Source organism: Thamnophis elegans, chromosome 17 (assembly GCF_009769535.1).
Source record: "Thamnophis elegans isolate rThaEle1 chromosome 17, rThaEle1.pri, whole genome shotgun sequence".
Taxonomy (NCBI): Eukaryota; Metazoa; Chordata; class Lepidosauria; order Squamata; family Colubridae; genus Thamnophis; species Thamnophis elegans.
In genome coordinates this window covers 15491020-15561983 of record NC_045557.1, presented here as the reverse complement: position 1 = coordinate 15561983, position 70964 = coordinate 15491020, and the positions used below count along the sequence as shown (strand labels likewise).

Below are 70964 nucleotides of genomic sequence, written 5' to 3'. Positions count from 1 at the left end.
AGGATAGGTGTAGTGTGGGTGAATCTTGGTACACCCAGTATCGCTCGCGCGGCTGCATTCTGGACTAACTGTAGTCTCCGAACACTCTTCAGGGGCAGCCCCATGTAGAGCGCATTACAGTAGTCAAGTCTTGAGGTGATGAGGGCGTGAGCGACCGTTTGAAGTGCCTCCCGATCCAAATAGGGCCGCAACTGGTGCACCAGGCGAACCTGGGCTAAGGCCCCGCTGGTCACAGCCGACAGGTGATGTTCTAACGTCAGCTGCGGATCCAGGAGGACCCCTAAGTTGCGGACCCTCTCTGAGGGGAGCAAATTTTCTCCCCCTAGGCTTAGGGAGGGACCACCTGGGCTGTCCTTAGGGGGCAACATCCACGGCCACTCGGTCTTGTCGGGATTGAGTGCGAGTTTGTTCACTCCCATCCAGACCCTAACAGCTTCCAGGCACTGGCACATCACTTCCACCGCTACGCTGAGCTGGCATGGGGCGGAAAGATACAACTGTGTGTCGTCTGTGTACTGGTGGTATTTAATCCCGTGCCGACGAATGATCTCACCCAGTGGCTTCATGTAGGTATTAAATAGGAGGGGGGGGACAAGACCGACCCCTGCGGCACCCCATAATTTAAGGGGCCTAGGGGTCGACCTCTGCCCCCCAACCAACACCGACTGTGACCCGTTGGAGAGGTAAGAGGAAAACCACCGTAGAATGGTGTCTCCCACTCCCACCTCCTCCAGCCGTCGCAGAAGGATACCATGGTCGATGGTATCGAAGGCCGCTGACACGATTTTAATTTTAATTGGAGAATCCCTGAATGTCCACCTCCTAAAGTGTTTTAATGCAGGTATTAAACAACCTGATTTGGGCCGGAGGGGACTGACACGAGGTTAAATTCACGTTTCTCGAACGTGGCAATTTTAAAACTCGACTCCCCGGAGTCTCCCATACTGGCTGGGGAATTCTGGGAGTTGAAGTTCCTCCGCCTTAAACCTGCCAGGGCTGAGGACCCTGGGTTCAACAGGGGGCATCCCTCAAGTATCATTGCAACCCCAAACGGGTTCCGTCTGAAGGTCTCCCTCCCATTTTCAAAATGTAAACGAAGGTCAACTCTTGGCTTGTAGATTCTTCAAAAGAGTTGGACTCTTTTGCTCAAGGGCACGAATCGCTGGGAAGCAAGGCAGAAGTTAACCATGGTTAGTTAGTGGTCAACACCCCCCACAGGGAGAAGGTTAAGTGCAACAAATTTAAAGAGATTTCCCTGGAAGAGAGTTTCACAACCACACCAACTTTAAGATGGGGGGGGGAGACTGGCTGGGGAATTCTTGGGAGTTGAAGTCCCCCCCTCTTAAAGTTGGTGAAGTTGCCAAACGGTGGCCCAGAAGAAGGGGAAAAACTTTGTGATTTTTGATTCGTTTTTCAAAGAAAACTTTGGTATTCAAGCACACACACAGACGGATCCTGTCCTTTTGCAGGCTCCCCCTTACTAGAAGAAACATATGACAATTCTAGGACTTTTTTCCTTTTTGGCAGTAATAGATTCACCTCTTTGGCAGGTTTTAAACTTCCTTTTAAACCTTTGAGATAGAAAAAAGACCCCCCCCACCCCCTTAAAAAACCTGAAGCATCTTTAGCGTATTTATATAGAGATATATAGATATAGATATAGATATGTAATAAAGTATAAATTCTTGCATAGAAAATAACTTCTTTTAAAAATGGTTTCCTCTTTTTCTGAGCAGGTAAAGGACAGAGAGCTCCATAAAGCAGATTTGAGTGCATGTCGGGAACATCAGACGATTACATGATGCTGCAGTTTGAAGGACCCTAAGAGGGGAGAGAGAGAGAAGACTGACATAGGGTCAGAAGGGACCTCAGAGGTCATCTAGCCCAGCCCCCTCCCCAAGCAAGAGACCCTCTTCCATTCCACGCAATTTGCCCTCCGATCGTTACTTAAGAGCCTCCAGGGACGAAGCACGGAGGAATTGTTCTCGCAATCAGGACATTTCTCCCTCATTCTAGGCTCAGGGCCGATCCAGAACCGGGCCTCCCTCAAAATGCCAGCAAGGGAGTTGTGGGAGAGGCAGGCGTGGCTGCCAGCCCAAAAGGCTTATGGGGAGGGACACATGGACCTGCCTGCCCAGGGGAAGAACAGGCCCTTCCCCAGAGCTAAGGCTGCCTCTGTGTGACCAAACCTCCGGGGAGACAATCGCCGAGACCATTTTCCAAACGGCAAAGTTTTCTGCATAAAAAGTCTCCACACCTCCGGGGGGTCTTTGACAGCCTCCCCACCAGTGCAGCCACTGAGCAGCCCGCCACGCTTGTGCATGCGCTTCCAGCAGGCCAGCGGGTCTTCGGGTTCTGCCGTGAATGCGCAGAGGTGGGGGGGGAGGGCACATGCAGAAGGGGGGCACATGCGGGGGCCACATGTCATGTGCAGGAGATGTGGGCATGTATGCATGGGGCTACATATGCGCGGCGGCCACGCACACATTGCATTGGGGGAGTTGGGAGCACACAGGTGCCTCCTTGCGTTCGCATGGTTTGGGGACTCGGTCTGGAAGGGAGCTCAGAGGTCTTCTAGTCCAACCCCTGTTCAAGCCGGAGACCGAATTCCATGCCAGACAACGCATACGCTAAGCCTGGGCACAAAGCCAACTGGAGTTGACTGTTCTCGTGTGAACGTTGCAGCCTTTCAGGGTTTTCAGCCCACCCCACGCCTGCTGTTCAGTGGGGACCATCCCGGCCTTCCCCACATGCCCTGGCTGAGGAGCCCCGTGTGGCACAGAGGGTGCCAGGAAGCCCTGGGATGCCCACAGCCATCTCTCTGCCTCCCTGGAAGGACTGACAGTGCACAGTGATCGGTCTCAGGAGCTTTCCCGCAAGGGAAGGAAGGGGGGCACTCAGAATTGGAGGCCTCCCACCACAAAGCCCCCTCCTCCTCTGGCCCAGGATCACACATGCCCGCTGGGGCGCCCCCAGACTGACCTGCTGCTGTGGGGTGGAGCTGCCCAGGATGTAGGAGCGGGGCAGGAGGCTCTCCCCGAGGTTGGTGCCTCCACTGCGGTAGCTGCGCGTGATGGTCAAGCTGGAGGAGGAGGAGCCGGTAGACATGGTGCTGGTGCCCACATTCGTGCCCCCGGATGACTTCTCTGCCGGCTGCCCACATGTGCCACACAACACTGTGCGAGAACGCAGGTTGTACTCGCCCGGATCTCCGCTGGCACTGCAGTGGCTCTGGAGAAGGGAGGAAGAGGGGAAGAAGCAGAGCTTGGCGCCACCCGGACCGAGACCCCACCTGGGGCTGGAGATGCTGGATTCGGATCTGGGGGCTCCTTGGTGCCTTTTTAAAACACAGCCCAGTGTAGAATCCACGTTACATTTAACTATTCCAGAAATAAAAGATTACACTGGAATTGAGGCTAAACGCATTTCTCTTACTCGTTAGATTTACAAGCCTGTAAATGGAGCAGGTTAACCAGCTGAAGGCTAAATTTGCAACGTGGTCTGAAGTCTCCAATGGACACAAAGGCAAAACTTCCGTTCTTCCCATTTCAGGCTTTGATTAAGAGGCCTTTGTCTTGTATTTCCTTTCAGTAGCCGTGAATGCTGGGGAAGATTCCACCCTGGGATTCCCGAGATCTCCTCATTTCCACCCACTCCACACAGAGGGGAAGTTTGCCCAGAGTCTGAGACACGGACGGCCTGTCAGTTTAGTTCATGAAATGAACAATAAATAAGGACTGGCTTTACTCCATTTATTTGGCCCTTTTGTTTAAAAGAAGGAGAGGCAGGCAAGGATTTCAGGGATCCTTGGTGCTGCCGGAGCTTCCTTGAAACGCCTGCAAGAAAAAGGGCAAACTCGGGGAGCCCCCCAGGATCCCTCGTGTCAGCTCTGAGCTACAAAAGATTCTCCTTTCTTGGTATAAATATTTCAGTTTCTACACCTGAGAATAATGAAAACTATTGTTAAAACTGAGGCTGAGTTCGGCTGTCTGCTTGCCTTCACTGTCACTGGGGGCCTCTGAACGGACTCTTAATCTCCGTTGCAGACAAACAGACGGAAGAAATCCTGGGCAGAACACGGTCACACAAAACCCCAAAATTTCTCCCGGGGGAGTCCTGGCCCCACAGCCAGAGCCCTTTGCTTTTGGGAAACACCCCACCACTCCCCCCCCCCCCCGGATGGCTGCTGAGTTGTGCTTGTTCCCCATGGAAGCCAGCCCTCCGGGGCGGCCCTCCGCCTCCCCCCAAAACTCACGTGGTGGTGGTGGCCGTGGGCGCCATCCTCATCATCCTCATCATCGTCATCATTGACAACAACCGTGCGCACCAGCTTCCGCATGGCCACCTCCTGCAGGGAGGGAGGAATGAGGGGGCTGTTTCTGCTCCAGCCCATCTCAGCGGGATTTGGGAGGGAAAGAGCCAGGAAAACAGGGGGGGCAGAAGAGGGGCTCCCGCCTTCGACCCAGGACCCTCCACCATCAGCCAAGCCCTGAGCCACGCCAGGAGGGGAAAGCGCCTTCCGTCCTGGCACCCCCAAGAAAAGGGCCAGGATGCCTCTATTGGCACCCCACCCCCCCAACTCATTAACCCCTCATTAACCTCCTATGTGTCACACACACACACACACACACCACTGTAATTGTTTTTGCATGCTCGGAATTGTCTCCAAATTAAACGGGAATTGAGAGAGTCACCAAGGCTCCCTATCTGGATTTCCAGAATTGATTTAGGGGCATTTTTAGGCAACAAAATTAGAGGGGGGAGCCTGAATCCCCCTGATGAGGGAAAGAGGAAACCCAGAGGGGCAAAGAGGAGCGTAGCCCACCCACCCCCAGCCTTTTTACAGTTATGCAGCCAGAATAGTCCATTTTTTTTTGTTAATTATAACTCCTCCTATATTTCTCACTGTTTTTCTAGCTCCGTTTTTATTGTGTTTATAAGCCACCCAGAGTTACTCTGGACAGGGGGCGTTAATTCCGCAATCCAGAGTTAGGTTAATTGAATTAATTAATTCCATAATGCTCTGTCCCCTTTCCGGCACCAAGGTTGACCCCCTTTACCCACCCACACAACGAAGACGCCGTGGGGCTGTGCGCCCACCCAACCCCCGAATCCCAGCCGCCTTACCTCCCCGCTGGAGGTCAGCAGTGCTGTGCGTAAGCTGTCGCCGGACCCCCAGGAGCTTTGGTTCTTCCAGACCATGTCCGTGGGGGGGTTGTGGGACACCCCTGCGCCCGCAGCCCAGATCTTGCAGGGGAAGGAAGAGAAGAGTTTAATAGATTTAATAGATTTGTGATTTAATAGATTTGTATCCCGTAAGACAGTGGTTCCCAAACTTGGCAACTTTAAGACTTGTGGACTTCAACTCCCAGAATTCTCCAGCCAGCAGAGCAAGTCTTAAAGTTGCCAAGTTTGGGAACCACTGCGTTGACGACCCTTGCAGAGTACCTCCCCACGGCTGGCATGGGCACCAGAGGGACGGGGGGGGGCTCCCAACCATTCCTGCCCACCAAGCCCACCGTTGCTGCTCACCGTGACCAGCTGGCCGGCCTTCAAGGTGAACTTGGGAGGGAACCTGTAGCAAATGGGTGCGTCTTCTCCATTCTGGCGCTTGATCTGCCAATTTCCCAGCGACTGGTCCTAAGGGGGCATAAAGGGGGAGGCATGGCGGGCATCTCACGGGGCTTAGGTGGCCCAAGAGATGCCAGGCAGGCTGGGGGGGGGAGGAGGCGGCTGTGCCAACCAAAAGGAAGGCAGTTCTGAGGGTGGGAAAAGAAATAGAAGGCTGCAACCAGAGAGTGAGAGGCCAATTTACATTTGTCAAAGAAAATCAGAAGTTTAATATTTATTTTATCTTCTTTTTCTGCACTCCTGTCTTTCTCTTTTTCTTCTCTCCTTTTTCCTTCTCTCTCTACTCCAGTAGTTCTGGTTAGTTTTCATCTGGCTTCTTCAAAAGTTTAATGAAGTTATATATAAAAAGCTCCTCCATTCCTCCTGACCAGGAGCCAGAGAGAGACTCCGCTGGGGGGGTCACAAAGCAAGGCCGTCTGTCTCTGAAGCAGGGAAGGCCGCCTGGAATCTGCCTTCGGCTCCAGCCAAACTCCAACCGTCACAGGAGGTGACCATTGCAAACTCAAGGAGACTCTCCATGGGCTCAGAGGGAGGGAAGCCACCGCCTTTCCCAGCTCCCAGGGGGCTGCGGGGGGGGGGGGGGAAGGGGGACACTCAGCTCTAAAAAGTACCCATGAAGCCTCAACAAAACCTGCTTTGTGGGGTCCTGGGTGCCCTCTGAGCTTGGTGGTTTTCTTGCAGAGGTTTCACGACCCAACTAGGTGACCTCATCAGACCAAACACATCCCCTCTGGCAGGCAACGCCCAGATAAGCAGGGATTAACCCCAGACAAAGAAGCAGAAAACAATACTTCAATCAAGGAACCACCAAGGAGACAGACACCCCCTCCCCAGAATCCCTGGCAGGGCAGGCTGCTGTTCATGAACAGAGACCAAAGCCCACTTCCATCCAGCACTGATGATGTTACCTAGTTGAGTCAGGAGACGTCTGCAAGGAAACAGCTCAGCTCAGAGTTCAACTCTCAGCTGCAGGGATTCTCTGCTATTAAACACTAAATTCTTCCATTTATCTTGGGTGGGCTACACATTTAAATAAAAAAGCACCATCTTCAAACTAGATGAGAATTTGCTGTTCTCAGCTGTTACGTCGCCTCCCTTTTCCATCCCATCCGACTCTTAGGGGGCCCCCTGAAAAAGAGGGGGGGCTGAACGACAGGATCTTGGGGGGCCTCCGCCCTACAAAGACACGGCTGCCTCTTGCAGCTCAAAGGTCAACTGGGTGACTTTACGCCCCCCCTATGCCCCCCCCAGGAGCAGACGGCTTCCTCGGCCCTCCTTGCCCAGGACTTCTGGACCTCCGGCCACCAGCAACCACCTCGCTGGACTTGTTCCTCAGCCGGACAAACTTGCCCTCCAGGTCCACCTCCTCCACAGCCACGCGGCCGCTGGTGCGGGCATGCTGGGAGAAGCTGGTGCGGCTCTCGCCGTCCTCCAGCTTCCTTTTCTTGGTGGCGCTTTGTCCAGAGGAAGAGACCCGGATGCGGGAGCCGCTCTTCTGGGAGGAGGGGCTGGGGGAGAGGCGCAACCTGGGGGTGGGGGGAGAAAGAGAGGCTGGGGGCTGAGGCAGAGGCCGCTTCCCCAGGGATGCCCACAGCAGGCAGGAGGGCTGCAGTGCCCACCCTCGGTGCCAGGGGAAGCAGCGCTCGGGCCAAGCGGACCTTGCTGCCCGAAGGGTCTCTGCCCCACCCGTCCCAGAAGGGCCCCCAAACGCTCCCCCCGAAGGAGGGGCAGCCGGGCAAACCCCAGATCTGGACCCGAAGGCTTTCCGTCTCCTCAGTGAGGGGGGGCGACCTTTTCCCAGCAGACTCTCCAGGTCACCCCTGAAGGTCCCAGGCTGCCTGTGCTGGGGGGGGGGGCTGCCCAGCTTGGCCAAGCCCCCCCCCCCCGAGACCAAGGTGGTCTGCCTAGCTTGCAAAGGGTGCCCAGGCGCCCACCTCTCCTCCTCGCCCTCCAGGAGTTTGCGGTAGGCGTTGATCTCCATGTCCAGGGCCAGCTTGATGTCCAGCAGCTCCTGGTACTCGTCCAGCTGCTGCTGCATTCGGGCCCTCATCTCGGCCATCTCCCGCTCCTTCTCCGCCAGGATACGGCGGCTGGTATCCCGCTCCCGGGCCAGGGAATCCTCCAGGTCCCGCAGCTTCGCCTCCTTGGCTGCCAGCTGGGGGGGGAGGAAGGCAAGAGAGGGGTGGGGGCCTGGACAGGGGGGGGGGAAGCAGACCCCTGCCCCAGATCCCCAATCCCTTTCCATCCCAACCCAAAAGGGTGGAGGCCAAGCAGGGTCTCCTCCTGCGGCAGGGCTTGACCCCAAAGATTGCAAGGGGGGGCACTGGATGTCCTCCCCCAGGGAGGGAAGAGGGGAGGGGGGCCCGTAAGGTGGCCAACGGGATTCTGTTCCCCAGAGCCAGTCCTCCACATACGGTGCTTCTGCCCATCGGCTGATTTTTTTTATTATATATATTTGTATTCTTTTTCTTAAACACTGAACAAACGGTTGTAAGTCCAGGACCACCAGCACCCCCAAACCTCCAAAGGGGGGCCCAGAACCAGGTGCCACAAAGGGACGGCCCTTCCTGCGGTCGGAGCCAAAGCGGCTGGAGGCCGAGCGGCTGTGGGAGCAGCCCCCCTCCCCCCCCCCGCGGGGCCCTACCTGCTTCTGCAGCTGGCTGAGCTGGGCGGAGAGGCTGTCGATGCGAATCCGCGTCTGCTGAAGCTCCTCGTGAGCCGTCCCAGCCAGGCTGCTGTTCCTCTCGGCCGACTGCTTGGCGTTTTCCAGCTGCAAAGGTTGGAAAGAGGCTTATTGCAAAGGGGCTAGTCCTCAAGGCTGCTCAGGCTGCTCTGCAGGGCAGGAGTGGGGACCCCCCCTCCAAGGCTAAGAGCTTGGCCCCGTCCTGCCTCAGTGCCCCCACCCCCCATCCTCTCAAGGCTGCAGTGAGGGGGAGCTGGGGGGCCTTCTCTGGACTCCAGAGCACCTGAAAGGGAGGGGGCAGCGGGAGTCCTCCCCCCAGCCACCCCCGGGTGACCTACCTTGGCTGCATAGGTCTTCTCCAGCTCCTCCTTGTAGAGCCTGACCTGGGCCTCGTGCTGCCCACGGAGGTCCTGCAGCGCATCGGCCAGCTTGTTCTCGAACTCCCGCTGGCGCCCGTTGTCGATCTCCACCAGGCGCGTCTCGTGGCGGCGTTTGCTCTCACGGAGCTCCTGCCGAGGGCAGAGGGTGAGCAGGGCATCCCAGGACTGGCAGGGAGGCACAATCCCCCCCAACCGCAACCCCTTCCCCCCCCAGCCCCACCCTGCAGCCCCCAGGATCCCCAGCTCCTCTGTGGGGCCGTTCCAGGTGTGGGGAGAAGAGGCTGCAGGAGCCGGGCTGACTGCCTGGCCCAAGGCAGGGTGGCGAGTTCAAGTCTCCCATGGCCACCGTCATGCCGGGGAAGGACAGACCCACACCACATTTTTCAGGGCCGTTGTAACTTTGAGCCGTCACTAAACGACCTGCCGTAACTCCAGGACTTCCTGCATGGAAAGAGTTTGAAGTCTCCACTTTTTTCTCTCCGTCTCTCTCTCTCTTCCTTCTCTAACTTCTGTTTTTTCTCTGTTTTTATTTCATAAGGAAACTTAACAATAAGCTTCATTTTAGAATGGGTGGGTATTTTACGGAGGGAGACCCCAACTCAAAATAAGGGGGAATTCGTGGCTGCGAGAGCTGTGGAGCAGCAGGGTCCCCTTTCAAGCCGAAGCAACTTGAAGATGTCTGGCTGGGGAATTCTGGGAGTTGAAGTCCGGACATCTTCAAGTTGCCAAGGTTGAGAAACACTGTCCTAGACACTGAATTGTTTATACGTGAATGCTGGCTGGGGAATTCTGGGAGTTGAAGTCCAGACATCTTCAAGTTGCCAAGGTTGAGAAACACTGTCCTAGACACTGAATTGTTTATACGTGAATGCTGGCTGGGGAATTCTGGGAGTTGAAGTCCAGACATCTTCAAGTTGCCAAGGTTGAGAAACACTGTCCTAGACACTGAATTGTTTATACGCGAATGCTGGCTGGGGAATTCTGGGAGTTGAAGTCCGGACATCTTCAAGTTGCCAAGGTTGAGAAACACTGTCCTAGACACTGAATTGTTTATACGCGAATGCTGGCTGGGGAATTCTGGGAGTTGAAGTCCGGACATCTTCAAGTTGCCAAGGTTGTGAAACACTGTCCTAGACACTGAATTGTTTATACGCGAATGCTGGCTGGGGAATTCTGGGAGTTGAAGTCCGGACATCTTCAAGTTGCCAAGGTTGAGAAACACTGTCCTAGACACTGAATTGTTTATACGCGAATGTTGGCTGGGGAATTCTGGGAGTTGAAGTCCGGATATCTTCAAGTTGCCAAGGTTGAGAAACACTGTCCTAGACACTGAATTGTTTATACGCGAATGCTGGCTGGGGAATTCTGGGAGTTGAAGTCCGGACATCTTTAAGTTGCCAAGGTTGAGAAACACTGTCCTAGACACTGAACTGTTTATACGTGAACGCTGGCTGGGGAATTCTGGGAGTTGAAGTCCGGACATCTTCAAGTTACCAAGGTTGGGAAACACTGGGCTAGATGACCTCTAAGGAGCCCTTCAGGGTTGTGGGACTCACCTCGCTATAGATGTTTTTCTGGACGTCCAGCTCCTCCTTCAGGGTCTGCAGCCTGTTCTCCGCATCCACCCTCCGCAGCATTTCGTCCTGAAGCTGCTTCTTGATGTCGGCCAAGGATCCCTCCACCTGTTGGGGGACAAAGGAGGGACCCCCGTCACGCCTGGAAGGGAGACCCTGTGTGGCCTCAGCTGCTCCACAGGAGCCCCCACCCTCCTCTCCAGGTCCCCCTCCCCTAGTCAAGAGCTGGGAGTTTCAGCCAACCATCCCGATTCGGCTTCTCCCCCTCAAGGCCTCCTCAGGCCTCTCAGGAGTCTGCAGGGAGGGGAAAACGCCAGAGAGTCTGAAGCAGAAGGAGAGCCAGAAGGCACCAGACTAGCAGGAGACGGGGAGTTCTAGTCCCGCCTTAGTCACAGAAGCCCCGGGTGACTTTGGTCCAATCACAGGGGGACTGGGAGTTCTAGTCCCACTTTAGGCACAGAAGCCCCGGGTGACTTTGGTCCAATCACAGGGGGACTGGGAGTTCTAGTCCCACCTTAGGCACAGAAGCCCCGGGTGACTTTGGTCCAATCACAGGGGGACTGGGAGTTCTAGTCCCACTTTAGGCACAGAAGCCCCGGGTGACTTTGGTCCAATCACAGGGGGACTGGGAGTTCTAGTCCTGCCTTAGGCACAGAAGCCCCTGGGTGACTTTGGACCAATCACCAGGAGACTGGGAGTTATAGTCCCGTCTTAGGCACAGAAGCCCCTGGGTGACTTTGGTCCAATCACCAGGAGACTGGGAGTTCTAGTCCCGCCTTGGGCGTGAAAGCCGACCGTGTGACTTTGGGGCCGCTCCTTCTCTCTCAGCCCAGCCCACCTCACAGGGTTGTTGTGCTGGGAAAAACAGGAAGGAGGAGTAATTTAGTGTGGCCAATTTGAGTTGTTTATAAAAATAAGGAAGGCAGGATATAAATAAATAAACTATAGAAACAAACAAACAGATGGAAAATGCCCCTGGGCAGGGAGGAAGATCCCTGGCTGGGGAGGATGGGAGCACGAGTCCCCACAGCCAGATCCTCTGAAAGGCCGGTGAATGGAAGAGTCCATTTGCTTTCCAGCTGTCCATTCCTCCTCTCTGCCTTGGCAAATGGTGGGCTCCACCGCCCCCGGCTGGCCTCACCTGGTTCCTGCAGACATGAATGTCAACTGGTAAAGCATTTACACAGTGAGCTTCTCCAGCCCCCCCAGCCAGTTTGGGGGAGCAAGTGGGAGGGTGGGGGGGGGGGAGTGAAGGTAAAATGAAGCTGATCATAAAATCCAGACTGTCCTGGAGCACAGCCCAGAGAGGGTGCAGGATGGACATAAAGTGGGGAAAGCAGAGCTAATTTCGGGACAGTCGATGGCACCTCTGTGGCCAGGAGCAGTCTACCTTCGAAGGGCCACAACTGAGCACAGTCAACAGCTCTGCTGGTCCTCACAGACCAAGGAAATTCTCAACCTTGGCAGCTGAATGATGGGTGGGCTCAAACTCCCAGAATTCCCCCGTCAGCTGCCAAGCTGGAGAAATATTCTTCTGTATCTTGCTGCTGTTTTGGCCTCCTAGGGAGCCGAGGTGGCCCAGTGGTTAAATGCAGCACTGCAGGCCACTTCAGCTGACTGCAGTTTTGCAGTTCGGAGGTTCAAATCTCACCGGCTCAAGGTTGACTCAGCCTTCCATCCTTCCGAGGTGGGTGAAATGAGGGCCCTGACTGTGGGGGCGATATGCTGACTCTGTAAACCGCTTAGAGAGGGCTGAAAGCCCTATGAAGCGGTATATAAGTCTAACTGCTATTGCTATTGCTCCTTCCGGCACAGCACACATTAAAGCCACAATTACAGAAGGCGCCCAAAGAGGAAGCATGGCCAAATTAAAAGCATCGCAGGAGCCCAGCCACCCATTGTCCGGGAGGGGGGAGAAACCCAAAGACCACCAGCCTGCCTTCAGTCCTGGAAGCCTAAAAAGGTCGACCAGCCTAGGAAGGACCTGGAAGGCTGGTGACCCGTCTCCTAGCACAGTGGTTCCCAAACTTGGCAACTTTAAGACTTGTGGACTTCAACTCTGCTGGCTGGAGAATTCTGGGAGTTGAAGTCCACAAGTCTTAAAGTGGCATCGTCTACCTGAGCCTACAAACTCACTCCTCCTGGCACGTTTTGGGACCAGGAGTCCAAAGGTGGACGCAGGAGGGAGGCCCAGAAGGAGAAAGAGCCCCCGTCCCATCTCGAGGGCAGAACAGAGGGACCCCTGGGGTTCTTCGCAGGTGTGCCTGGTCTACCTTGGCCAGCTGGCCTCTGAGGTCGCGGACTTCAGCCTCCAGGTTGCGCTTCTCCCCCAAGGCGGTGCTGAGCGCGGCCTCCTTGGAGTTGAGCAGGGCCTCCACATCCTTCAGGCGGGCCTGGGCAGCGAGCAGGTCTCCTTCCTTCTTGGCGTTCCTGAAAGGGAAAGAAGCGGCGATGGGGTCAGGAGGGAAGAGCATTCCCAGCAGCCCCACCGGAAGGCAAGATGGACTTCGGCACCAGCCCACAAGATGATCCCCATGGGAGGAAGACTTGGGAGCACCAGAACATTCACCCAATTTAAACCCAGGCCCAGAGATAAAGAGAATGACCCCATTCACACGTTTCAGCAAGCTTTCCCTAAGTAAACCCCAACAGGCTCACGTGAGAGCAGAATTGCATTTTCTGGGAACCTGGCGCCCCCATTTGGCTGTTGTCAGCACCTCTCCATTAATTAATTAGGAAAGAAAGACCACGAGACTCCATGTGTGGAAATCAAGTGTACTTTTACTAATTAAGAATGATTAAAGGCATAGCGAAGCGAAGTCTGATTATTTAGGCGCGACAGCGATTGATATATAGAATAGCCCATTCCCCACGATCGCACAGATTAGGCCTCCTCCGAGTTCCATCTGCCAGTCAGTGTCGACTGGCAACTACGCGGAGGAGAGCCTTTTCAGTAGTAGCTCCGACCCTTTGGAACGATCTCCCCATGGAGATTCATACCCTCACCACCCTCCAGACCTTCCGCGCAGCCCTCAAGACCTGGCTATCCCGTCAGGCCTGGGGATAAAGATCGTAATCTGTCCCCACCCGAATGATGAATGTTGTGTTTTATTTTTACTTGCACTGTTTTCATGTTTATTGTTTTATTGTATTGTATCCCCTTCCCTATAAATTGTAAGCCGCCCTGAGTCCCTTCAGGGAAAAGGGCGGCCTATAAATAATAAACTAAAGTAAACTAAACTAAACCCACCCCTTGGCATCATAGTCCCAGTCCAATCATAAGTCTTTCAAGTGTCAGGTGTGAGATAACTTCAAAAGGCATCACGAAGATGGAATGTCGGTGCCGTTAGTCCTGGCGGGAAACACCCACGCATGCGTAGTCCGATCAGCCGGTGAACTCCAGAACCTTCCTCCAGCACAATGAGTAACCCCTCCCAAATACCATGCCCTCCCTCCCCGTTTCATGGCAGCCGAAGCAACAGCAAAGCAGAGGCTGACAGCTGTGCTGATCATTGCCTAAGATCTTGTGGGCTTCAACAAGCAGGAACTTTAAATTAGTTTGGACCAAATGCTTAAAGCAATCAATATCCCACCCAGAGGACCTCTCTTTCACCGTGTGTGTGTGTGTGTGTGTTTGCTTGCTGCTGGTTTACCGGTTTGCAACCCGCATGGAACGTGTGTGTGTGTGTGTACGTGCCAGAGGTGCGCTACGTGCCTGTGCACCGTTCAATGTAAACCCTTCATGCACACGCAGAACAATTTACAGTGAACCGCACATGTGCAGTCAGTAAAATCCAAAACGGCGGGGGCCCAGCAGCGATGAGGGAAGCGGTTCAGAGGAGCGTCATGCCTGGGTTGCTGTCAGTTCCGTGACCCAGGCCTGTATTCCCCTCCTGGTTCTGCCTTTCCCCCGTGGGATGGGCTCCCTCGCCAGGAAGGGGGAGAAGCTGCCGACTGGGCCCCCGGGGCCTTTGCTCAGGTGCTTCCTCCCCCCCCCAGCTTTGCTCAGAGAAGAGGATCCAAGGCCTGTGCAGCGCTAAGGAAGATGCTGAAGGGAAACGAGAGAGAGGTTCCCCATCACGAAACGCTGGGCTGACTGAGGAGAGAGGCCGTTCTATTCTCACCTGCTTCCTTCCAAACTGGGTGCCGAGCGCTGGGGGCCTTTCAGGATTTCAGGCTGGGGGGGGGCAAAAGACAAATGCCCCCCCTGAAGAAAGAGGCAAAGGGCGCCCGCGGCAGCAGGAAGGTTGAGTGGCAGAGCGATGCTTCCCACCCCGATATCCCACCGCCGCAGTTGGTGAGGATAATCAACTGGGAATTCGTGCCGTATTTGTAGCTCAGGGTTCGAGTGGGGAGGGGTCCCGCTCGGAGCTTCTGGTTTCCTTGCAGACGTTTCCCTGAAGCTAAAGTCGGCACATCTTGCGCTTTGCCAAGGAACACCGGAGTCTTATCCTGTCTGGCATTTTTCAGCCACACGGCGGAGACCCCTCTGTGTATTTATAGTGGCACGAAACATCATTTGGGGGATCTTCCGAGTTGCAACAGCACTGAAAAAAGGGGGGCCTAGTTCTCCCCACCTATGACCCCTTGGGTACTTGAGAGACCGCCTTCTGCCGATTACCTCCCTAAACCGACCAATTAGATCGCACAGACTAGGCCTCCTCCGAATTCCATCAGCTGGTCAATGCCGACTGGCGACCACACGGAGGAGAGCCTTCTCTGTTGCTGCCCCGACCCTATGGAACGAGCTCCCCATGGAGATCCGCACCCTCACCACGATCCAGACCTTCCGCGCAGCCCTCAAGATCTGGCTCTCCCAGCAGGCCTGGGAATAGGTTTCCAATCACCCGCCCGAGTGTTTGATTGCTGAATGAAAGTTGTGTTTTATCATTTTTCTTTTGTTCACTAATTGTTTGTTTTGACCTTGCACTTCCCCTCCCCTGTGGTTGTAAGCCGCCCTGAGTCCCCTCAGGGAAAAGGGCGGCATATAAATCCCAATAAACCTCAAACCTCAAACCTACTCAGCGTCGCATCGCATCCACTGCCTGGAGATGTGAAAAGTCAAGCCGGATAGAAAGGCAGCGATACACGAAGCCCTCCAGAACAGGCGTTTCCAGCCTTGGCGCCTTTCGGACTTGCGGACTTCAACTCCCAGAACTGCTTTGCTGGCGGAGGAACTCTGGGAGTTGAAGTCCACAAGTCTGAAAGGCGCCACGGTTCACGGTTCATGCTCCAGAATGCTAAGCTCAGGCCCGGATCCCGGAGGAGGAGGAGGAGGGGGCCTGGCACGTGGCAGGGTCACCCACAGAGAAACCGTGAAGCCAGAGGGGAGTTGGTTGCGTGGCTCTGCTTGCGAAAAGGACACTGGCCACGTTTTACGGAGGGGAACGTCCACACTGCGGCAGCACCAAAGGCCGCGTTCTCCGCTGGGCAGAGGCCATGGGAGCAATGGCTGGGAGGGGGCCTCCGTGGGTGGCATCCAGTGAAGCCAGCAGGGAAGAGGGAGGGGCTCCTAAGTAGCCCCTCCCACGCTCTCCGTGTCCGAGCCCAAAGGCCGGGTGCCGGCAGCGGAGCCAAAGCAGGGGAAACGGGGCCTCGGTATTTAAGAAACGTTCACTTGGCTTCGATTTAGGAAGGAGAGGGAAGGAATGCAGACGAGGGGAAGAAAAAGCGGCATGTTGATCTGCGCTCCGGTCCAAGTTTCCACTCCTCGGCTGCCTCCCTTTCCTCCTCGGAGCAGGGAAGGCGCAGGAGAAGCCACCACAGCAGCCACTTCGAGGCTGAGCGGAGGGAAGGAGGGAAGCCAGTCATTTGGGGGATCTTCCGAGTTGCAACAGCACTGAAAAAAGGGGGGCCTAGTTCTCCCCACCTATGACCCCTGCCGCAGCCCCCCGGGTGGCGTGATGGAAGTTCAGACGCTTGGCAGCTGACTCACATTTGTGATGGTCGCAGTGCCTTTTTTAGCGACCTTCTGACAAGCAAAGTCAGTGGGAAGCCAGATTCACTTCAACCAGTGGTTCCCAAACTTGGCAACTTTAAGACTTGTGGACTTCAACTCCCAGAAGCGAAGGGCAAAAAGGACACTGGGCATCCTTGAAGGGGTCCATTTCTCCTTTTTACCCTTCCGTAAAATGCAAATACAAATGAAAATAGTGAGAGAGCAGAGGAGGAGAAACCGGGGGAGAAAAGGGGGAGAAGGAAGAAAAGCATTGACTTCAGGGTCTTTTTAACGCAGCAGAATAAGATGAGCCTTTTAGCGTATCTGTTTTTCAAGGGAGGGCCGTGCAGTCATTCTGCCCACTGGGCTCTGGGTCGCAAAAGCAAAGTGGCACTTCTAGTCCTCATGACCATTCCTCCACACACAGAGAGCTTCTTTGCCAGAAACGGGAGATGGGGACCTTCGAGATGCCAACAAAGAGGTTGCCAAGGAGACCTTTGGGCTGTTTCTCAAAAACAACATCACAGCAACCCCTCGGATGCAATCGGGATTCCCCCCCCCCCTCCCAGCCGGCCGCCCCAGGAAGTGGAATCTCAGAGTCATTCATTTTTATGTCACAAGGCTTTTCAAAGAAGGTGGGAAAAAAGGACTTTCTATTTTGGGTTTGGGAACTTCCTCTGCTGCTGCCGAGTTTGCAAAGCTGGCCCAGAACCAGCATGGGGACCATCAGCCCCCTTCTCCCCACACCAAGATTACGAAAGAAAGGAGCTCCCAGAGGGCTGCAGAATTGGGATCGGCAGAAAGGGAGCAACAGAATATCAGAGTTGGAAGGGACCTTGGAGGTCTTCTAGTCCAACCCCCTGCACAAGGAGCCTAGACCATTCCAGACAAATAGCTGTCCAGTCAATTCTTGAAAGCCTGCAGTGATGGAGCCCACACAACTTCTGAACTCTTCCACTGGCTAATTGTTCTGTCGGGAAATTCGTCCTTAATTCCAGTTTGCTTCTCTCCTTGATGAGTTTCCACCCGTTGTTCCTTCTCTGGCCTTCAGGGGCTTTAGAGAATAGCTTGACCCCCTTCCTCCTCTCTGGGGCAGCCCCTCAAATACTGGAAGGCAGCTCTCATGTCACCCCTAGTCCTTCTCTCCATCAAAGTAGCCATGCAACCGTTCCTCATATGTTTTAGCCTCCAGGCCCTTAATCCTCTCGGCTGCTCTTCTCTGCACACTTTCGATAAGGTTTCAGCGTCTTTTTGGCATTGTGGTGACCAAAACTGGAAAGGCAGCAGAAAGGACGAGTCCTCTGGAGGAGAAAGGGAGCTCCACTCCCCATTATCCTATGACTCATCTGCTCCGCTCGTAAAAGCCAGGAGGAAACGTGGGGAAAACATGCCCGTTGCCCCCACCAGCCTTGCAAGTCGGAGCAAAATGCCAGGCTTCCGTTTCCAGGGAGAGTTTTTCCCTGAATGCCAGCAGAGCAGAGTTTTGTGGGCGCTGAGGGCCGCACCCGGATCCTCCCACAGAAACAGGGACTCTCTCCAAGAGGGTTGCTGGAAGAAATCATCGATTTCTTCCAGCAGAGCTTGGCGCCACCCGGACCGAGACCCCACCTGGGGCTGGAGATGCTGGATTCGGATCTGGGGGCTCCTTGGTGCTCTGTGAACTTGGATGTTTCATTACCAAACTAGGTAACTTCATCAGCGCAGAAAAGCACCAAGGCCAGAGAGCTCCAAGACCCCCACAGTTCAACCCTGAACTAAAATTATTCTCTTCTATCAGATTCCTACTTGGCCCTTTTGATCCCCCCCGGCTTCCTCCGGAGCCCACGATGACTTTTTAAAACACAGCCCAGCCCAGTGTCACATTTAGAATTAGAATAGAATTAGAATAAGTTTATTTATAGGCCGCCCTTTTCCCTGAGGGGACTCAGGGCGGCTAACAACTTATATGGGAGGGGATACATACAATGGCATATAACATAACATGTAATTAAAAAAATAAGCAACATTCATTCAGCATTCGGGTGGGGGCGAATTATAATCTTTACCCCCAGGCCTGACGGGATAGCCAGATCTTGAGGGCTGCGCGGAAGGTCTGGAGGGCGGTGAGGGTACGAATCTCCACGGGGAGATCGTTCCAAAGGGTCGGAGCTACTACTGAAAAGGCTCTCCTCCGCGTAGTGGCCAGCCGGCACTGGCTGGCGGATGGCACTCGGAGGAGGCCTAATCTATGAGATCTAATGGGTCTCGAGGAGGTAATTGGCATAATTTAATTATTCCAGAAATAAAAGAGTACGCTCTACATGGGGCTGCCCTTGAAGAGTGTTCGAAGACTTCAGCTAGTCCAGAATGCAGCCGCTCGAGCGATTGTGGGTGCACCCAGGTACACCCACGTTACACCTATCCTCCGCGAGCTGCACTGGCTGCCCATTGTTCTCCGGACACGCTTCAAGGTGCTGGTTGTTACTTATAAAGCCCTACATGGCATTGGACCTGGGTACCTGAGAGACCAATTACCTCCCAAAGGCCGATTCGATCGCACAGACTAGGCCTCCTCCGGATTCCATCTGCCGGCCAATGTCGGCTGGCAACTCCTCGGGGGAGGGCCTTCTCTGTGGCTGCTCCGGCCCTCTGGAACGATCTCCCCATGGAGATCCGGACCCTTACTACCCTTTCGGCCTTCTGTAAAGCTATTAAGACCTGGCTATTCTGGCAGGCCTGGGGCTGTTGAAGTATCCAGCCCCACTTTAAGTTATAAATGTTGCTGTACTTTTAAATTATTGTATTGTCTTATATGTTCCCCCTCCCGTTTTATTGTAAGCCGCCCGGAGTCTTCCGAGAGCGGTTGGCATACAAAACTAATGAATACAAATACAATACAAATACAAATAGTACTGGAATTGAGGCTGAACACATTTCTCTCTTTACTCGTTAGATTTACAAGCCTGTTAAATGGAAGCAGGTTAACCAGCTGAAGGCTAAATTTGCAACGTGGTCTGAAGTCTCCAATGGAGACAAAGGCAAAACTTCCGTTCTTCCCATTTCAGGCTTTGATTAAGAGGCCTTTGTCTTGTATTTTCTTTCAGTAGCCCTGAATGCTGGGGAAGATTCCACCCTGGGATTCCCGAGATCTCCTCATTTCCACCCACTCCACACAGAGGGGAAGTTTGCCCAGAGTCTGAGACACGGATGGCCTGTCAGTTTAGTCCATGAAATGAACAATAAATAAGGACTGGCTTTACTCCATTTATTTGGCCCTTTTGTTTAAAACAAGGAGAGGCAGGCAAGGATTTCAGGGATCCTTGGTGCTGCCTGAGCTTCCTTGAAACGCCTGCAAGAAAAAGGGCAAACTCGGGGAGCCCCCCAGGATCCCTCGTGTCAGTGGCTGCCTGTCTCCCCCCTGCTCAGCCCCAAAGGGAGGAGGGGTCCTTTCCCCCCCCTGCAGCAAAGGGTGGGGGGATCCCCTCCTGGGATCCGCTTCTCCCCCCCCCTTGGGATCCCTGGCTTTCCAGTGGATCCCCCCATCCCTCCTGGGCTCCCTCGTCTCCCAATGGCCTCCCGGGATCCCTTCGGCTGCTTGGCTCCTGGCCCGGCGGTTCTCCTCCTGGGGGTGGAAGGGCCTTTTCCCAGGGGTCGCCCGAGACACCCGGGGGGAGCCTGGAACGCTTCGGAGCCTGCGTGCTGCGTCTCCCTGGCAGGAGAAACCGGGGAAGGGAGAACGCGGGCCTTCCCTTCGGAGCCTCCCCTTCAGCTCCCCGGGCGAAGCTCCGCCGCCCCCGCCAGGAGCCTCCCGCGCCCAAAGGAGCCGCCCGAAGGGAAGGGGCGACGGGAGGGGCGGGACTACCGCGGCTCCTCCCACCGAAGCCCCGCCCTCCCTCAGCCTCTACGTGGGGCTGGCTGTGGGCGGGGGGCGGGGCGAAAGGAGGGGCCGGAGTGGGGACAGACGCGCAAGCGCAGAGGACGCTGGGAAAGCAGCTCCCTCCCAGCGACTGCGCTCGGTGGGCGGAGCTACGGAGGCGGAGAGGGACCGTTGCTGAGGCGGAAAACCAGGCGCGGAGAATGAAATAAAAGAAAGGAACGTGGCGGCGAAGGGAAGGCTGGAGCCCAATTTGGCGCTTGGGGGTCACCGCCGCAGGAGGAACCGTGTCGAACGGCATCAGGAAACCTGAGAACCGAACTGTTCTAGCGGAACCAGAGAGCTGACGGAAGGAGCGGTTCCCTTCGGGGGCGGAGGAACCGGAAGTAAGTAGAGGCTGCTGGGACGGAGGGGCAACCTGCGAGGGTCTCCTTCGGGTCCTCGGGAGGGGAGGCCTCGGCCTGGGCCTCTCCTGCGGTGAGGGGGACGCCGCCGTGACCCGCCTCTCTTTCTCCCCTGCAGGAGGACGGAGGAGCCCGGCAGGGGAGGAAAGGAAGGAAGCGCCGCCCGAGAGGAGGAGGAGGAGGAGAGCGGGACCCGCGGAGCAGCCCCGGGAGACGGCGGGGAAAGGCCGGGGGGCTCCGGAGCTGCAGGAGGGATGAGCCCAGCGGGAGCCCCCGAAAGGCGGCTGCCTGGAGGGCGATGCGGGGAGGAGGAAACGGGGGAACACACCGAGACGGGCCTGGAGGGCGGAGGGTCCTTCGGAAGACCCCGGAATCCCCAAAGGATCCAGGAGGAAGAAGAGAGATATCAGTGCCCAGAATATGAAAAATTCTTCAAGAGAAATGAATACCTTCGAAAACATCTAAAGGTCCATTCAGGAGAGAATCCTCATAAATGTCTGGAGTGTGGAAAGAGCTTCAGTCAGAGGAGCAGCCTTTATGCACATCAAAGGATCCACACAGGAGAAAAACCTCATAAATGTCTGGAGTGTGGAAAGAGCTTCAGCCAGAGGTGCAACCTTTATACACATCAAAAGATCCACACAGGAGAAGAACCTCATAAGTGTCTGGAGTGTGGAAAGAGCTTCAGCCAGAGGAGCAGCCTTTATACACATCAAAGGATCCACACAGGAGAAGAACCTCATAAATGTCTGCAGTGTGGAAAGAGTTTCAGTCATAGGAGCAGCCTTTATGCACATCGAAGGATCCACACAGGAGAAGAACCTCATAAATGTCTGGAGTGTGGAAAGAGCTTCAGGCAGAGCAGCAAACTTTATGCACATCAAAGGATCCACACAGGAGAAAAACCTCATAAATGTCTGGAGTGTGGAAAGAGCTTCACTGAGAGCAGCAACCTTTATGCACATCAAAGGATCCACACAGGACTTAAACCTCATAAATGTCTGGAGTGTGGAAAGAGCTTCACTGAGAGGAGCAAACTTTATAGACATCAAAGGATCCACACAGGAGAAAAACCTCATACATGTCTGGAGTGTGGAAAGAGCTTCAGTCGGAGGAGCAGCCTTTATGCACACCAAAGGATCCACACAGGAGAAGAACCTCATAAATGTCTGGAGTGTGGAAAGAGCTTCAGGCAGAGTAGCAACCTTTATAAACATCAAAGGATCCACACAGGAGAAAAACCTCATAAATGTCTGGAGTGTGGAAAGAGCTTCACTGAGAGGAGCAAACTTTATAAACATCAAAGGATCCACACAGGAGAAAAACCTCATAAATGTCTGGAGTGTGGAAAGAGCTTCACTGACAGGAGCAGCCTTTATAGACATCAAAGGATCCACACAGGAGAAGAACCTCATAAATGTCTGGAGTGTGGAAAGAGCTTCAGTCAGAGGAGCAACCTTTATAGACATCAAAGGATCCACACAGGAGAAAAACCTCATAAATGTCTGGAGTGTGGAAAGAGCTTCAGTGAGAGGAGCAAACTTTTTAGACATCAAAGGATACACACAGGAGAACAACCTCATAAATGTCTGGAGTGTGGAAAGAGCTTCACTGAGAGGAGCAACCTTTATAGACATCAAAGGATCCACACAGGAGGACAACCTCATAAATCTCTGGAGTGTGGAAAGAGCTTCAGTCAGAGTAGCAGCCTTTATGCACATCAAAGGATCCATACAGGAGAAAAACCTCATAAATGTCTGGAGTGTGGAAAGAGCTTCAGTCAGAGGAGCAGCCTTTTTATACATCAAAGGATCCACACAGGAGAAAAACCTCATAAATGCCTGGAGTGTGGAAAGAGCTTCAGTTGGAGGGGCAACCTTTATAGACATCAGAGGATCCACACAGGAGAACAACCTCCGCCCAATCCCCGCATTCAGGCAGGGGGTGGCCGAGGGGCCCTCCTGGGACTGCAGCCGTTCCCTCCCTCCGGGGTCCTCCCCTAGGCAAGGTGGGTTGGGAGGTCTGGGGGTGCAGCCAGGCGAGCGAAAGCTGAAGGGGCCACAGAGTTTTCTGCTCTTTTAATGTTCTCCTCGTTTTGCACTGAAGACCTGAGCTAATCTGATGCTGGAGCCCAGTGAGGCTTAGAGCGATGGAGGAAGTTCCCTTCTGAGCTGACACAATAAGAACAAGCCAGCTGCAAGAGACCTTAGAGGTCTTCTAGCCCAACCCTCTGCTCAAGCAGCAGATCTCATCCCGAAGGTGCTTTTTCAGGAGGCAACTGGATTTTCTTTCCCTTCACTTCTCACCCAAGAAATGTCCTCCGTTAATAGGACAGAGCAGAAGGGAATTCTTTATTGGCCAAGTGTGATTGGACACACAAGGAATTTGTCTTTGCTGCATCACCTCTTACAGTGTACCTGAAGTAAAATAAAAGGCATCCATCAACATACAACACTTGGTGATAGTCGTAAGTTACTTATAAGCAATCAAATCATACTAAGAAAGAGACAGAACCACCTAAATTGTCAAGATACAAGCAACATAGTCATAAGTGGGGAGAGACAGTTACCGAGAAGAGTAAGAAGAAGATAGTAATGCAGTCTTAGGAGGAGGTGTTGGAATTCGTTGTTGAGCAGCGTGATGGCAGGTGGGGAAAACCTGTTCTTGTGTCTTGTTGTCTTGGTGTGCAGTGCCCTATGCACCCCAGAGACAGTAAGCACGGTAGTCAGCCAGCCCCTCCCCACTTTAGCTGCCTTACCAGCCCCTCCCTCTCCACATCCACCTGCTCCTCCTTTCAAAAACTGCAGCAGTGGGGGGAAATCCCTTCCAATACTGCTCTCTTCCTGGTTGCAGTTTTCAACCTTTTTGAGCCCTTGGAAACCGTGTCTGTGTGTCTGTTTGTGTGATTTTCCTCCTACACCCTCTCCCTCTTTGGAGGGGACTCCTGTTGCGGCTGCTGCCTGTGCCACTGTGCCCTGCGACATAGCCCTCCACCCCTGGGTTGGCTCTCCGTTGAGCCATTGGGAGCTTTGGATTTTCATACAGTGTTTTGCCCATCTTCTTCCCCGTTTTATTGTCCTCTTTTGTAAGCCACCCAGAGTCATTGGCAGTTGGGCTCCCCTTTGCTTCTCTCAAACTCTCCCCAATTCAATCAATCAAGTTCTTTTCGGCTCCACACCAAACTTAGTGCCTGAGTTTGGAGAGTAAGATATGAAAATCCTGCGTGGCTTCATGATGCTGAATCCCCAGGGACATGACCCTCTTTTGCCCATCTTCCAAATGTTGAGGGCTCCAGCAGCTGAAGACCCAGAAAGAATCCAACTTGGAGAATATCAGCCCTGAATGATTTCCTGTTTCTTTTTTTCCCCAACAATGAGATATTGATTTCTATGAGGAAATTCACTAGCAGGAGATTCTCCTCCTTAGCTCCTCTTTAACTGGAGATGGTCTCCTTTTGGGCATGAATTACAAATTCAGATATCCAGGAAGAAAATGTATCCATGTAGTTGCTGTTTAAAAACAGACTTGTCTTCTCCCCAATTGGGGTCTGAGCCTGGTGTGGAAGCCAGTGATGGACCCAGACAGGAGGGGCAGGTTTTCTGATTGCTTCTTATTGGAGGACTCCAAGGAAAAACGTTCCTGGTCAAAAGGCCAAGAACAAAGGATTAAGAAAGCTTTACACATTTTCACTAAAGGAGAAGGCGGGACAAGGTGAAATAATAAGAAATATCCTCTAAAAAACACTTTAGCAATAATTCTACCATTTCTTCTATTGGTCTCTAGCTGTGCCATTCCGAAGCCTTGGCTAACGAAGGCCCCAGGAGTTGTCTAACAGGCGTTTCATTGGCTGCCGGCCATCTCTATTCCTCACTTTTAGCTGAGCTCTGCAAGTTGTCTAATTCTTGTTACTGTTATCCACTTTCTAGCTACCCATAATTGCTGCAAGCTTTACACATGCATATTTCCTGTTGATAAGCATTCTTTGTTCTTGTGAGACAGACAGAGCCCCAGACCCCAATTCCAGTCTTCCTGCTTTACTTTCAAGTGTGTGCTATGACCTTGCTTTAGCCCCCAGCCCATCATCCCCCCCCCTTTGAATCTGAAAATGATCTCCTTTTCCAAGGTTCACCCAACAGCAATATCCCTGTACTGGGAGACCTGGTAGTTTACTGACAGGTGGGGAGGCAAAGCAGAAGGCATTGTAATGCACAACAGGTGATTAAGAGAACAATGACTTTGCCTCCCAGGGTCATTATTAGGTCCTTAACCAGTGAAATCAGGCAACCCTCCTGTCAGTCAATGCCACTTCTCTTTCCATTCGTCCATGGGGGAGGGGGGGTTTGCAGCTCTCTTTGGGATGTGTGTAGTTCAGCTGTGGAATTCCAGGATTTCTCCAGAATCTGCACACAGCATTGTTGTCCAAGTAGTGCTCACCCATCTCCCTAGGATGCCAATATCATATCTAGAGCCATTCTATTCTGAACTGTCATTGTCCAAATGGCTTCTTGTTCTTTGGCTGCAGCAATAAAAAAACTCCCCAGTCTCCTTGGCTAGGATTTCCTCCACCGCTTGTATGTGATACAAAGCCTTATTGAGGGACCAGAGCCCACGGAGCAAAGAAAGGGGTTCAGGTACTTTCTGAGTTGTTCAAGATTCCTGTGGTTTCCAGTCTTCCTTTCAGGTAAAGTGGGCATAACATAGGTACCCACCTATATGGGAAGAGCACAGATACATAACAAAATCACCCCCCCCCAAAAAAAATCATGTGGTCTCATCCCAAAGGTTGTTAAGTTTATTTGTCTTAATATCTTAGCCTTCATGCACACAGTCGCACCAATCAGCTAGTGGTAATAATTGGGTAACTCCTAATCCTTGTGTGGGTAGCTACAAACACCTTTTGGGGAAATGTTCTAATTGAGAAAACACCTACGGGAGATGGCAGTTCTCCTCTCACACAACTATGGTTCCGGAGGCTTTTGGTTCCAGAACAATAAATTCAGTCCCAGGTCTGCTACTGAGAAAGCACAGGCTGCGCAATCCAGGAATCCAGACGGGCAGATCGTGGGTATTTCTTCACTCTGTAAGTGATCAATCCAAGATGCCCGGCCTTCCACTTTTAGGGCTGTATGGGTGGTCTGAAGCCCCTGAAAGGGTCCCTTCCACTGCTGATCCAAAGAGGTTGTTGGTCCCCGCGTCTTTACAAGCGTCCAGTCTGCAGGCTGAAACGGATGCCCTGGGTGATCTAGTCCTGCAGATAACGGGAAAGGAAATTCATCACCCCAGCGAGGTGTCTTACGCTTCTGGTACAAGGCCAGTGTTAGGTAAGCTCCCCGTTGGGAGACCAAGTACGGTCAGAGAAGTGTTGTGAGAGTTGTGTTGGAGAACACACAAACCAGCATACAGAAACACTGCAGGTTAAATAGGCTTCTACTTTCGTGGAAATATTGGTATCAGAGTCCATCAAACCAAACCAAACAAGCCATCCCAGAATTACTATATTGTTTCATTATTATATATTTTTTACTATTATCACATTATCTTGTTATTTTTAACAGCTTATATAAAACAAAGGAAACATTCTGAAGGATAAATCTATATTTTAAAAAGTGTGCCATAAAATTGGTGTCAACGTTTAGTGAGCATAGATTTTCTCCATGATAATTTGTCCCCAACCTAGTTTTTTAGATCCTCCAGTGGATATAACTGAATCCTTCCTTCCACCTGGTTGTCTTCCCTTTAAATCTTTCTCAACAGTATAGATTTCTCCAGAGAGCTAGATCTTTAAATCATGTGCCCCAGATAGATGCCTTGAGTCACCCACGGATAAGACAGTCTGTCATCAACATCTTTCAGTTAAGGGATAATCCAAATAACATAGTCCAGTATCATATAATCAGTTCAGAACTCAAAGTTTGCTAACAGCTGCAGAACTTACAATAGCTCACTCAGTTCAGATCAGCCCAGCATCTAAGGAAGAGAGAGCGAGCTAAGAGTGGGCTCCCTCTTATGGCCGATTGAGGAAAAACAGCAACCAATCACATTTTACAGTATGCTTTAAAGAAACAGGTACAACATTGTTACATGATTTATATATTGCCAACCCAACCATTAGATTATATTCCAAAGAGTCAGTTTGCCCACCAGTGGGATGGGCCTCTCCTCTGCCTTTAGGGAGGGATGTGGTCATCCCAAAAGGGCCTCAAAAAGGCTCGAGCCTATTCGCTTTGGAGGTGCAATGAGAGTGGCAAAGGTTGAGGTGAGCACAGGTGAGCTTCCTGGCGGAGCTTAGCTATCTGTTGTTTTTGTAACTCATTACATTTTTTCCCATAGGAGGACTTGCCAGGTGGTAGTCTGAGGAAAGCTTCCGAGTGACGTTTAACTCTTCGCTCAAACCTAGCTGTGAAATATGGGTCCCAATCCAATGATGTGCTATTTGGCAGCCCAAACCTCCGAATAATTTATTCCAGTAGGACGTTTACTACTTCATGATCTTTATTAGCCCTGCTAGCAAAAGCCTCAGGCCATCCTGTGAAGGGAGATTCTAGTCCTAAAACAGACTTACAACCTCCCTTTCTAGGGAATTCAGTCAAGTCTGTTTCTCAAATTGTCCCTGGGTAGTTGCCGTTAAGTTGGACTCATAGGGGTGGGTGCCTGGCTCCTTTTGGATTATTTCTGGCACAAATCAGACAAGCTGCTACAGCTCGGAGATAGCGGAATAGAGATCCTTGCCTACCACACAGCATGTCCTAAAGTTTACCAGGGCTTTTGACCCCCAATGTGTGCCAGCATGTATTTGTTTCAAAGGAATCCTTAGAGGTGCATCTGGTAGAATAACTTTGCTCTCTACCCGCCACCCATCGTTCCCCTCCTTGCCTCCGATAAACTTGGCCCATGCCCTGTGCCCGGGTTTATAATAGCAGTAATTGTTGTTTAGTATGATTAAAATCAGTAATGATATATCAATATAATATCTACCAAAATTGACAATAAACACTAAAATAACAATAAAAATATATAATGTGGAATATAAATGTAATAAATATAATATATGAATGCAACATAAATGTAATAAAATAATTTATCATGAAACTCTCCCCCTTTAAAGTAGTAAGATCAATTAAATAGTCTAGCAAGTTTGGACAATATGCTATATGTTATGTTACTTAAGAATATATATACCTCAGAATCAGATACAACATCCACATCATTTCCAACTGAGTCAATAAAATCATATGCCATGCCAAAGCTATTTTAAATAAAGATATGAAATTAATCAAGTATTGCATTTATTTTTCAAAATGAATGTACAATTTTTTTATTATTTAAGTTTTGTACCCTATCTCTTCTAACTAACGTTAACTTTAAAAAGATGTTACATCAGACTACAATACAAGTAATTAAATGAAGACTAAAATAAGTGTTTTGGCATATTGAGCTTTTTATATTTCTTTCTTATATTGCTTCCTTAGTTGAGAACTTGCTCCTCAGCTTACTTACGCATTAACTGTTAGTTGCTTTTATGGTTTATTCATTCACTGCTCCATCTTCAGTTTTTTTCACAGGGGGCAGGGCTTCCTTCCTTCCTTCCTTCCTTCCTTCCTTCCTTCCTTCCTTCCTTTCTTCCTTTCTTCCTTTCTTCCTTTCTTCCTTTCTTCCTTTCTAGAGGGCGGAGCCTCCTACCACCACTGCTACCGATCACCTGAACTGGATAGAATCAGCTGAATTGCACCCCTGAATGGTCCCCAATTGAACTATGGGGCTAAAGAGGCATTTGAATGGGCCTTTACTTTCCTTGACTCAATTGATCCCTTTTTTATCAACCGGTCTTTTGCATGTTCCAACAGTATCCTCATTGTCACTATTGTCAATCAATTTTTTAAAATATTTTTTTATTATTTTTTTATTTACAAATATGTAAAACACGCACACACACAAAACTTAGATATACACCACATTTACACAATACAATACGAACAGGAGCTTCCTGTTCTTTCTAATAGCAATTGCCAATCGATATCGCTCAACTTATATTGTTTCCCCTTCTATTATATTTCATTTGCATTTCACCATTCTTAACCCTCTTATTTTACTCATCTGTCTGCTATATTGGCTGATTACCTCTTGTAAATTTAAACCACTTGGAGATATATATATATATATATATTTATCCCATATCTGGTAGAATTCTGGTTCTTCTTTTCCCTGGATTTCTTTAGTTAGTTTGTCCATTTCAGCACAATCCATATAACCTTTCTTATTATTTCATCTTCACTTGGAGTTAATTTGTTTTTCCATTTCTGGGCAAAGGCAATCCTTGCCGCCATAATTATATGTAATATTAAATACTGGATTTCTTTTTTGAATTTCGCAGTCATTATTCTTAATAAAAAAAATTCAGGTTTCCATTCTATTTTGACACCTGTTATTGCCTCCAGCCACTTTTTGATCCTTTCCCCCAAAAATTTAGCCTCCTCACATATGTGTGTGTGTGTGTGTGTGTGTGTGTGATTCCGCTTGATGAGATGGTGGTAGAAAAAGTATACGAATTGCGAATTGGATCAAAATTGGTGGCCAAAGGAGTGGAGGGCGCACCTTAGAGGGAACAGACACAGAGACAGAGAGAGAGAACATCATTTCCAGATCTGTGGAGATTGTTGTTGGTCTTCCCTAAAGTTTACTTCTTTGGAATAACAACCATTAAAGCTGCAACTACTCAGTTGCTGACTTCTCATAACTCCCTCAAATCTGTGGGATGCTTGGATCCCACATAGGATCTTCAAAGGGAAACAGAAGATCTCTAGCATTCTCTGGTGTCTCTGATCCAACTTTCCCCACAAACATCCCTTTCTCCTCCCCAGTCAGAAAAACATCAAACAACAAAGAGGATTAGGGGACTGGAGGCTAAAACCTATGAAGAATGGTTGCAGGAACTGGGTATGTCTAGTTTAATGAAAAGAAGGACCAGGGGAGACAGGATAGGAGTCTTCCAATATCTCAGGGGTTGCCACAAAGAGGGAGTCAAGCTATTCTCCGAAGCACCTGAGGGCAGAACAAAAAGCAATGGGTGGAAACTAATGAAGGAGAGAAGCAACTGAGAACTGAGGAGGAATTTCCTGACAATTAGAACAATTAATCAGTGGAACAGAAGTTTCCTCCAGAAGTTGTGAATGCCCCAACACTGGACGTCTTTAAGAGGATGTTGGACAGCCATTTGTCTGAAAGGGCTTCCTGCCTAGGCAGGGGGTTGGACTAGAAGACCTCCAAGGTCCCTTCCAACTCTGCTATTGTATTATATTAAACATAGTTTGTAACTCATTCCATATAGGATTATGAGTAGAAATAATGCTTTTAAACAATTAAGCCATTTTTGTAGGATTTTCACCATATGCTGGAGTAATCTAGGCACCTCCCATTGTGGGACGATTGGGGCTTGGGGTACCCCATCTGGAACAGGGGCTGCCCTCTTAGGAGAGCTAAATATTAGTGGGACAAGTTCCATGGAGGGGGGGGGCATCTGGTAAAATATCTGAGTGATTTCAATATGGTGCAATTGCTCTCAAAGATGGGCTCATTAGAGAAGAATTTCTTTGGTTGGGGAGGGGTCCACTATACAGAATCCGTCAATAACTCTTTATTCCTACTGACCTTTTAAAAAACAACAACTGAGCATACCAGTGTTCAGATTTTCTAGACTCCCGTAATTGAGTCACAAGAGCAAGTATAAAACTGGTTGTTCAGAGACATCTTCAGAAGGCCATGAATGATTCTTTGGGAGTTTTTAAGTTTGGGCCAGATATGATTACAAAATTTAAACAGGCCCTTTTCTCTCTCCCCTCCCTCCCCATTCTATCCTGCCGGCTGCCAAACAAATTATGGTATAGACCAGTGGTTCCCAAACTTGGCAGCTTTAAGACTTGTGGAATTCAACTCCTGGCTGGAGAATTCTGGGAGTTGAAGTCCACAAGTCTTAAAGTTGCCAAGTTTGGGAGCCACTGGTCTAGACATCTGAGAGGAGTAAAAGCATTTTCACATCCATTTCTTGTGAGTCTCTTACATTCCCCATTCCAGGCAGTTTCCAGCCTACTTGCTCACTTGTGGGAAGGGTGTGTGTGTGCTGAAACCATGAGGTCGAAGGGATTCTGACCCCCAGAGAGCCGTTTGCTCACATCTGGGAAGGGTCAGAATCCTGGACCCTCGTGGTTTCCTCTGCCGGCAAATGGTGGGGAAGAAGGACGGACTTCTCGAGACAAGGACAGCGGCAGAGTCAGGTCAGGGGGAGACCAAAGCAGGAGAAAACCAGCCACAAAGCCCCCCTTCACAGCCCAAGGGATCCTGCGTGGCGCTGGTTAAGGGGCAGCCTTAGAAACCCCTAAGAAGGTGGTGAGTTCTAGTCCTGCGGGAGCCCTGAAAGGCAGCTTGGACCCCTGATGGGGAAAAGAGGAGGAGGAGGAGGAGGAGGAGGAAGGAGCAACTGGTCTCTTCCCCACTTTAAGTCATTCACCAAGTAATAAGGGGAGTCCAATAAATGCAGGCACTCCTTGACTTATCACCAGCCATTCGCTTAGTGACGGTTTGAAGGGGGGTCCGGACTCCCCCTCCCCGCCCTGGCCGGACCCCGGGTGGGCTGCGAGGCTCCTGTGGCCGGAGGGGAGAGAAGCGCCGGTGGGACGAGGCTCTGGCGGGCAGCCTTCCCGATGGGTGGACTTCAACTCCCAGGATCCCCCCAGCAGCCGCTTCCAGATTTGGGGGCCTCCGGACTCCCCCCCCTTTTCCCTCCGTCTTTGGAGGCAGCTTTTGTGGCGCCCCTCCGAAGGCAGCCCGGGCAGCGCCTGCCCTCTAGTGGCCGCCTGTGGGAAATGCCCGGGAGACCCTCCCAACATTCAGGCTGCTTGAAATGGGGAGCAAGGCGGGCGGGGGGGAGGGGAGGGGGGCAGCAGCGCTCCTTGCCCTCCATGAAGCCCCCCACCCTTTGCCCCGCCCACTTTCCCTCCCCACGGGCGGGGGGCGGGGGGGGGCTTTGTGCTTGCTGCGCTTTCTGTATTGGCACATGGCGTTTTGCATCCTACCCCGTTTGTCCAAACAATTATCTTTAACAATCTTGGGCGTTTGTGTAGTTGTGTGTCCAGTGGGTGGTGTGGAAAATGGCAAAACTGACTTAAAGAATGTCTCTAATTTGGTTTCGAGTTGGAAATCGCTGCTGGGCTTTTTGCTCGAAGCTGGAAGAAAATATTGGAGTAATAAAATAATATAAAGTGTTTATATTTTACTGAAATAGTCCCCTAGGGGGAGCTATACCACGTGGTAATGGCGGAGAGAAGGAATATGTAAATACTTGAGAGGAGAACAATGAACTGTAAGAGGAGTGGCTATGAATTGAGCGGGAAAAATGTGATTGCTTGATTGGCCAGAAGGATGCCAAGGGCTAATTGGTTAAAAATTGTATTCCCAAATAAGGTAAAAGATAGGGTAATTATTGTCTCTGATTGGTCTGTAACCACCCTCGTCAGGCTAGCGGACCAGGAGTAGGAGGAGTTAGGGAGGGTATAACTGCTGTTTCACTTTCGAATTTGGTGTGGCTCTCCTTTGTGACTCAGGTGAAGTCAGGGTGAGACCCACCAACGCTTTGCAAACCGTTTTCAAATTAGCTCTAATATTCTTTGAGTAAAAGGAACTTTATTCTTTCACTCCGAAACTCGTCTTTGGATTTTTGGTTCAAAATTCTGCAAACAGCTGGGGGCTCGTTCCGGGATTCAATCTCTTGCTGGGCTCTAGGGGGGTCTCCCTTGGGTGCACCCCTCTCCGAATTTGAGAGGAGGGGGAACTACCTAGAGAACTGCGGAGCTCTTGAAAGCCCGTAAAATTTATGTGATAGACGAGGAGTAGGGGGGGTTGAATAAAGGGGAAGAGGTTGAATAAAGGGGAAGAGATGACTTGGAGATCGACCGGGAAACATCTGTGCACAGAACCCTGAGTGAGTACCTGGTAAAGACACCAGAACAAGACCCCAGGGCGGTCACAGTTAGAGTTGTGTGGTGAGAATCAACAACGGGGGCCGGGAGGAAGTCCTTTTGAGGGGACTCAGGGGAGACCCGCAGGATGGAGTGAGTGAAGGGGATATTGTTGAATGTCCGGGGACGGTGACGTGTGAGTTTGGAAGGGTTGTTGAGAGGGACATAGGAACACATACTCGGGAGAAAGGTTAGCCATCAATCGGGAAGATGGGTGGTGGAAGTTCAATTAAACCAAAAATGAAATGTGTAAAGAAAATAAGAAGGAATCCCAAACTTAAAATCAATCCAAATGGCCCGTTAGGCCAGATATTGGCTGGGTGGGGGTCCCCACCCTATAATTGAGAGGTTTTAAGGCTGGGATTAACTAAAGAGAATATGGTAAATTTGTGTTGTTTTATTTGGTGGAAAGATAATAATGTTGAGTGGCCACGAGATGGCGCTGTAAAATTACTTTCAATGCCGTAATCTGTATGATTACGTGAAACAAAAGGGAGGTTTGTGGGGGAAATGAGCTAGCAAACGTGAGGAAAGATTTAACAAGGCAGATGGAGGAAGAGGAACTAATTAGACAGCCTCATTTGGATCCCACACAAGAAGGAGAACAAATTAAGCAATTCCCTTTAAGGGAAACCCCGAACGGAAACGATCCCAATGGGATTCCGATCATAACATATGTACATGAACCCTTGCGATCGTCCGAAGTACGGGCATTTAAAAAGGAAATGAAAAGTTTTGTTGAAGATCCTCTGACCGCAAGTGACCAGTTAGATGCCTTATTAGGACCTAACGTTTATACCTGGGATGAAATGCAAAATATAATGAGAACTTTGTTTAGCCCAGAGGAAAGAAATTTAATTAGAACAGCTGCAATGGCGATTTGGGAAAGAGAAAATCCAGGGGTACAAGGAAATCAAATCAGGGGGGACGTTAAATACCCATTGGTGAGACCAAATTGGAATAATAATGATGCAGCTGGAAGACAGAATATGATGGATTTGAGATCGATAATAATAAAAGGAATGAAAGAAGCTATTCCGCAAGCACAAAACATGACCAAGGCAGTAAATATAAATCAAGGGAAAGATGAAGACCCGACGACATTTTTGCAGCGTCTTAAAGACGGAATGCGAAAATATGCTGGGGTAGATCCGGACAATGCTCTAAATATCCAGTTGGTGAAAATTCAGTTTGTTACCAAAGCCTGGCCGGATATTGCTAAGAAGTTACAAAAGAGAGAGAATTGGACCACAGAAGCTATGGAGGTTCTGTTAAGAGAAGCACAAAAGGTTTATGTAAACAGAGAGGAAGAGAAAGTGAAGAAAGATGGACAAAGAACCAGTAAGATGATGGCAATTGCTGTAAGGGAAGTGATGCAGGCGGAGAAAAGGGAAGAAGAAAGGAGTTGGGCGCCACGTGGGCGAGGAGGAGGGACTGTTGGATTTAGAGGTAGGTTCGGAATGAGGAATAGGGGTGGAGCCACCCGAGGGATGATGAGAGGAGCGGTAATGGGAGAAAGAGGAACTTGCTTCCATTGTGGCAAGACAGGACATTTTAAGAGAGAGTGCCCTGCCCTAACCGGAGGGGAACAAATTAATCGATTGATGGAAGAGGACGAAGACATATATTAGGGAGGTCAGGGGCCCCTGATTAAAAGTTCCCGCCGGGAGCCCTTGATAAATTTGGAGGTGGGGACTCAGGAATATACCTTCTTGGTAGACACCGGGGCATCTCGAACCTCTGTATGTGTGATGCCAAGGGAAGGAAAAATTGATAAGCAGGCAAAAATCAAAGTCAGTGGAGTGAAAGGGGAAGACTTTAATGTGAAAGCCTTTAATGTGATTAGTTAGAACCAATCAAAATAAAATATGGGGAAAATGAAATTCGAACCCTAAAATTATTGTATGTGCCTGAAGCAGGAATTAACATCATGGGAAGAGATCTGATGTCTGCCTTGGGAATTACAATAAGCTTTAATAAAAGTGAAACAGTTTATGTTCTAACAGAAGAGAAAGAACAAAAGATTGATCCTTTAGTTTGGGTGCAACCGGGAAATAGAGGTGGATTAGAGATAGAGCCTCTAAAGATAAAATTGAAACCTACTTAATGAGGATATGCTTCCATCTGAATGGAATCTGAACTAACTCACATTTTACTAAAAGCAGAGAACTGACACAAAAGTTTGATCCAAATATATTTCAGAGCATGGACCCAAAGTACTCTATTTAAATTGCCTCGGGTTCTGTTCTCAGGGTAATTGTATTAGCAAATACCAAAGGGAGTCGAGATGTTGATCCAAGTACTCCCTTCACCTAAATGTGCTTTGCAATGAGACAGGGAAAAATAGGCAGGTTGTATTTAAATGAAGCCAGTACTATACCATAATAAAAAAAATGGAGTTTTGTTTGCAGTTTATTATGCAACCAACTATTTGTGTCCAAAAATTTTTGGTGTTTTTTTCCTTCATTGTATTGATTTCTGGCTTCCAGGTACAATTGAAATGCTTACAAGAAATATTTATGTTGGCCAAAGAGCAGATCCATATTTCTATTTCTTTAGCCACATCAGCTGCAATTCAGGTATTTTTATAATGTGAGCTAAGCAGTCGTAATAAGGGTGCTACATATGATCATCAGAAGTGTCTTTAAGTCCTTAGATTCTATCCTTACCCAAACTAGAATTATTTGAATTAATAGGTAGTAAAGAATTTTGAGTCTCTCCTTGCCAGCATTTAAGATTGAGGAGTGACTAATTTGATATACTTTTCTCCAGTGGTGTGCGATCCAAGTATTTAGAGATGACTGAGAATGGAGGTGATAAATGGATGGAGAACCTGAAGATAGACAGACCTTCCCTGAAAAAAAATCTAAAAGATGGGAAATGTGGAATGGAAATTGTGACAGAAGCTCAGAAAGTATATGTGAACAGAGATGGAAGAAAGGATAAGAAAGTGTTGTTGTCAGTTGTAGGAGTAATGATGGATAAGAGGTTAGGAGACCAGAAAAGAAAGAGAAGGGACTTTGGAAATTGAGGATAATGGAAAGGAAGGTGGCAAAGCAGGGGAAGAGGAATGTGGGCAGGACAAAGTGGAAGGAAACTGTCCACAAAAGAAAATAGAAAGAGAGAGGGAACAGCAAGTATATTGACTGATGGATGAGGATGAAGAATAGGATGGGAAGGATGAAATGTTTGTTGGTTATTGTGGATCATTTGACTCAATGGGGGGAAATGCAAATGCAAATACTATTGTTAGAATTTTGTTGGAACATATTGTACCCAGAGGAAAGAAGTGGGAATATCACCCTGTAAGATGTTATTTGGAATACCAAATATGGGGAGGGAAGGTCTACCAAACATTGAAGTAAAAGACAAAATGTTTAGAAAATATGTACAGGAACTGTCCAGATGTTTTTCTCTCTTAAGACAGAAAGGCATTCATGTGCAAAATGCCACCCTTGAACTTTGCACTGCACCAGTTAAAAGCAGGACAGTGGGTGCTGATGAAGACCTGGAGAGATGGAAAACAAACTCCAAGTTGGGAAGGGCCTTTAATTGTCCTGTAAACTACTGAGACTGCATTTCAAACTACTGTCAAAGGGACTCATTACCTCTGAATGAGAGAGCCTGTGCCAGCCCTAAAGGAATGGAAGGTGGAGTCTCACCAAGGAGACCCACTGAAGCTGAAGTTTCAATGGATTTAATGGACAATCATGCTACTGATAGGAAGGGAAATATTTGCACTCGGACTAATTTTTGTGTTATGAAGAGCAGAGTGGTTGCCTATGCTCTTCCCTCAATTGCAGAAAACTATGATTGAACAAATTCCATTGTGTGCCCTCCCGGATGTCTTGGTTTTGTAATTGTACTTGTAGATATTGTTGTTCTTCTTCTCATTGTATTGATTGTGTTTTGTGTGTTGGGTATAAGGTGTTTATACACCAATTCATCACTGGAAAATGGACCACAATATAAAGAATTTGGAATTGGAATAGATAGAAAAGGAAAAGATCCATAGGGTTGGCTAGAATTGAAAAAAAAAAACAACTAAAACAAATACATAGAAGTATATTTAGTTATAATATCGGGAATTTGAAACATTAGAATTGCCTGAATTCCCCATGAGAGTTGAAAATCTGTTTGTACAATTGTACAGTGGCCATGGGAAGTCTTGGAAGCTATCCCACAGATATTCAATAATATGTTTAGATTATCTGGACTCTGTCAACCAACTTAGTGGGAAGGAACTGTTTTACAAGAAACAAGAATGTAACGGTGGGAGACCTCATATGTTTAGGGCTCTGGGACTAGGAATATAAATTCTGGACGTCATCCAATAATGGAACAGAGCCTGAAAACTTTGATACCACCATACTTTATTATCTGGGTAGTAAATCAGAAGTGTGGATTGCCCCAGATAATATGTATTAGATAGGTGGCAACCTTGCATATGAGAGATTATCAAGGAATTGGTCAGGATCCTGTGTTCTTGGATGGATCAAGCCCCCCTTCTTCCTATTACCCATCCAGTCCAGGCAGGTACTGGGAGTCACTGTTTATGACCCGGTAGGCCTGCAAAGGCGTAGAAGGGACATGGAAACGGCATTTTCCAATTTCCCCTGTAAAGAGTTGGTCGAGTATGAAAAGACTGATGTTTGGGACTTGGAAAGAATAGTCTGTACCTATGGGCGAAATACTTGGGCAGAGAATGGGTCATATGGATACCTGACACCTATCTATATGTTAAACAGAATTATCCGATTACAAGCGGTGTTGGATCTGGCTGGCCAACGAATTGATAAAGCTCTTAATATTTTGTCTACTGCTACAGACAAAATAAGAACCGCAGTATATCAAAACCGTTTGGCATTAGACTATTTGTTAGCCAAGGAAGGGGGTGTATGTGGGAAATTTAATCTATCTAACTGTTGTTTACAAATTGATGAAACTGGGGCCGTTGTGAAGCAGTTAACTGCAGAGATGCGGCAATTAACTTATAATCCTGACCAGATATGGCGGGGATTCAATTTGGATGGTGGGGGCTTTTTAGGGGGCATTTTTAGAAATTGGAAACAAGCATTGTTCATGGTTGGTATAATTTTTATTGGACTTATGATGCTACCTTGCTTAATCCCAGTAATACGAAATATTGTAACAAGCTCAGTAAATGGAATACTCCAAGCACAACAAAATGCAAAATCTGTAATGGTATTGAAGGAGATTGGAGATCAAATTCAGTTATTAGAACGCATGGAAACTTTGCACCCCATGGAAAATACAGAAGATGAAAAGAAAAGGTTGAATGAAATAAAAGAAAATATTAAACAAATCACCAAATAAGAAATGGGGGAATTGGAGTAATAAAATAATATAAAGTGTTTATATTTTACTGAAATAGTCCCCTAGGGGGAGCTACACCACGTGTGTGCCTTTAGGTAATGGCGGAGAGAGGGAATATGTAAATACTTGAGAGGAGAACAATGAACTGTAAGAGGAGTGGCTATGAATTGAGCGGGGAAAATGTGATTGCTTGATTGGCCAGAGGGATGCCGGGGGCTAATTGGTTAAAATTGTATTCCCAAATAAGGTAAAAGATAGGGTAATCATTGTCTCTGATTGGTCTGTAACCACCCCCGTCAGACTAGCTGACGAGGAGTAGGAGGAGTTAGGGAGGCTATAACTACTGTTTCACTTTCGAATTTGGTGTGGCTCTTCCTTGTGACTCTTGTGAGAGCATGGTTGAGTTCCACCACGCTTTGCAAACCGTTTTTTTTCTCTACTAAATTTGATTTTTGATAATGAAAGGAACTTTATTCTTCTACTCCGAACCTCGTCTCTAGAATTCTTTTAAAATTCTACAAACAACTCAATAAAGGAAGTTGTTGGGCTAGTTGTTTGTGATAAAATCTGGCAGACATTTTGTTCCTCCTCCACCCGATTGGAGAAGTCTAGTAAATGCTGATTTGCCATATCTTTTTGCCAGTCCTGTTCCAATCTCTCCAGATTGTTGGGGCTGGGAGGGTTAGTTTTACTTACAGATCTCTTGCCAACAAAGAGCTCCTCAATTCGTGGTTGTTTTGCTGTCTTCACTGAAGGAAGAGATCCTGGGCTGGTGCCATGGCGTTTCTTTCTTTTTCCCATGCTTATTTAATTCTTCAGCAGCAACAAAAGTTTTTGTTTGTATTATGTTCTGCACTGTTATCTCCATCAAAAAATGTTAATTAGATAAAAAAGAATCGGGTAGGAGTACTAAAAATTGATAAAATAAAATAAAACCGGGCGGCATTACTGCAAACACGCTCCGGCTGCACCGGCTGCAGCTCCACTTCCACTCAAGGATTTCTTTTATTTATAGAATATCTTTTAAAATTATTTTGGGGGGAACTTTATTTTTTAATTGTTTATAAAATATATTTACTACAAGAAATGCAATATGTTCAGACCAGGTTTATGTGTCTCAAAGTGGCTGCTATTCTATGGGCAGGCCAGGTTGGTGCAAGGCAGCTTTGCCAGATTTAGTGTGTTTCACCCTCGTTGAATTTTATATCTTATAAAATCATATTATTATTTTTTTAGATTATTAACACAATGAGTAAGAAAAAGAGGATGCATATTACAATACTATTTTTGCGTTGTATGAAAATTTCTGTTGCTCCATATACAATTTTTAGTCAAGCCCCCCCTCCCCCCCTCTTGTCCATGGTGTCCCCTCTTTACCAATCTGAAAATCTGGTCACCTTATACAAGACCTACAAGCGCTGCCTGGTGGGAACATGCCCCATTCTGAATTTTGCTATCTTTTTCCTTCCATTTTTCTATTGTATATGTTTTAACAAAATAGTTTCAATGATTTTATTGTTATTTTATTTGGGGGGCTTATTGGGGGGTTGTTTATGTTCTAATTTTAATGGCAGCTACATACATTGAATATATCACTAAATAAAATGTGGTAAACTGATTTCTTGACTTTGAAGTTTCAATTCCCCTCCCACAAAAGGGGAAGCCTCTTTACAGTGATAACTGTGGACACATTTTGAAAAGTTGGACAAAGTTTCTTTGAAATGTCTCACAAGATTGTTCTCCGACTCTGCTTCTCAGTGCTTTTCTTAAGAGCTGGTAAGTTGTTTTTACTGTGTTTCTAGCAGATTCAAACCAGAACTGAAATGAATGTTTTGTTTTTTGGATTCATCATAATTTTCAGATTAAAAGATTTAAAACTGTGGTGGAACTTTATCTCCACCCAAAAAGCTGAGTTGGAGAACCTCAAGAAAAAGGGAGATAAGTTTGAAATAAATTCTAGCACAAGAAATAGAAAACATTTTCTGCATTTTTTCTTTACAAAATATAAGAAACATATAGATAACGCCATTATTTATGTTTTGTGGGAATATGCTACTTAACAGTATAGTCTAAATTAAGAGGAGTAAAAATTCAATTTCATACCCAAAGATAATGCAGGTCCAGAGCAGTAAATAAACATTTCAAAGTCCCATTTCATTTCATGTAGTCAAATAACCACAAAACATTGAAAAAAACGAGAGGAACTGAAAAAGTTAAAAACAGGAAACAGATTTTTTTAAAAGCAAAAACCCCAAAGTTTGGAGAATACAGAAATAATTTTATAATCACCAAGAAATATATTGATTTAAAATATGCTAATATTTTAATCATCAAATGCATTTGTAAAGGTAGACAATTTTTAACAGCAGTTTCTTGGTTAGGGCCAGTGAGGGTTTTTTTAATACAATTTTTGTGTAAAGTGAAAATGCAGAAACAGTTTTTTGAACAGTAGCGGAAGGAAATAAAATAGCTCAAACTGCCAAATACCACAAAGACAAAAGTGAAGCACAAAAATATCTAAATGCTGAAAAGCAATTGAAATAATTGTAAAACTACTTTGGGATTGGATGCGGAAATGCTAACGCACTAAATTACCAAATTGTTAGGTTGAAATCCGAGTGTGTGTAATGGACCCTCTTCTGACCACCTTTTTGAATGCAGCGTCTGGGGCTTTCATGAGCCCCCTTACCAGGGGTGGTTGCAGGTGGTACGCCCTGGTATGGGCGTACCGGAGCCTGCCTGGAGCACCGGGTACCGTTCCGGGATGGTGCTCCGGAGGGCCCACCCACCTGCCCGAGCTCCTTACTGGTGCTTTAAGCCTTTGGCACTTCCATGCACACGCATGGCGCATACAGCACCTGTGCGATGCTCCGCCAAGCAGCTGGAGCGGCATGGAGACTTGTGGGGGCATCGCAGGCAGGTACGACGCATGCACGCGTCCATGTGGACAATGCCAGATCCGGAACCCACCACTGGCCCTTAACCATTTCTGGAGTGGTATTGGAATCAGAGTGAAGTTGGAAGATCCACCTCTGTTATTCTGTAAGGATCTCCTGCTTGAGCAAGGGGGCTGGACTAGAAGACCTCCAAGGTCCCTTCCAACTCTGTTATTCTGTAAGGGTCTCCTGCTTGAGCAAAGGGGCTGGACTAGAAGACCTCCAAGGTCCCTTCCACCTCTGTTATTCTGTAAGGATCTCCTGCTTGGGCAAAGGGGCTGGACTAGAAGACCTCTAAAGTCCCTTCCACCTCTGTTATTCTGTAAGGATCTCCTGCTTGGGCAAAGGGGCTGGACTAGAAGACCTCTAAAGTCCCTTCCACCTCTGTTATTCTGTAAGGATCTCCTGCTTGGGCAAAGGGGCTGGACTAGAAGACCTCTAAAGTCCCTTCCACCTCTGTTATTCTGTAAGGATCTCCTGCTTGGGCAAAGGGGCTGGACTAGAAGACCTCCAAGGTCCCTTCCACCTCTGTTATTCTGTTCTTAGTTTGCAACAAGGACAGTGTGGAAAAGATGCATAGAAGGACATACAATGGGAGGGAGGGAAAAATAAGGAGTAGCACATGAGTAGCCCCGTGAGCAGCATGTGATGCATCTTAGCCTGGAGCAAAGGCCACCCCAACAGACCACGCATGGTCTCATGGAGGCGTGTGGATCCATCTTTGGGGCCCTATTTATACTCACGTGGAGAACTAGAAAGAGAGCATGGAAATGCAATTGGATGGGGAATTTGGGGCTGTGGAAACGGGATCTTCAAAACGAAGCATTTCGGCTTTTTCTGATAAGACTCTGGCATATTTAGAGAACATAAGTTGCTGCAGATAAGCTACGAGGGGTTGCAGATGTGATGGGTGGAAAGAACTGCTTCCTTAGATTAGGGAACAAACAGGTTGCAACGAATTTCAAACTTAAGATCGTTTTCCCTTAACTGGATCTTAAATAAAAACATTCCACACCAATTGCCAGCATTAGTTTTAGGGCATTGGTATTCCTACAATAGAATAGAGCAGGAAGGGACCTTGGAGGTCTTCTAGTCCAGCCCCTTGCTCAAGCAGGAGAACCTATACTCTTTGTGTAGTTGCTGTCTAATTTCTTCTTAAAAGCCTCCAGTGATGGAGCACCCACAATTTCTGGTGGCCAGCTGTTCCACTGGTTAATTGTCCTCACAGCTAGGAAGTTTCTCCTTAATTCCAGGTTGATTCTCTCCTTGGTTAGTTTCCAACCATTGTTTCTTGTCCTGTCTTTCAGTGCTTTGGAGGATAATTTAACCAGGTCTTCTTGGTGGCAGCCCCTCAAATACTGGGAGACTGCTATGCTGTCTCCCCTAATTCTTCTTTTTCCCTTAGACTAGCCAGACCCAAATTCTGCAATTGTTCTTCATATGTTTCAGTCTCCAGGCCTTCGATCATCTTAGTTCTCTGCACTTTTTCCAAAGTCTCAAACTCTTTTTTGTAGTCCACGCAGTGACGTGCGGTGACGGTTACCGTTGGTGAGGCAAGACTGCAGCAGCGGCGAGAAGCAACGTCCCTGGCACTGTGTCCGACAGGCGTCTCGCATTTATGGCGGACATAAATGCGAGGCGCCTGTCGGACACAGTGGCGGGGGTGTTGCTTCTCGCCGCCATCGCGCTCCACCGCCTTGCCCCCCGCCTCCTCCAATGAACAATCCTGCAGCCAGCCCACCCACCCCTCGCCCGACCTGCTCCCTGCCTGGACTCACCACTCTTCTCCTCCTCCTCGTCCCCACTCGGTGCTGGGCTGGCTGCAGGCCGGGGCATCAGGATTGTTTGTCAGAGGAGGCGGGGGGGCAAGGCGGTGGAGCGTGACGGTGGCGAGAAGCATCTCAGATGGAGCCGGGACACCCGGAAGGCAAGCCGGCACTTCGGCATGCCTTTAAGTGCCAGCTTGCCTTCCGGGTGTCCTGGCTCCATCTGAGATGCTTCTCGCCGCCATCGCATTCCACCGCCTTGCCCCCCCCGCCTCTTCATTTTTTTTTTGTTTATTATTTATAGGCTGCCCTTTTCCCTGAGGGGACTCAGGGCGGCCTACAATTTATGGGGAGGGGAATACAAGACAAGACATGAGACAATACATAAGTAAAAATAGAACACAACATTCATTCATCATTCGGGTGGGGGCGGATTAGAATCTTTATCCCCAGGCCTGACGGGATAGCCAGGTCTTGAGGGCTGTGCGGAAGGTCTGGACGGTGGTGAGGGTGCGAATCTCCGCGGGGAGATCGTTCCAAAGGGTCGGAGCTACTACTGAAAAGGCTCTCCTCCGCGTAGTCGCCAGTCAACACTGACTGGCAGATGGAACTCGGAGGAGGCCTAATCTGTGCGATCTAATAGGTTGTAAGGAGGTAATTGGCAGGAGGCGGTCTCTCAAGTACTCAGATCCACTACCCTGGAGGGCTTTATGAGTGGTAAGTAGCACCTTGAAGCGCACCCGGAGATCAACAGGTAGCCAGCGCAGCTCGCGGAGGATAGGTGTTATGTGGGCGAACCGCGGTGCGCCCACAATCACTCATGCGGCCGCATTCTGGACTAGCTGAAGTCGCCGGATGCTCTTCAAGGGCAGCCCCATGTAGAGCACGTTGCAGTATTCCAGCCTAGAGGTCACAAGGGCCCGAGTGACCGTTGTGAGAGCCTCCCGGTTCAGGTAGGGTCGCAACTGGCGCACCAGGCGAACCTGGGCAAATGCCCCCCTGGTCACTGCCGACAGGTGATGGTCAAAGGTCAGCTGTGGGTCCAGGAGGACTCCCAAGTTGCGAACCCTGTCTGAGGGGTATAAAATTTGGCCCCCCAGCCTGAGTGATGGAACACTAGCCAATTTATTGGGAGGGAAACACAACAGCCACTCGGTCTTGTCTGGGTTGAGTACCAGTTTGTTAGCTCTCATCCAGTCCCTAACGGCTTTGAGACCCCGGTTCATCACGTCCACCGCTTCATTGAGTTGGCACGGGGCGGACAGATACAGCTGAGTGTCGTCCGCTTATTGGTGGTATCTTATCCCGTGCCTCCGAATGATCTCGCCCAGCGGTTTCATGTAGATGTTAAATAGTAGGGGGGATAAGACCGAACCCTGCGGCACCCCATATGTTAGGGGCCTAGGGGTCGATCTCTGCTCCCAACCAACACCGACTACGACCTGTCCGAGAGGTAGGAGGAGAACCACTGCAAAACAGTGCCTCCCACCCCCACCTCCCGCAGTCGTCGCAGAAGGATACCATGGTCGATGGTATCGAAAGCCGCCGTGAGGTCAAGGAGAACCAGGATGGATGCATGGCCTCCATCCCTGGCTCTCCAGAGATCATCGGTCAATGCGACCAAAGCGGTTTCTGTGCTGTAACCAGGTCTGAAGCCGGACTGGAAGGGGTCAAGGTAACTAGCTTCCTCCAAGGACCGTTGAATCTGGAAGGCCACCACCTTCTCAACAACCTTCCCAACAAAGGGGAGGTTGGAGACTGGACGGTAATTGTTGAGAATGGCTGGATCCAAAGATGGTTTCTTTTTTTTTTTTTTTAATTCTTTTTTATTATTATTATTATTATTATTATTATTTCGATTTAAAACAAGTACAATATCTTTCTTTACATGTTATAGAAAATGTATCAGTCAATCACAAATAAACTTTGGTACATCTCCTCCACAGTCAACAAACATAACACATATTAACTCAAATATTTTAACTCAGATATTCATACATATCACCATTGTCATATATCCATTTTCATTTGACTGTAATTATTATTTGAAAATATTGATAATAATAAAAATCTTAAACAATACATGCCCACACCAGTGGGAAAAGAAAAAATAAAAACAAAAAACAAAAAAGACAAAAAGAAAGGAGACAAAAAGAACAAAAGACAAGGCAGGGAGGGAAAAAAAGAAAAAAGAAAAAAAGAAAAAAACACAGGTTTATAATATATATATATATATATATATATATATATATATATATATATATATATATATATATATATATATATATATATATATATAAAAGTATATCAGCTGGTTACAATACGTTTTGGTGCATCTCTTCCATTAATTCATATTAATTCAAATATCTTAACTCAAATGTTTACCATATTGACATCATTATACCTCCACTTCTAGTTAACTACAATTATTTAAACGTCTTTCAACCTTAACTATGCCAAAAAGTTAATTCATAACTACATGCTGACATTTCATTTACTTGTTTGTAAAATCCTCCATTGACATCAAATCCTCATATCCTATTTTAACTGAATATCCATAATATTTAATACCAAGAATTCCATCCTCCATGCAATATAATTTATTATCATTCTCCCTTCTTTGTAGTTGTATCATATATCATAACATTTTCCCCATATTAATTAATATTTAACTATATATATTTTATTTTATTTTTTAGTAGTGATAATTATTGTGATTATCACAATATTGTAATATAAAGGTTATTATTTATGTGTAGCCCAAAAGTATTTCCAACCTTCCTTTCTCATATCCAATTATTATTTATCATATCAACTCCACATTATATACATTACTATCAATATCAATTATTATTCAGCTATATCTATTACAAATAAGAGTAATCAGATTTAGCTAATTTTAAGTTGTATTCTTCCATCTGTCAGCCTATGTCTCTCCAATAGCAAAATCTTCTCAATCCTATTGCCATTAGTTGAATAAATTTACCAATTGTTTTTATAAGCAAGTCCAAAACAGGGATATCTTCGCACCTTTTTGCTCAGAATGTCACTGATGAGATAATAATGTTGTCTCAGGCTTGTAAAACTTTTCAAATTGATTTTAATTCTCAAGGGTGGAGTTTTCATTTCTCCTGCGCTCTGTCTCTTAAAATGAATCTTCTTTATAGCTCCCCCCCCTTTCCAGCATGGCATTCCTTTCTTCCTCTGAGATAGACCAGACGTCATTTCTCACATTTTCCACTTGTATTTCAGGAACATTCAAACATTCAACCTTCTCGCCTTTTCCTTCATATTTTAAAGTCAAGTAATCCAATTTTTTTTCAAATTTTTGGAATGAATCAAACAGCTTTCGAAATGCAGAAAGAAGAATCTGGAGGGAGCCCTTAGGAATATATTCCGACGCCATGTTGTGTCGTAGTTAGAATTTGCAAGTAAAAACACGCTGGAAGCTGTGCGATTTTATCTGATCTTAAACACAGCCAAGCAATAAAAGTGTCAGATCGTGAAGGGCTAATTAGTAGAAGGTTAGCTTTACAACCCACTTGGAAAGAGTCAAGGGGGGGAATGTCAAAGAATTCCTTGAAGTGTTTAAGAAATAAAGTAACCACCAGCCATAAAGCCATTAAAAAAAAAAGACCAATTTGCCGCTAAGTTCTTCTATTCTTTGGTTTCAATTAGCTTAAATTTTTAGTGCGGACCGTCTCTCTTTGAATAATAAAATCAGCTTACCAGATGACATCACTTCTACCATTCTTAGGGGCAACCTGCAGTTTCAGTTAGCATACAGCTAATCCAAAAAGGAATTGGCAGGAGGGGTTAATACCAAGCCCCCCCCCCCCGAGACTTTGCGAACGTCTCTGAGGTCACTGGGTCTCCCCTCACCTTTCACTGTCGTCTCCGGGACAGCTAGGGTCCATGACCCGTCCAAAAATCCTTCGGAATAGGGGAATTTCAGGAATAGCCTGAAACTCCGTCTTCTCACTGCTAAGCCCCGCCTTCTTCCCAAAGATGGTTTCTTCAGGAGGGGTCTCACCACCGCCGCTTTAAGTGCGGCGGGGAAGTGCCCCTCCCAAAGGGAGGCGGTAACGACCGCCTGGATCCAGCCTCGTGTCACCTCACTGCTATTGGCAACCAGCCAGGAGCGACACGGGTTCCAGTACACAAGTGGAGGCACTCACAGCTCTTATGGCCTTGTCCACATCCCCAGGGGCAACATCCTGAAACTCAACCCAGAGATGGTCTGCCAATTTATCCCCTTGTGCCTCGGCTGGATCTGCAAAAGTGGAGTCCAAATCCGACCGAAACTGAGCAACTTTGTCCGCTAAGAACTGGACATAATCCTCAGCCCTACCCTGCAAGGGGTCCCCCGTATCCCTCCTATTTAGGAGGGAGCGGGTTATCCTAAACAGGGCGGCTGGGCGGGACTCAGCGGACGCAACCAAGGTGGCAATATACGTTCTTTTTGCCGTCCTCAGTGCCCTGATGTATTCCTTGGTGCAGGTTGTTAAGAATGCTCGGTTCGAGGGCTTCCTGGGAGGAGCTTGCTGGTGGTGGCAGCAAAAAATCAGCTGCCTCCGAATTCCTGGCTACGTACCTGTTTAGAGGATCTTCCATCTGACGTCTTATCAGGTTTTCTTATCCTTCAGGCAAGAAGGAAAGAAGAAACTGTTTTGCTGGCAAATGCTCTTCGATTTTTGCAGCTTTTGTGCTTGCAAGGAAAGGGGGGCTAGCCCAAGGCAGAACGGCTGTCCATGCTGGGAATTTCAAACTGCCTTGTGCAGGGACAAAGTAAGTCTCCCCCACTCTGTTCTAAGCTTTGTTCGATTTATTCTTATCACGAGCTGGATCCGTTCACTGTGGACAATAATTGCTTATCAACATTTTAGCTTCTTTTCTTTTTCTCCTCCGAAAAATTATTTACTCAGAGGCTTCTAAAATGGCGCCGAGCAGGCTGGCCTCTCCGGTAATAACGAACACTTTTTGCTAACTCTCACAAAAATTCAAAACAAAAGAGATTGCTTATCATTTGTTTTGGTTTCACAATAGAAGAATTTTACTCCTTCATTAACCTTGCTTATTTGGAAGTTAAATGGTGATGAATCTGCTGAATGGTCTTGTTACAATGTTTACTCACTGAAAGTTTTGCCAAGCCTTAAACTTCAAAATAAAAGCCTCTTTACTTAAAGCTGCCAATTCAGGCAATAGAGTTTTATTAACTGCAGGCAGATAAATTTTGAAATGGCTTCAAAACCAAATATTAACTTGAAGTCGTCACCCTCTACTTCCAGGGGCACATCCTCAGTGCCTGGCACAAAGCTGCAGCCTCCGCTTCCTACACCCCCTGCTGGGGATGTGTTAACGAAAGAATTTTTCCTGAGTAATCTAAGCGAGGCTCTCAATGCACAGACAATTAAAATGGAAGATAAGTTTAGAGATAATAGAGAGGAGAGAAAAGAGGAAATAAAAGAAATGAAAGAAGAAATTAAAAGTGAAATAAAAGGACTTAAACAGGAGCTGTATGAGAAATTTGATGCTAAGGTTGATAAAATTAGAGACGACATGCTGAGTCTTGTAACTGTATTAACAGAACATATTTCTGGAGTGGAAGATACTCTAGAGGTTCTTAATGATGCCAATGCTAACTTAACAGTGAAAACAGAGGTGGTGGAACAAAAAGTGGAAAATGCTGAAAAAGAAATTATTATGATACAGTACCGACAAATGGAGTTCGCATTAAGAGTAAGGGGGCTGCGTGAGGAGAAACAGGAGAACCTGAAACAGATCCTATCGGAAGCTTTTGACCGCCTGATGGGAAGACCAGGGACCAATCAAGACTGGCGAATTGACAAAGCTTACCGCGTTAACTCCTGGCTGGCAAAGCAGAAGCAGCTTCCTCGAGACATCGTTATATATTTTACTACAAGAGAGTTTAGAAATATGGTACTGCAAGCATCTTATAATACTAAGCTTCAAATTGGCGGTCAAGACCTGGCTGTTTTGAAAGAGATACCACCTCAAATGTTAAGAGCCAGGAGGGACTACACTTTTTTGGTCGAAGAACTCAGAAATCGTCAGATACAGTATAGATGGGATGCACCATTTGGCATCATATTTACATTTGATAAGCAAAGATACCGCCTCAACTCTGTATGGAAAGCCCGAGATTTTTATTATAATATATTGAAGGCCGGACACCCTGCACCATCTGGACCTAGAGAAAGACCACAAGAAGGACAGGATAGACAGCAAACTACACAACCACCAGACAAGATGGAGCATCTCTCTTCTCTAGAAGTGCAAGGTGCTATGGAACCAAGACCTAGCCGCATGACTACTAGACGTATGGAGAAACAAGCTAAAAAGCAACAGCATCAACAATCATCGGCCATCGATCAAGGATCCACAACAACAAATCTGGAAGCAATGGGAGGAGCTAGACCTAAGGTTAAACAGGCCATGCAGGAAGCTCTAAAAATGCTTCAACCAACCAAAGATGACAACTAAGATTTTAACATGGAATGTCAACGGACTGAACTCTCCACAGAAGAGGAAGAAAATATTTCATTATCTCAAACAGTTTAAGAACGATGTAATTTGTTTGCAAGAAACTCATATCAAATCAACTGATCAAAAATATTTGATCAACTCAAAACTTGGTCAACATTTTGTAGCTTCTGCTATGGAAAAGAAGAATGGTATAGTTGTATACTTAAGAAAAGACATGAAAGCTGAATTAATAGAAGCAGATCCCTTCGGAAGATATATTGCTTTAGACTTAATCTTAGAAGGGAAAAAGACATTACTTTTGGGAATTTATGCTCCCAATCAACAGCAAGATAGATTCTATAGAAATCTTCATGCCAAATTAGTACAATGGGACTATAGTTCCTGTATACTATTGGGTGACTGGAATGGAGTGATAGACACTAAGAAAGATAAGAAGATTTCCCGCCTAAATACCAAGATGCGAGCAAAGTTACCCAAATCTTTCTTTGACATTATGGATGATTTTGAATTGAGAGATATTTGGCGAGAAAGAAATGCAGAGGAATGTGACTTCACTTTCTTCTCGGACAGGCATCAATCCCTCTCAAGGATTGATTTTATTCTAACCACTAATGATTTGCTTTCTAGGGTCAAGAAAACAAAGATTGCAGCTAGGATCCTTTCGGACCATAACCCAGTTTGGATGGAGTTGGGAAGGGTAGTGCAGGCAAGAAGGTCTTGGAGATTGAATGAAAACTTATTTAGATATGAAAAGTATATTAATGATTGTAAAAAATTATTATCTGAATATTTTGTTTTGAATATGAATAAGGGTACATCTATGGAATTTGTATGGGACGCAAGCAAAGCGTATATGAGAGGAGTTTTGATGAATATAAATAAAACACATAGAAATAAGCAAGGGTTAAAACGAACAGAACTGGAAGAGGAAATTAAGAGAAAAGAGCTGGAGTTAACAATGAACCCAGACGATACAAAGGTTAAGGAAGCTATTAACATATTAAAATCTCAATTTGACATGTTGATCTCTGACCAGGTGGCTACTAATCTATTATATGCAAAACACAATACTTTTTGTAATGCAAACAAACCTGGCAGATGGTTAGCTTATCAGATTAGGAAAAAAGGAAAACTCGAAATATATCTAAACTGATTTATAGAGGGAAGGAGGTGTTTCAACAGGAAGAGATTCAAAAGGCTTTCTGGGAATTTTTTACAGAACTGTATAAAGGGGATAAAATTAGTGGTTTAGACATAGACAAATATTTAGACAAAGAGAAAATACCTTCAGTTAGAGAAGAACACAGGCAAAAATTGAATCAACCAATAACCTCGGGGGAAATCCTGCAGGTAATTAAGCAATTAAAGTCAGGGAAAGCACCAGGTACAGATGGCTTGACAGCGGTTTACTATAAAAACTTACAGTTAGAAATGGTAGAACCTCTTAGAGAATTATTTAATATGATTCAAACGGAAGGTAAAGTCCCTCCATCTTGGAAGACAGCGTTTATATCTTTGATACCCAAAGAAGATCAGGATACTACTCAACCCAAAAATTATAGACCTATTTCATTACTGAATGTAGATTATAAAATTTTTACTAAAATATTAGCAAATAGGTTAATGTTGGTCACTCAACAATTGATACATACGGACCAAACAGGTTTTATACAAGGGAGACAGATGAAAAGTAATGTTAGATTAATTATTAATGCATTAGAATATTTGGGAAAGAACAATCAGATCCCTGCTGCGTTTATATTTTTGGATGCTGAGAAGGCCTTTGATCGAGTTAACTGGCAATTTCTGTTGATGATACTGCAAAAAATGCAGATAGGAGATAATTTTTTACAGTCAATTAAAGCAATATACCAACAGCAAACAGCACAAATCATAGTCAATGGAAGTCTAACAGACTCTTTTCAAATTGGAAAAGGTACAAGACAGGGCTGCCCTTTGTCCCCATTATTGTTTATTATAACTTTGGAAGTATTGTTGAATAAAATACGGGGCTTGGATGGTTTAAAAGGGATCAAGATTAGGCAGCAAGAATATAGAGTCCGCGCTTTTGCAGATGATTTGGTTATAATATTGGAACAACCGCAGGAATCCAGTATGGTTTTAATGAATATGATTAATCAATATGGTCAAGTGTCGGGCTTTAAAATAAACTTAGGAAAAACCAAAATATTAGCTATAAATATGAATATTAAACAAAAGGAAGAATTAGGAGTGATGCTAGGATGTGAGGTAGTTAAAAAAGTCAAATATCTTGGAGTTAACATTTTAACTTCAAATGGGAAATTATATAAGCATAATTATGAACCACTTTGGCATAGCATACAGACAGAGATGAAAAAATGGGAGAAATTGCACCTATCTTTGCTGGGCAGGATAGCGGCAGTGAAAATGAACATTCTACCAAAATTTTTATTTCTCTTCCAAATGTTACCTATACTAAAAAAAGATGCGAACCTTTTAGAATGGCAGAAGGGTATTAACAAATTTGTGTGGGCAGGAAAGAAGCCGAGGGTAAAGATGAAAATAATGCAAGATGCACGTGAGAGAGGAGGATTGAAACTACCTAATTTAAAACTATATTATGATGCAGTGGCATTATCTGTAATTAGTGATTGGATTCACTTAACCAATGATAGAATATTGAACATAGAGGGACACGATCTGCTATTTGGTTGGCATGCTTACCTGTTATTCAACAAAAAATTGGATAAGAACTTTAAAAGTCATATTTTAAGAAATGCTTTATTGCGGGTCTGGAAGAAATACCAATATAAATTAAATGACAAGATACCCATGTGGGCAATTCCTAGACACGCAATTGAAAATATGAATACAGCACAAAAACAGGACAGAATTACTTACAGACAGCTTCTTACCTCGGAAAGGGGGGTATTACAATTAAAATCTTTAGAGGTATTAAAAGAGGACAAGGTAGTTCAAACATGGTTCCAGTATGGGCAATTACAGGCTAGGTGGAAAATAGATCAAAAAATTGGTTTTATTCAAGTTGAGGATAATCTGTTTAAACAAATAAGAGATCAAAGCTTAATGCATATAAAGAGGATATATAATGTATTAATACAGATGGATTCAGAAACAGAATTAGTTAAAGATTGTATGATAAAATGGGCTCAAAATATTGAGGAACCAATAATGTTGGATACATGGGAAAGAATCTGGGTAAGAAATGTGAAATTTACACAAGCTCAAAATCTGAGAGAAAATTTTTACAAGATGTTCTATAGATGGCATTTAGATCCTAAAAAGTTGGCTTCTATGTATCCGAATGTACAGCCTAAATGTTGGAGGTGTGGTTCTCTCGATGCTACATATTATCATATATGGTGGACTTGCCAAAAGGTTAAGGCATTTTGGATAAAAATATGGTGGGTCATGCAAAATGTTTTTAAAAGAAGGATAAAGTTTAGTCCTCAGTTATTCTTACTAGGTATATGTACTGACTTTACAGTGGTAGAGACCAATTTGACTTTGCACCTGATAACTGCAGCAAGACTGTTGGTGGCGCAATATTGGAAGAAGGAAGACTTGCCTACAATCCAAGAATGGACATTGAAAGTAACAAACTTAGCGGAAATGGCTAAAATATCGGCATATCTCAAAGATCATTCAAATGAGAGATATAAACGAGACTGGAAAAAATGGATTGACTATATACAAAATAAATACGGGACTAAGAAATTCCAGTTAGCCTATGCTTAAGATCAGAAATGATTTAAACTGTTAAAAGTTAGTTCAGTAAGAAGAAGCTAAGGTCAATCTAGAATGTCATTAATTTCTTTATTTCTTTTTTCTCAATAGATTTTAGACTGTGTTTGTTAAAAATCCATACCGGGTACGGGTTCTGGGAAGTCGGGGGGGGGAAGGAGGAGGGGGGGTGGGGGGTGGAGGGAGGGAGGGGTACACACAACAAAAAAAAATTGTACTTCAATGTTTTAATGATTGACAAATGATATATTTGTGTTTTTTTTTCAAAGAAAAATAAAAAAGTTTTGTTTAAAAAAAAAAAAGAATGCTCGGTTCGATTCGGATTTATCGGACCTCCATAGGTGCTCTAGGCGTCTCCTCCGGCGCTTCCTCTCCCGGAGCTCCTCGGTGAACCAAGGAGGCCTCAGGGATCCGCCGACCCGGAGGGGCCGTAGTGGCGCAATCCGGTCAAGGGACTCCGATGCTGCCGAGTGCAAGGCAGCAACCAGAGTCTCCACTGAACTGTGGGCGAGAGTATCAGGAATAACCCCAAGCTCCATCTGGAACCTCAAAGGGTCCATAAGTCGCCTGGGGCAGAACCCCCTGGTCGGTTTCTCCTCCCTACAGTGGGGGTTTGGCCTCCGAAAGTCAAGCCTCAGTAGGCAGTGGTCTGACCACGACAGGGGTATGATCTCATTACCCCTCAGACCAAGATCACAAGTCCACTGCTCCGAGAGGAATACGAGGTCGAGCATGTGACCCGCTGAATGGGTTGGGCCCCGAATTACCTGGGTCAAGCCCATGGCCATCATGGAAGCCATGAACTCCTGCGCCCCGTCAGAGTGTTCACCGAGCGAAGGCAGATTAAAGTCCCCCAGGACCATAAGCCTGGGGAACTCAATTGCTAGCTCGGCTACTGACTCGAGGAGCGAGGGGAGGGCTGCTGCAACGCTGTTGGGAGGCAGGTACGTTAGCAGCAAACCCACTTGACCCTTGAGGACCAACTTCACCAGCAGGGACAAGCTCCAGAGCAGGGATCCTACGAGGTGCTAAAGACTCCCGGATAACAATAGCCACACCGCCACCCCTTCCCTGGGCTCTCGGCTGATGAAGCACCTGAAATCCATCTGGGCACATCTCTACGAGGGGGACTCCTCCCTCCATGCCCAGCCAGGTTTCAGTAATACATGCCAGATCTGCCCTCTCGTCTAAAATTAAGTCCCGGACGAGGGGAGCCTTGTAAACAACAGACCTGGCATTTAGCGACAACAGCCTGAGACCAGGGTCCTGATTACTCACGCCATCTGGCCTTGGAGTGGGACTCATAGGGCCGGAAGGAGGGATCTCTGTGATGTAGCGAGCCCTCCTTCCCTGGTAATGGCCAGCCCTAAAGTCCCTGCCATATCTGCCCCTCCCTGTTATGACCGTAATGCTCCGACCCACTCCCGTGGCCGTGGTCCCCCCAACCACCCCGGCAACCCCCGCATTCCCCGGCAGGTCCTCCGAATCAAACATACTCAGCCGCTCACACAAGCAGTCCCCACATGATAATTAAAAACACATACGAACAATCCTGCTGACCCAGCCTGCAGTCAGCCCACCCACCCACCCCTGACCTGCTCCCTGCCTGGACTCACCGCTCTCCTCCTCCTCCTCCTCCTCCTCCTCCTCCTCCTCCTCCTCCTCCCCACTCGATGCTGGGCTTTAAAGGGGTCTCCTCTCCCCAGCCAGCCAGCCCACACAGCCAATTCCTCCCCCCACCACCACTGTGTCGAACAGGCCAGGTGTCTCGCGTTTATGGCGGACATAAATGCGAGACACCTGGCCTGTTGAAACACAGCGGCGAGAACGTCCCTGCCGCTTCCGTGCTCCGCCGCCTCGCCCCCCTGCCTCCTCCGACCCCACCGCTGTGAAGAAAGAAAGAAAAAACGCACACAAACCTCACAATAAAAAATTAAATTTTTTATTAAATTACAAATTACAAATTAAATTACAATAAATTTGAACCCCCCTCTCCCTCCGTCCAATCCACCTTTTCCAGCTGTGGAAACTCTCTCAACTCTCCTCTTGTCCGCCCAACGTAAGCGTGCTCTTAAGGCATGATTCGCTGCTCCCCGATCAGGAGGCGGGAGAATCAGTGCCTCTTTTGCATATGAAAGTGTTCGCTTGTTAACTCCGCCTTAACTTTTAAAAGGCGAAAAATTCCTTAAGCAAAAGAGGCCCCGAGTTCTCTGGCCTCCTCCCATAGTTAACACTGAGAGCAGAAACCAAGCCACTGTGACTTTGAATCTGGTAGCAACCACCCTGGCTTTAATTATTTAAAAAAAATTATTTAAAATTCTTCCTTTCCCTCAGGAGACTGGTGAGGCCCCGCCTCCCCTGCCTCTAGTGACTGCACGTCCCTGGTTCTAGCGGGTCCCTTTCTCTCCTTTGGGGGAACGACAAGGAGGCGGTGCCTGGAGAGGAGGGGCTGGGAAATGGAGCGCCTTCACTTTCGGAACCAGAGAGCTGACGGAAGGAGCGGTTTGCTTCGGAGGCGGAGAAACCGGAAGTAAGTAGAGGCTGATGGGATGGAGTGGCAGCCTGGGAGGGTCTCCTTTGGGTCCTCGGGAGGGGAGGCCTCGGCCTGGGCCTCTCCTGCGGTGAAGGGGACGCCGCCGTGACCCGCCTCTCTTTCTCCCCTGCAGGACGACGGAGGAGCCCGGCGGGGGAGGGAAGGAAGGAAGCGCCGCCCGAGAAAAGGAGGAGAGCGGGCCCCTCGGAGCAGCCCCGGGAGACAGCGGGGAAAGGCCGGGGGGCTCCGGAGCTGCAGGAGGGATGAGCCCAGCGGGAGCCCGGGAAAGGCGGCTGCCTGGAGGGCGATGCGGGGAGGAGGAAACGGGGGGAAACGCCGAGACGGGCCTGGAGGGCGGAGGGTCCTTCGGAAGACCCCGAAATCCCCAAAGGATCCAGGAGGAAGAAGAGAGATATCAGTGCCCGGAATGTGAAAAATTCTTCAAGAGAAACAAGTATCTTCGAAACCATCTAAAGGCCCATTCAGGAGAAAAACCTCATAAATGTCTGGAGTGTGGAAAGAGCTTCAGTCAGAGGAGCAGCCTTTATAGACATCAAAGGATCCACACAGGAGAAAAACCTCATAAATGTCTGGAGTGTGGAAAGAGCTTCAGTTGGAGGAGCAACCTTTATGCACATCAAAGGATCCACACAGGAGAAGAACCTCATAAATGTCTGGAGTGTGGAAAGAGTTTCAGTCATAGGTGCAGCCTTTACAGACATCAAAGGATCCACACAGGAGAAAAACCTCATAAATGTTTGGAGTGTGGAAAGAGCTTCAGTCAGAGGAGCAGCCTTTATAAACATCAAAGGATCCACACAGGAGAAAAACCTCATAAATGTCTGGAGTGTGGAAAGAGCTTCAGTTGGAGGAGCAACCTTTATACACATCAAAGGATCCACACAGGAGAAAAACCTCATAAATGTCTGGAGTGTGGAAAGAGCTTCAGTCGGAGGGGCAACCTTTATAGACATCAAAGGATCCACACAGGAGAAGAACCTCATAAATGTCTGGAGTGTGGAAAGAGCTTCAGTCAGAGGGGCAACCTTTATACACATCAAAGGATCCACACAGGAGAAAAACCTCATAAATGTCTGGAGTGTGGAAAGAGCTTCAGTGAGACGGGCAAGCTTTATACACATCAAAGGATCCACACAAGAGAAGAACCTCATAAATGTCTGGAGTGTGGAAAGAGCTTCAGTCAGAGGGATAAACTTTATAGACATCAGAGGATCCACACAGGAGAAAAACCTCATAAATGCCTGGAGTGTGGAAAGAGCTTCAGTGAGAGGGGCAAGCTTTATAAACATCAAAGGATCCACACAGGAGAAAAACCTCACAAATGCCTTGAGTGTGGAAAGAGCTTCAGCCTGAGGGATAAACTTTATAGACATCAGAGGATCCACACAGGAGAAAAACCTCATAAATGCCTGGAGTGTGGAAAGAGCTTCAGTCAGAGGGGCAACCTTTATAAACATCAAAGGATCCACACAGGAGAAAAACCTCATAAATGCCTGGAGTGTGGAAAGAGCTTCAGTCAGAGTAGCAACCTTTATACACATCAAATGATACACAGGAGAAAAACCTCATAAATGCCTGGAGTGTGGAAAGAGCTTCAGTTGGAGGGGCAACCTTTATACACATCAAAGGATCCACACAGGAGAAAAACCTCTGCCTGGTCCCCGCATTCAGGCAGGGGGAGGCCGAGGGTCCCTCCTGGGACTGCAGCCGTTCCCTCCCTCCGGGGTCCTCCCCTAGGCAAGGTGGGTTGGGAGGTCTGGGGGTGCAGCCAGGCGAGCGAAAGCTGAAGGGGCCACAGAGTTTTCCGCCCTTTTAATGCTCTCCTCGTTTTGCACTGAAGACCTGAGCTAATCTGATGCTGGAGCCCAGTGAGGTTTAGACCGATGGAGGAAGTTCCCTTCTCAGCTGACACAATAAGAACAAGCCAGCTGCAAGGGACCTTAGAGGTCTTCTAGCCCAACCCTCTGCTCAAGCAGCAGATCTCATCCCAAAGGTGCTTTTTCAGGAGGCAACTGGATTTTCTTTGCTTTCACTTCTCACCCAAGAAATGTCCTCAGTTAATAGAACAGAACAGAAGGGAATTCTTTATTGGCCAAGTGTGATTGGACACGCAAGGAATTTGTCTTTGGTGCATCACCTCTCACAGTGTACCTGAAGTAAAATAAAAGGCATCCATCAACATACAACACTTGGTGATAGTCGTAAGTTACTAATAAGCAATCAAATCATACTAAGAAACAAACAGAACCATCTAAATTGTAAAGATAAAAGCAACATAGTAATAAGTGGGGAGAGACAGTTACCGAGAAGAGTAAGAAGAAGATAGTAATGCAGTCTTAGGAGGAGGTGTGGGAATTCGTTGTTGAGCAGAGTGATGGCAGGTGGGGGAAAGCTGTTCTTGTGTGTAGTTGTCTTGGTGTGCAGTGCCCTATGCACCCCAGAGACAGTAAGCACAGTAGTCAGCCAGCCCCTCCCCACTTTAGCTGCCTTACCAGCCCCTCCCTCTCCACATCCACCTGCTCCTCCTTTCCAAAAACTGCAGCAGTGGGGGGAAATCCCCTCCAATACTGCCCCCTTCCTAGTTGCAGATTTCAACCTTTTTGAGCCCTTGGAAACCGTGTGTGTTTGTGTGTGTGTGTGATTTTCCTCCTACACCTTCTCCCTCTGTGGAGGGGACTCCTGTTGCGGCTGCTGCCTGTGCCACTGTGCCCTGCGACATAGCCCTCCACCCCTGGGTTGGCTCACCGTTGAGCCATTGGGAGCTTTGGATTTTCATACAGTGTTTTGCCCATCTTCTTCCCCGTTTTATTGTCCTCTCTTGTAAGCCACCCAGAGTCATTGGCAGTTGGGCTCCCCTTTGCTTCTCCCAAACTCTCCCCAATTCAGGCAATCAAGTTCTTTTCGGCTCCACACCAAACTTAGTGCCTGAGTTTGGAGAGTAAGATATGAAAATCCTGCGTGGCTTCATGATGCTGAATCCCCAAGGACATGACGCTGTTTTGCCCATCTTCCAAATGTTGAGGGCTCCAGCAGCTGAAGACCCAGAAAGAATCCAACTTGGAGAATATCAACATTGCATGATTTCCTGTTTCTTTTTTTCCCCAACAATGAGATATTGATTTCTATGAGGAAATTCACTAGCAGGAGATTCTCCTCCTTAGCTCCTCTTTAACTGGAGACGGTCTCCTTTTGGGCATGAATTCCAAATTCAGATATCCAGGAAGAAAATGTATCCACGTAGTTGCTGTTTAAAGACACACTTGTGTTGTCCCCAATTGGGGTCTGAGCCTGGTGTGGAAGCCAATGATGGACCCAGGCAGGAGGGGCAGGTTTTCTGATTGCTTTTTATTGGAGGACTCCAAGGAAAAAGGTTCCTGGTCAAAAGGCCAAGAACAAAGGATTAAGAAAGCTTTATGCATTTTCACTAAAGGAGAAGGCGGGACAAGGTGAAATAATAAGAAATATCCTCTAAAAAACACTTTAGCAATAATTCTACCATTTGTTCTATTGGTCTCTAGCTGTGCCATTCCTAAGCCTTGGCTAACGAAGGCCCCAGGAGTTCTCTAACAGGTGTTTCATTGGCTGCCGGCCATCTCGATTCCTAACTTTTAGCTGAGCTCTGCAAGTTGTCTAATTCTCGTTACTGTTATCAACTTTCTAACTACCCATAATTGCTGCAAGCTTTACACATGCATATTTCCTGTTGATAAGCATTCTTTGTTCCTGTGAGACAGACAGAGCCCCAGACCCCAATTCCAGTCTTCCTGCTTTACTTTCAAGTGTGTGCTATGACCTTGCTTTAGCCCCCAGCCCATCATCCCCCCCCCTTTGAATCTGAAAATGATCTCATTTTCCAAGGTTCACCCAACAGCAATATCCCTGTACTGGGAGACCTCCTGGTTTACTTACAAGTGGGGAGGCAAAGCAGAAGGCATTGTAATGCACAACAGGTGATTAAGAGAACAATGACTTTGCCTGCCAGGATCAATATTAGGTATTTAACCAGTGAAATCAGGCAATCCTCCTGTCAGTCAATGCCACTTCTCTTTCCATTCGTCCATGGGGGAGGGGGGGTTGCAGCTCTCTTTGTGATGTGTGTAGTTCAGCTGTCGAATTCCAGGATTTCTCCAGAATCTGCACACAGCATTGTTGTCCAAGTAGTGCTCACCCATCTCCTTAGGATGCCAATATCATATCTAGAGCCATTCTATTATGAACTGTCATTGTCCAAATGGCTTCTTGTTCTTTTGCTGCAGCAATAAAAAAACTCCCCAGTCTCCTTGGCTAGGATTTCCTCCACCGCTTGTATATGATACAAAGCATTATTGAGGGACCAGAGCCCACGGAGCAAAGAAAGGGGTTCAGGTACTTTCTGAGTTGTTCAAGATTCCTGTGGTTTCCGGTCTTCCTTTCAGGTAAAGTGGGCATAACATAGGTACCCACCTATATGGGAAGAGCACAGATACATCACAAAATCATGTGGTCTCATCCCAAAGGTTGTTAAGTTTATTTGTCTTAATATCTTAGCCTTCATGCACACAGACGCACCAATCAGCTAGTGGTAATAATTGGGTAACTCCTAATCCTTGTTTGGGTAGCCACAAACACCTTTTGGGGAAATGTTCTAATTGAGAAAACACCTACGGGAGATGGCAGTTCTCCTCTCACACAACTATGGTTCCGGAGGCTTTTGGTTCCAGAACAAGAACTTCAGTCCCAGTTCTGCTACTGAAAAAGTCACAGGCTGCGCAGTCCAGGAATCCGGACGGGCAGATCGTGGGTATTTCTTCACTCTGGAAGTGATCAATCCAAGATGCCAGGCCTTCCACTTTTAGGGCTGTATGGGTGGTCCGAAGCCCTTGAAAGGGTCCCTTCCACTGCTGATCCAAGGAGGTTGTTGGTCCCCACGTCTTTACAAGCGTCCAATCTGCAGGCTGAAATGGATGCCCTGGGTGATCTAGTCCTGCAGATAACGAATTTTGTTTTAAAGGAATCCTTAGAGGTGCATCTGGTAGAATAACTTTGCTCTCTACCCGCCACCCATCGTTCCCCTCCTTGCCTCCGATAAACTTGGCCCATGCCCTGTGCCCGGGTGTATAAGAGGCCGGGGAAGTGGGTATGGAAGGAGACATGGGAATTCGGGTAGCTGTTCCATCTGAGCGTCATAGGGCAGCTTCCTTAGCAGCCCTATCTGCAGCCCGGTTCCCTTTCGCGTAAAGGGTGTCTTCCTTAGAATGCCCCTTGACATGTATGACTGCTACTTCTTTTGGCTGCCAGACTGCTTCCAACAATTCTAAAATTTGTGGACCATACTTAATAATTGACCCCTTTGCATTTAACAATCCTCTTTCCTTCCATAAAGCTCCATGGCTGTGCAAGGTTCCAAAGGCACGTTTGCTATCTGTGTAAATATTTACTGTTAGTCCTACAGCCAGCTGTAAGGCTCTAGTTAAAGCTACCAGCTCAGCCAGCTGAGCAGAAGTCTTTACTGGTAGTGATTCGGCTTCCATAACTTCCCACAGTGGGACCACTGCATATCCCGCCTTTCTCAGACCTTCCATCATAAAGCTACCACCACCTGTAAACCATTCACAGTCAGCATTTGGGAGAGGCTGAGCACTAAGATTGGGTCTACTGGCATATACAGACTCCACCACCTGTACGCAATCCTGATGCAATTCAGTATCCACCTGGGGCAAGAGTGTAGCTGGATTGAGGGTATCGCACATCTCTAATTGAACGGCTGGAGAGTCAAGCAGGATAGTCCGATACTTGGCTTGGCGGCCCCCAGTCATCCAAAAGGCTCCCTTCGCTTCCATAATCTCCTGAACCCTGTGTGGGACTTTGACTATTAGATGTTCTCCCGGTGTTAACTTTTGGGCTTCCACAACCAGCAGGGCAGTTGCTGCCCTCAGACATCCAGGCCCTCCCAATGCCCCACCCCCCACATCTATTTGCTTACTATAATATGCCCCAGGCCTTTGCCATGAGCCTAGTTTCCGGGTGAGAACTCCTGCAGCAATGCCTTCCCACTCATGTGCGAAGAGGGTGAAAGCTCTAGTGGGGTCCGGAAGCCCCAGTGCTCTCACAAGCTCACTCTTTATTTGTGTGAATGCGTGTTGGCGTTCTCCAGTCCATTCAAATATTTTCCCATCCCCTTTGACAGCCTCATAATGGGGCTTGACAATAAATCAAATATTAAGAATCCAAACTCTACCAAAACCAGCCTTCCCCAAGAATCCCAATTGTTTTCTATTAACAGAGGGCTTTCATAGATTGCTTCTCTCTTTAGGCTAAAGGTCTTTGCTGTCCTGTAGAGATGCCAACCCCTAAGTTTTCACCTCCTGCTGTGCAATTTGGGCTTTTGTTGTTTCAGGCACATTATATAGGCCTTTCCTGAAGCCCCCCCAAAAGGTATCTCATAGGTAGTCCGAGGAACAATACACCTCTTAAGAACAGATCTTCTGGCTCCTGTATCTGTTTACATCTCATGTTTAGATCCCCCAATTGGGACTTCCGCAGAGGTGGGTTGGGAGAGCCACAGCTCCCTGCCCCTGGCCTCTTCCCCCTTCTTTTTGGCACCCACTCTTCCAATATCCTTCTTTTCCGCATGTAGCACACTGGTAAGGTTTCCTCTTCCATGCCCAGACTGCTTTCGGGTTCCCTAAACTCCCACTCCTCTCCTCTCCTTTGTCCCCCTTCCTCCCACCTTTTCCTGCCTAAGGGCATCTGCTAGGAAGACAGCATTTCTGCCAGCCTTCTGGATTTCTTTCTCATTTCTTCCTACCCTCCAGGAGGCTATCTCAGCCAAGTCTTGACTTACTTGACTTAAGTCTTTATCGTCGGTACGGCATCACCAATCCCTTCGCTGTAGAGTCGCATGGATCCCGAATCAACGGGGTCCATGATTCTAGGCTAAATACTACTTGAGCTCGCCGGGCCCAAGAGACGACAGAGCCCCTTCTGTTGGAAAACGGTGGGCACCTCGAGAAGGCAGGGGTTGTCTTGATAACGAGAGGCTGTATTTTCCGCATCAATTATCCTTGCCCACAGCCAAGTCTGAAATGCCTTTCCACGGACCTCCTCCTACTTTCCGTAACTTTTCTTCTAATGCCCTCTGCTGACTTCCCTATAAAAATCATGTTCATCCTTTCCTGATTATCTGAAGCTTCAGGATCTAAATCAGGGTATTAGCTAAAATCCTGGTATATCCTTTCAAGAAAAGTCCTCAGGACTCCCGTCTTTCTTTTGCCTTATTTCATACACTTTTACCAGAGTCTTAATTTAGGGAACTCCATTTTTGGATTCCATATAAGATTGAGAATTCAGTAGCCTCGTGTTGTCCCCATCATCACCCAGATCCCGCTCTGGCTCCATGAGGGGGGGGGGGGCATTCCCACCGGCTGTCATTCTCATTCTTCTCCGTTTTTTTAACTGCCCCTCCACTGCCTTTCTCCCCCCCCCCCAGCAGTCTGTTTCTCTGGTGTTGAAAGGACATCCGTCAATGTCTGAATGTCTGCCCAAGTGGGGCTATGCGTCCTTCTAGTAGATAAGCAAAGAGAGTGCATTTTCTCTGGGTCTTCCCTATAACTGGGATTCTGTTGCTTCCAATTATAAAGGTCGGAAGTAGAAAATGGGGTGAAAACGAGCCCTCGACAGCATCTATTTCCTCCTCCTGCCAGTATATTTTCTCCGAGTGAGCCTGCAGCATCTCTGGTTTTAGTTTTGAATGAGATTGGATTCCACAAGAGTCACTCGCGGATTACGTTGTTCCTCAGCCTCCCCCCTTCCCTGGGGTCTCTATGTCTGGAGTATCCCATTCCATTAGTAAGTAGGGGATGGCAGACCAGTCTCCGAGTCCTCCAGTTTAACCAGAGGAGCACTGGGTTTCTTTGTAAGAAAGGGAATCAAAACATTTAACCCCTTTCACAGTCGGGGATAGGGACTCTACACACACAAGCATTGACACATCGGCATACTTACAGATTTATCCTCAATTCAAACTGCTTGCATAAAAATCCACCTACAAATATTTCCTTTCATACTTTCTCCAGGGAAACCAATCATTATCATTATTTTAGGGAGCTTTCACAAGCCAACGAGCTCCATTTTTTCCAAATCCCTTTTTATAAGTAAAATAAGAAATAATAATAAGGTCTTTTTCTTTATTGTTATTAGAGGGTCTTACTCCTCTCCCAAGTCTTGGACACAACACAGAAACACAGAAACACCACCTCCACACTCCTCTAACAGAAATGGACTATTAACAAGTTTCACAAATAATCTCAAATCTTTTGTTCCTGAAATATTGCTTTTAGTTGCTCCAGAAGTCCCATATTATGAGCTCCCTGAAATGGCCCAAAATCACCCGGATTGTCCAAGGGACGTTGAGGTCAGACAGACATTCAGTAATGAGAAAAAGGCTGCCTTTGATCCCTATATCTAATCCTCCTCATATCTCAGATTGAGGCAAAATCCAACCCACTGGCAAATCTTTGGGCAGCTTCCCTGTTGGCGGATCTCTGCATCGCCCCTTGATTTCCAGAGCACTCAATCACTGTCAAAAGAGCTCGGAGGGTGGCTGGCAGTGCAGAAACACCCAGTCTTCTTGCTTTCCTTTCAAGTGTGTGCCATGACTTTGCTTCAGCCGCCAGCCCATCACCCTCTTTTCATGTGGGGCCTGGCAGTTTCCTCCTGCAACTTTCTCCTGTCTGGATGATGCAACCCCCAGCTAATCCCCCAGGGTCAGAGACTTTTATTTTTGAATCTCTCATTCCCTGCAGTTGGACTGGAAGACCTCCAAAGTCCCTTCTTCCTCCTCCGTTATTCTGTGTGAAGGTGGGCATCCATGGGTCCTGGTTGTGTGTTGTGACGGCCTCCGATGAAGAGTGGTAAAGGAAGAACCAGGGGTGCGTTTGGGGGGAATTGTCCACCCCCCTGAATGAATCCAATACAGGAGAAAGGGATGGAGAACGAGTGGATTACAAGAGAGTAAGGGAAAAGTAATGGTGACATCTGGAGAGCTAAGAAGGAGAGGCTGCCTGCTGGGTGGAATCAGAAGCAGCTCTGACCTTTTCAAACAATTCGGTTCATTTATTTTAATCCCACCTTTATTATTTTACAAGTAACTGAAGGCAGCAAGCACTCCTTCCTATTTTATTTTCCTCAGAAAAACAACCCTGTGAGGTGGACCGGCCTGCGAGAAAGGTCCCAGCTGGCTTTCATGCCATAAGTGGGATTAGAACTCACCTCTCCTGGTGATCAGGCCAATGTCACCCAGCCGGCTTTCACGGCCAAGGCAGAACTAGAACTCACCTGGTGCCATCGCCACTGCACCTTGTTCTTATGGCAAGGAATGAGGATCGGCCTGCTTGGTTCTGGTAATAAGAGAAGGTGGAGAGAAGACTATTTCGTGATAGACCCACAAAGGGATCCTGGGGGAAACCAGGCATGGAAGGAAAGGAGAGAAATCTGAATCACTGCAGGGAGAAAAAGCAGGAGTTTGAAATTAAAATGTATTATAATACATTGACAGTTGGAACAATTAATCAGTGGAACAGAAGTTGTGAATGCCCCAACACTGGAAGTCTTTAAGAAGATGTTGGATAGCCATTTGTCTGAAAAGGTTTCCTGCCTAGGCAGGGGGTTGGACTAGAAGACCTCCAAGGTCCCTTCCAACTCTGCTCTTGTATTGTATAAATTAATTATTTTAGTTGTCACTGGAGTTTGCATCCCAGCCAGTTCTCCCAACAGAGAACGTGTGGAAAGTGGCCCTTGGGAAGAAAAGGTGGGGGACTTGGAAACTGTTTGGGAGAGAAAGAAAAGAACAAGGTTGCAAAATGGATGAAAAACAAAATGTGGAACAGAGAATGAAGTGATAGACCGCATGGATAATAACAATGGCATATAATGGAATGAATAAGGCAAAAAAGGGAAATGGACAATATATATCTTGTAGAAAGAGGGAAAAAGCTGCAGAGAATGGAGTGAAAAATGCAAAGAAGCAAAAAAAAACAACGGAGGGTGATTTTTCAAATTCAATGGCTCCTCACCTCTTCCTTCATCCCCAGCTCCACCTTCGGCACGAGAGTCTTAATTAAAAGCCAAACTAACGACTGGGGAAACGCCCTGATGTGGGAGAGAAACAGGTGCCCCTTTAAATTCCCCCCCTTTCTAAAGCTCCAGATATCCCCCCGCAAAAGAAAAAATCCCGCCTGCATTTAAGGTGCATCTCTCTGCCTCCAGAGCAGCTGCTGAAATGCAACCAGCCGAATTCCTTTCATCCTTCATTGCAACTATTTAAAAAAGCAGAGACGGAAGCCGTACCTGGCAGCCGGCAGGGATGCAGATCCGGGCTGGTGGGGGGTGGGGGCACGAGACAGCGGGGGTGGCAACCGTCTCCCCAGGGCGAGAGGGAAGCCAGCCGGCTCTCACCAGCCCTGCAAAGGAAACTCCCTCCGTTGTCCGAGGAGCCCATCCCTGTCCCCACCGTCTGCTAGTTACGCCGAGGGAACATGCCGGGGTTGCCATGGCGACGCTTTACCTCCAGCAGTGGTCCAGCCTCTGCCTCCCAGATCATCCCGGGCATCCCTCGGGCAGCTGGGCATCACCTGGCTCCTCTCCAGATGTGGCGCCCAGCAGAAGGACAGAGAGGGGCTCTCCTCCTTTTAAGTATCGACGGAGGGACGACGCGGCAGCCAGGGTTCACAAACAACTGGTTTATTCTAAGCTGACAGCGATTCAAAGAACAGGACGCGCGCCAAAGGTATTTATACGAACGGTTTAACCAATCACCGGCCGGGGACTGGGCAGCAACCGCTGACGTCAGTCCCTCGGCCAATCAACTGTAACTCTAGGCCTGCAACACCCTCTGCAGCTTCAGCCAATCAGAAGGCAAGAGGCTGTTGCTGGCCTCATGAATATTAACGAATACTTAACACCCCTTCCCCCCAGTTCTGCGCATGCCCGAAACGGAGCATGCGTAGTCTTGAAGGTATGCTGGGCGGCGCCGGACCCGCCCAGATCTTCTCATTGCAGGGGCAGTCGTCGGCGGAGGAGGACCTCCTCGTGGTAGCTCCTCCCCAAAGGGAGTGGAGCTCCGAGGCACGCCATTTTGAAAGGGCCCAGAAGGCGGGCTCAACTGCAAAGGTAGGCTTGGCCGTGGGGGCGCGTCACCAGGCGTAGGAGGAACCTTCTGAAAAGGGTTCCCGGGGTTGTGATTGAATGTCTGCAAATTCCTAAGGACGGGTTGAGATGTTAGTTCAGCGTCCCTGCAGGTGGCGCTTTGGTAGGTAGGGCCTGGTGTGGCGAAGGCCCTTGCTTGCGGTCTCTCGGCTTGAGTATTTTGTGGTTGGCACAGGTTGAGGCCTGGAGTGGCGAAGGCTTCCCAGGGCAACCCCGGTATTGCGGTGTTGTCAATCGGGGGTTCGTGGCAACCGGCCTGCGACGGGAGACGCCTCCTTAGCTGATCCAGGTGGCGTCTCCATAGGGATCCGTCAGCCAATTGGATCCTAAAAGAACATGAGCCGGTGAGGGCAACGATAGAAGCTGGAACCCATCTCGGTTCCCCCGCAAAGGAACGGGCCCACACGGGATCCCCTAACTTAAACAAACGGGGAGGGAGAACCCCCAGATTGCTCGGCTGATCCCCTGAATAGAGCGGGTGAAGCCTATCCAGGGGAGTCCGCAGGCGCCGACCCATCAAGAGCTCCGCGGGGCTTTTGTTGGTGGTTGGGCAGGGGGTGGAATGTTGGCTTAGCAGGTAAGCCGCCACCCTTGCCTGCCAGTCGCCCCGGTCCATGCGGCCCAGCGCCTCCTTCGCTGAGCGGACCGCAATGGCCGGGTGGTACGGGGCTATGGGCGCGTGCCGGATCCCTTGCTCGGCCAAGAATTCCTGGAAAGTGGTGGATGTGAACTGGGGCCCGTTGTCCGAAACCATCACATCCGGCAACCCATGGGTTGCGAACAATTTCCGTAAAGCCCTGACCGTACTCTCGGCTGTGGTAGAGCCCATGAGAACCAGCTCTACCCACCGGGAGTAGGCGTCCACCACAACCAGGAAGTTCTGGCCGTGGAAGGGACCAGCGAAATCGATGTGGAGGCGGGACCATGGGCCTCTCGGAGCCTCCCACTCACGAGCTGGCCCGGCAGGGGGGTTGGGCCTGGACACTTGACAAGTCGTGCAGCGGCCTACATAGGCCGCTATCTCTGTGTCCAGCAAGGGCCACCAGACATAGCTACGGGCCAACGCCTTCATCCGTGCTATGCCCGGGTGGTCCTTGTGGAGCAGATCCAGAACTTGTGGCCGAAGCGCGGCGGGGATCAGCACCCGATCCCCCCAGACGAGACAACCCCCGTGGAGGGAGATTTCTGCCTGGCGATTTTTAAAGGGCCGAAAGCCCTCTGCCACTTTGTCTGACGGCCATCCCCTCAAAACCCAGGAAGCGACCTGGGAGAGAATTGGATCAGCCTTTGTGTGGGCTGCCACGTCTGCGGCGGAGATTGGAAAACCGGAGGAGGCAATGGAGAGGACGGAGAGGGCTGGGACGGGGGCGGTGTCCGTCTCCGGTAGCGGGCAACGGCTGAGGGCATCCGCATGCCCCAGCTGTTTGCCAGGACGGTAGAGCAGCGTATAAGAATACGCTGCGAGGAACTCCGTCCAGCGAGTCATTCGGGGGGACAAAATGGCAGGGGTCGGCTTGTCGCCCGCCAAAAGCCCAAGGAGTGGCTTATGGTCGGTGACAAGAGTAAAGTGCCGACCGTAGAGGTAGTCATGGAACCTCTTAATCCCGGACACTGCAGCCAGAGCCTCCTTGTCGATCTGACTGTAGTTTCGCTCCGCTGAGGAGAGTGTCCGGGAATAAAAGGCCACAGGGGCCTCTGAGCCATTCGGGAGGACATGGCTCAGGACCGCCCCTAGACCAAACGGGGAGGCGTCACACGCCAACGTCAGAGGCATCCCGTCATGATACTGAATCAGGACTGCCGATGACGTCAGCGTCTCTTTGACAGCCGCGAACGCATGCGCTTCGCGGCTGCCCCAGCGCCAGGCCGCGGATCGGTCGAGCAACCGATGCAGCGGCTCGGCTAGTGACGCCTTGTGAGGAATAAAGGGGGCGTAGAAATTGAGCAGCCCTAGGAACGCCTGTAGCTCCGCCCTGGAGGTGGGAGCGGGGGCGTTCTTAATGGCGGCAATTTTTGACGGTGTAGGGTGAATGCCTTGGGCGTCTATTAAGAAGCCCAAGAATTCTACCCTAGGGACAGCAAATGAGCATTTGCTGCTCTTCAATTTCAATCCCGCGCCCCTGAAACGACTGAGGACCTTCCGTAATACATCGATGAGTTCTGAGCGGCTGGCTGCAGCGATCAGAACATCATCGAAATATGGCACAACCCCTGGTAGTCCATGGAGCAGACGGTCCATGAGGCTCTGGAAGATCCCCGGGGCAACGGACACGCCGAATTGCAGGCGGCGGCAACGGAAAGCCCCACGATGGGTGACGATGGTCTGGGCAGCCGGTGCATCGTCATCCACCGGGAGCTGTTGATAGGCCTGCGCCATATCCAGTTTGGCAAATATGCAACCCTGCCCCAAGGAGTGGAGCAGGTGTTGCACAACAGGGACTGGATAGGGGTTTGCCTGAAGGGCCAAGTTGATCGTCGACTTGTAGTCGGCGCAGATTCTCACCGAGCCATCCGGCTTGACCGGGAGGACTATGGGGGTCTCCCATGGAGCGTGATCAACTGGCTCGATGACACCCTGCGCCAAAAGCTTGTCAAGTTCGGCGTCAACCTTGGCCCTTAAGGCAAAAGGCACCCTGCGGGCTTTCAGCCTAATGGGAGCAATCTGGGGGTCTAAACTGAGGGAGATGGGGGTTCCCTTGTAGCACCCGAGCTGGCCATCAAAAACGTCAGAGAATTCCTTTAAGACGTCTTCCACTGAAGAGGAAACCACCCGGTGCACCCCCCCAATGGACAACCCCAGGGCTGGAAACCAGTCAAGGCCGAGAAGGGCCGGCAGGGCATTTTTTACAATAATGATTGGCAGCTTCCCATTAAAAGTGCCGTAATTAACAGGAATAGGGAAAGACCCCAGGACGGGAATCAATTTTCCCTGGTAGTCCCTCAAAAGTAAACGGGTTGGGGCTAACTTTGTTTGGGGCACCGCAGGGCAGAGGCGGGAGAACATGTCCCAGGACAGCAACGAACGGGAGGAGCCGGAGTCCACCTCCATTTGGCACGGCTGACCTGCCAGGTGGACATTAGCTGTTATTTTCCGGGATCCGGAGGAGGCCTGGTTGATTGAACTCTCCACCTCCTGCGGTGCGGACACATTGTGGCAGTCGTCTCCTCTGCGCGTTGGCCGCGGTGGCTGGCGGCGCGGCTGCGATTTGGGTCTTTCGTTGGCTTGGAAGAAGGCAGGGGCCGGCAAGGATGCTCGGCAGACTTGGGCAATGTGCCCCTGCCTCTGGCAACGGCGGCAGATGGCGTTCCGGAACTGACAGGTCTGGCGGTCGTGGCAGCCTCCGCAACTAAGGCAAGACACTTTGGAGGTTTGCGGCGCGGCCGCTGATGGAGCCGGTTGTCTTCGCCGAGGTTGGGCACGTACTTGGCCGACGTTGTCGGGCTCCGGGTCCTCGGAAGGCGTAAAGTCATCAAAGTCAATGTCATGGATTTGGGAGGCCGGTGGATTGAACGGAACGTGTCCTGGAGTTTGTGATGATAGTTGTAGCCGCTCCAGATCAGCGGTGGATTGCTCAGAGAGCTCGGCTGCTCTGGCGATTTCCACCGCTTGTAGGAGGGTAATATCGTGGTAGCGGAACATGCGGCTTCTTAGATGGACGTCCCGCACTCCGCACACGAATTGCTCTACTAAATTTTCCTCAAGATTTGAGAAATCACACTGGGACGCTACCGTGCGTAGGGCTTCCAAAAACTGGCTAATTGACTCTCCCGGCTTTTGCACTCTTCTGCGGAACGCAAAGCTGCGGGCAATTTTGGAAGGTGTCGGGGCATAGTGTCCCTTCAGTTTAGCCATCAAATTGTCCCAACCTAATTTATAAGCTGGTCTGGGAGCAGCCATAGCTCTGGCTGAGGCGAACATAGAAGGTTCGCAGCAGGATAAAAAGAAACTACATTTCTCCTCATCGGTTTGAGCCTGGTTCTTGGTAGCAATGAGGTATGTCTCAAACCGCTCCATGAACCCTTCCCAGGATTCACCGGCGGAGCCGAATGGAGCGAAAGGCGGCAAAGGATTCATGTTGGCCAGGAGTTAGTGACAGGCTGAGGAGAGGAGGTTGTGACAGGAATTTTTTTCCCTCAGCGTTCGGTGCCGGCGCGACTTGCGGCTTGTGGCAGCTGGCTGATAGAACCTCTCTCTCTACCCTAGGCTTGCGTGGAATCGCGATCCCATCCTCGTCGCCAGTTTTAAATATCGACGGAGGGACGACGCGGCAGCCAGGGTTCAACAAGCAACTGGTTTATTCTAAGCTGACAGCGATTCAAAGAACAGAACGCGCGCCAAAGGTATTTATACGAACGGTTTAACCAATCACCGGCCGGGGACTGGGCAGCAACCGCTGACGTCAGTCCCTCGGCCAATCAACTGTAACTCTAGCCCGGCAACACCCTCTGCAGCTTTCAGCCA

The 70964-nt window shown here is 48.4% G+C and overlaps 1 protein-coding gene and 1 long non-coding RNA gene across 4 annotated transcripts in view; one reads left to right on the top strand and one right to left on the bottom strand.

Moving 5' to 3' along the window:
• LOC116519984 (prelamin-A/C-like) overlaps positions 1–13013 on the bottom strand; it is a 96733-nt gene extending 83720 nt beyond the window's left edge. The window contains exons 1-11 of one of the 3 annotated variants that reach the window (XM_032234114.1): positions 12542–13013; positions 10251–10376; positions 8653–8823; positions 8276–8401; positions 7566–7786; positions 6947–7157; positions 5533–5640; positions 5128–5247; positions 4256–4348; positions 2983–3231; positions 1118–1821 (exon numbers count right to left, since the gene is read on the bottom strand). In XM_032234114.1, coding sequence (XP_032090005.1) covers positions 1795–1821; positions 2983–3231; positions 4256–4348; positions 5128–5247; positions 5533–5640; positions 6947–7157; positions 7566–7786; positions 8276–8401; positions 8653–8823; positions 10251–10376; positions 12542–12742 — 1653 coding nt within the window. In that variant the 5' untranslated portion in view covers positions 12743–13013 and the 3' untranslated portion in view covers positions 1118–1794. Of the gene's footprint in view, positions 1–1117; positions 1822–2982; positions 3232–4255; positions 4349–5127; positions 5248–5532; positions 5641–6946; positions 7158–7565; positions 7787–8275; positions 8402–8652; positions 8824–10250; positions 10377–11409; positions 11417–12541 lie in introns of those variants that run through there. The other 2 variants (XM_032234115.1, XM_032234113.1) reach the window with 2 other exon arrangements.
• A 26501-nt stretch (positions 13014–39514) lies between these two features.
• LOC116520065 lies at positions 39515–55852 on the top strand. The gene is made up of 3 exons (XR_004256716.1): positions 39515–39584; positions 55099–55294; positions 55431–55852. It is a non-coding gene; the product is annotated as an uncharacterized LOC116520065 (long non-coding RNA).
• The last annotated feature ends 15112 nt before the right edge of the window (positions 55853–70964 follow it).